Raw genomic sequence first — 72,089 nt, forward strand, 5'->3', positions numbered from 1 at the left:
GTGTCCTTATAGAAAGAGGAGAGGTCACACAAGACCCAGGGAAGAAGGCCATGTGAAGACGGAGAAGGAGATTGGTGTGATAGAGCTACATGGCAAGGAATGCCAAGGATTGCTGGGAGCCATCAGAAACTAGGAAGGATTCTTCCCTAGAGCCTTTGGAGGGAGTGTAGCCTTGCCAACACCTTGATTTTTGACTTCTAGCTTCCAAAATTGTGAGACAACAAATTTCTGTTGTCTTAAGCCATTTGTTTGTGGTGTTTTGTTATGGCAGCCTTGGGAAACTAATATTGCATACAAGCACTGTCTCTGGCTTCTATCCTCTAGAAGTCAAGAGTACCCTGCTCAGTTATAACAAACAAAAATGTCTCCAGACATTGCAGAATGTCGCCTGGTTGAGGGAACAAAATAGTCCCCTCTCTACCCCTTGTTGAGAACCACTGTTCTAATGGGGCAAAAATGATGAGAGGACTGAGCAAAGTGGGATGAACCTGGGTTTAAATTTCAGCCCCACCCAGAAGAGCTATGTGACCTTGGGAAAGTTGCTAAACATGTCTGAACCTCAGTCTCCGCATGAGTAAAATGGGAGTTAAAAAGGTACTTGGGGGACTTCCTTGGCGGTCCAGTGGCTAGTTTTCATTTTTTAAAGCATTCTCTTGTTGCTTTATAATCGTGATAGCTGCTTTATTTAATTTCCCTTCTCTCGGGAATTCCCTGGTGGTCCAGTGTTTAGGGCTCCTCGCTTCCACTGCAGGGGGCACGGGGTCACGCTGAGGCAATGAGGGAATATGTCGAATGTGCTTAGCACAGCGTCCAGCTCTTAGCGGACGCTCAATAAACAGTGACTGAAAGAGTAATTGTTGTGTTTTTATTAAGCAATACTAATATTACCTAATGGGTAAAAAATATATTAAGAAATAACAATGGCAATGATCATTAACATTATTATTTACCATTTGCAAGCTGAGTCAGTTTTTCTCATCAAAATCTACTATGGACTGATGAGAAACCCAGGCAGTGGCTCTTAAAGATGGAGGAGGTGCTGGGTTTCCCAACTTGGCATCCTAGTTTCCAAACTCCCTCTTTCTCTTACTCCACCTCACTTGAGCCCGAGAGGAAGCTTGCAAGATGCACAGGGCAGTCACCTAAAATGTGTCATCCTCATTTCGCAGAGGTAGAAATTGGGGGCAAAAGCATTGAGTGACTTATCCAAGTCAAGAGGCCAGTAGCCAAGTCAGGGCTGGAACTCTGGGCCACTAAAACACTCTGCTCCTTGCTCTCCCACCTCTAAGGCACCCTTTCCCCCACTTCTTTTAGATACCTGGCACTACCTCCCTGGGCCTATCCAACTTTATGACTTGGTAGTTCCAACAGAACCCAGCTCATGGTGGGCAGGACTGGATACATAGTCAAGTATTCTGTCTCCACCAGGGTATAGTAACAGGCCAGAAGCTGTTTCTTAGAAGGTGTGAAAATTCCTGCCATGGATTGCATGGTCGGTCTTGTTCCAAAATCTCAGGTCCTGCACAGTTATTCTCCCACTGGATCTTGCTTTAAGCTTCACGCTTTTCCCACCACTAATACCTCCAACACCGTAAGGCCTGCTATACCACATAGCCCAACTGACAGGGCTGTTGGCACCATAGCCAGACCCGCTGCAGAGCCCTTTCTTGCTTTGAGCCCTCTTGGGGCTGGCACCCATTTGTACCACGTGGTATATGAGCATATTAAGCATTGCTCCCTAAGCCCATCCCAAGAGGCCTACCAGCAGAGAGAAGGTGGTGGCAGGGCTCAGTCTCTCTGCTATCCTCCCTAGTAAGTCCACTCTGGCCCTAAAATTGTGCTTCCTAAGCAGCAAAATGAAAGTCCTTCTTTGGACTTCAGTGACTATGTGTTGATGCTTAACACATATCTCTTGTGGGGTGGTGGGGGTCAGGGAGTGGCTGACCCTCATTCTAAGCATTTTATCACAGCTTGCTTTCTAATCACATCCAGGCCCACCCTCCCTCAAAGAAGTCTGCCCATCCTGCCCTCTGTCCTCTTCCATCCTGTTGGGAGCAGACAGACTGCAACCCTGCTGCCTGGCAGATCCTTGTCTGGAGGCACATGGGTGTAGGAGTCAACAGCATGGACTTGAGTTTAGCTGGAGGGTGACTCCATTCCTGGGTGGCCACTCATCTAAGCTACTATATTCCTCAGTTTCCTGATCTGTAAGAGGAAGACAATGGTACCAATTTCGTAAGACTGTTTTGAGAATTAAATGAGTTAATGACTATAAAACGGTGTGAGGCACAACGCTTGCCACCATCATTACTCCAGGTTGCAACAGCTGGTTCAGGGGCTATCTCCTCATTTAACTAGAAGCCCCTTGAGGGTCAGAATGGTCTGCTCCATACATTACCCCAGGATACTCAGGACATAATACATTATCACTACTTAGAAATGTCTCTTGAATTTATACCCATTTAATAATCAGCCAAGTTTTTTCCTTCCAGGAATGCAGGTTATTAGTATCCGAGAGAAACTACAGTGAATATGTATGAAGTGCCAGGTGGCGAAAAGAGTAGAGGCCTCACAGTGAGGTGCAAGAAGCAGGACACTCCGACAAATCAAATGAACTTTCTGGGTCTTAGTTTCCCAGTTTGGAAAAAGAGAAGAATAGATACTATTACAAGGTTGCTGCAAGGATTTTCATAAACCATGCTTAACACGGTGCCAAGGGCATAGTAAGTGCTGAGCAAACAGTAGCTGTTATTATCATCATTTTAAGAATTATTGTTGAAAAAATGAACAGTGAATGCACTTACGTGTCTGGCCAAGGCCGGTAACCTCGCTCTGGTCAGCGCGGCGCTGGGCGGGAGCGCTGGGCGGGAGCGCTGGGCGGGAGCGCTGGGCGGGAGCGCTGGGCGGGAGCGCTGGGCGGGGCCTCCGAAGCCCCGCCCCTCCACGCACGCGTCGGGTCGCCGTGGCAACGCACTCCTAGGTCGTAGCCAGAGTGACGCGTAGCCGCTCGACCCACGGCGCTCTCGGCCACACTCGGCATTAACAAGGGGCTTTGACAAGGGTGGCTTCGGCGGTGATGACGGACGAGGACTCTCAGACTTCTGCCAGCGAAGCGCGAACCCAGGATGAGAGCGAGCTGCCTGTTATCCAGCTGTGTGGGCTGGTGGAAGAGCTCAGGTACCAGCCTGTCGGCTTCTGGGGGCGGTCCCTCCTCAGCGTGTGGGCCCGGAGCGTGGTCCAGCACCGAATGCTCCTAGCCTGCATTGAACATTGAGGAAACTGAGACCCCCAAAGTGGGGAAGGCGCTTACCTTTGCTCTTTATTCCCGTGTTTCCACTGCCATGGCGCTAACAAGCCACTGGTGGAGCCAAAAAAAGAAGGTGGTGCGAAGCCCAGAGGGTAATTGGTGAAGCCAGAGCTTCAGCCTGGTGGGTCTGTCTGGTGCCACACTGTGTGCTTAGCCGCTCCTCTACTGTGAGGCGGCAGCTTGGACCAGGTGACCTCTAAGCCCCTTTCCAATGCTAAGATTCTATGCTAAAATTAATGTGGCAGCAGATAGAAAGGAGGCTATTGAGATGTTTTTAGTATGAAGCAACTTATATCTGAACCTGAGTATAAGCATGGAGGTGGACAGCAAAGAAGGACTAGCGCAATATTCTGTATTTTTAGCAGTCTGTTTTAGTATCTACTATAGCAAGTAAATTGGATGTCAGGATTCCATGATGTAGTTGAGGTTAATTGCACAACTTACTGGTCTCACACAGAATATCCTGGCCTGGCAGCTGAATAGGTGTTACTTCAATATATTTATAAATAGTTTAGGTCAGAATTGAGGTAGTATTGCTAAAATAGCTACAATCTTTTGAATGCTTATTATGTGCCAAGTATTTTGCATATATTACCTTATAGAATGGCCCATAACCCTAGAAAGTTGGTGAGGAAACAGACACAAAAGTTAAGTCACTTTCCTACAGTCACACAACTAGTCAGTGGTAGTGCTAAGATTAAGACTCGGGTGTAACTCCCCAGCCTACATTGGGAACATGACATATGCTGAAAAAGAAAGATGCTTTGATATATTGGGCTTTTCTGTTGATCCTTTCCCACTAATCTCAAAATTCAGCCAAACAGAATTTTCAGCTCAATAAACAGATATTCAGCTCAATAATGTATGCAAATATCAGAGCTGTTCTCTCTCATATATACATTTACATACATATGTGTGTATTATACACACTCATATTAGAGCATACATGTATGTTACATAAAAGGGTCATAATCTTGGCATATACAGAATAAGCTAGGTTTATTATCTCTAGTTGTTTAAAAACCATCTATTCAAAGCTTTTCCACCATTTATAATAGACTTCTAGTGGATACTTCATCCATTGCGTGCTGGAAATGAAAGAGGTGAGAAATATAAACTAAAGGAAAAACCTCTGAAGATTGTGGATGTGTGTAATTTCAAGAATTCAGTAGTAATTCAGAAGGAAACTCACAAATGGGTTAGAAGATACTTGAAGAAGAAACTTGTAGCAATTTAAAATATATAAGCATGTCTCACTTTATTGCATTTTGCTTTACTGCACTTTGCAGATATTGTGTTTTTTACAAAATGAAGGTTTGTGGCATCCCTGCATTGAGCAAGTCTATTGATGCCGCTTTTTCCAACAGCATTTGCTCATTTCGTGTCTCTGTCACGTTTTGGTAATTCTTGCAATATTTCAAACTTTTTCATTATTATTATATTTGCTATGGTGATTTGTGATCAGTGATTTTTGATGTTACTATTGCAAAACGATCATGACTCACTGAAGGCTCAGATGATGGTTAGCATTTTTTTAGCAATAAAGTATTCTCAAAGTAAGGTATATATATATATTTAGACATAATGCTATTGCACACTTAGTAGACTACAGTATAATATAAACATAACTTTATATGCACTGGAAAACCGAAAAATTTATATGACTCACTTTATTGCAATATGTGCTTTGTTGAGGTGGTCTGGAACTGAACCTGGAATATCCCTAAAGTATGCCTGTAATACCAGTGCTCTGAATTTTGTGGCTCATTAGATGTATTTTAAAAATATACAGAATACTTAAATTGCATTTACTGTGTGCCAGACACTGACCCAAAGTCTTTGCATTTCTTATCACAACCCTCGATGATAGGTACTGTTATTATTCCCATTTTACAGATGAGGAAAGTGAGGCACCAAGAGGTTAAATATCTTGCAGAAGGTCATACAAAGCTAGTAAGTGTTAAATACTAGTTATTTGGGGTTTAAACTCCTATTGCTGGAACTTACTTAGGCACCTTCTGTCTTGCAGCTACAGAAACTCTGCTCTCAAAACTGAGACAGAGATGTTTGAAAAATATTACAATAAATTGGAGCCCAGGGACCAGCGACCTCCACAATTATCAGAAATTAGAATATCAGGAGCAGAGATTGCACAGGTACACAAGAGAGATCTAAGAATTCTTTTATTCTGTTTGTCCCTTTAGATGCAAGTGGTGTTTGTTATCCATTTTTGGTGTTCCCTCTTGGCCAAGTGGCATATGACTTTCTCACTGTCCTACTTTTGATTCTTCCTTCCCCTTCAAAGTTTCTCTTTCAAATGAGTATGAAGGGAATCAGGTTCAACTCACAGTGGATTGACTCTCACAGAATATCTTAGTTAATTTGAAATAACTCCCTTCATTCTGGGGACCCAAACGTGTACAAGGCCTGGCCAGCCACATACAGGAGTGAAGATGGGCCTGGTGTGGGCACTGCAGAGCTCCTCCCTCATCTAAAAGGGACAGCCAGACAACCTGGTATTGCCAGAGCAGCTGATTTTTCAAGAGAAGCTGGAAATCTGAATTATTTTGGTAGAAACCTCTGATTTTTAAATGTGGGTAATTAATTTCTTTTTAATTTAAAACTGTGTATAGGTCTATTTTTTTGAGGGCCAAACAATGTCATCTTCAGGTCCACACATTCCCTGAGCCACCTGCTTTTGACCTTTGGCTTCAATGCCTAGGAAATCCAAAATTCTTGTCTTTTTGGTTTCTGCTGAACCCCGTGGCCCCGGATGCAGTTTCTCTTCTGTGTTCAGTTTGGGCAGCACTGAGCTCCAGGTTTTCCCTGACACTGACTTGAGTGCTAGTCTATAGCAGGTTCACAGTTTTCCCACCCTCAAGACACTTTCCCTTATTTATTTTCAGTTCATTGTCAAGCATAGGCCTTTGAAGTATTTGGCACGGTGCCTTAGGTTGACTTGTGAAATGAACATCACCTCAGGCCTAATATCCGGAATCCTTTCACATTGAATTGGTTCTCTCTGGATGTCATTCAGAGCGATTTCTAGCAGGCCTGAGTGGTCGTTTCGATGCCCACCTTAGGCTGCTTTATTGCCAATTCCTATTTGACAATGGCTTTGTTTTTCTTGTGTTACAGTTACGAGGCAGGCGTAGATCCAAATCCCGCGTAAGTCTGGAACGTGTAACAGGCCTCAGCATGGACCAAAAATTCAAGCTTGTGCAAAAAGAGCTGGACGACACAAAGAGTGAAATAAGGCACATAAGGGCAAATGCCGAGAGGGACCTGCAGCATCACGAGGTATACCTTCCTATAGGCTGTCCTCCCTGGGCTCCCCATTTCTGCCTCAGCAAGAAGTACCTATAGTATGTTCATACAACTGTTGGTGCTTTGAGAGAAACACAAGTAGGATAAGATAAATTGAGGACCTACCTTTAAGGAACTTACCACCTGCTTGAGGAGATATCAAATTTTAAACTCTTTAAGATGAAAAATTTCAAAATACACAAATGTAGAGAAGCTAGCACAGCAAACCCTTATGTATTCAACCCCACACGTAACAGTCATAAATGCATGGCCACTCTTGTTCCCTCCATATCCCTACCAACTTCCCCCTCGTAATAGGCCACTGGGCTATTATGAAGTGAATCTTAAACATATATTTATCTGTAAATATTTCAATATATGTCTCTAAGATATGGATTCTTTTAAAAAAAACCCATAACCATAATTACCATAAATGCCCTTAAAATTTATAATAATTTCTTAATAATAAAATGGGCTGGAGGTTTAAGTCAGTGAGTTGGGTGAAAAATCCCTTGTCACCCTCCATATGCAGCATCCATGACCATGGTTCATGTCTTGTTGGAGACCACTGCAATCAGTTTTCCTCCAGAGAAGAAACATCACTGTTAACTTCATTGCCCATGGGATGAAGTTGTTGGCTTGCATTTGGTAGCCATGTTGTATGAAAAATAGGTATTTCTGTTCTATTTCTAACTTTTTCCATTTCTAAATGGAGGCACACACAGAATCACACTCATTTCCTTGAAAGAGATGGATCAGTGGACTCATGTCTCCATTGATAGAATCATCTGTACTGCATAAACCTATCCTTCTTTCCCTCTCTCCCTCTCTCCCTCCCTCCTGCCCTTTCCCCTCTCTTCTTTCTCTTCCCAAACATGCATCGTTGAATTCTAACATGTTAAAGGAGGTCAGGATGTGGTAGCTTTGTCCTGACATGCTAGACTGTGTGATTAAACATCACGATGTGGGCTAGAGTGGTCAAAGAAGACTGTGTTGAGGAGGTGGGGTTGGACATAGGACTTGGCATGACCTTGAAGAATGGTGGCATTTGTTTAAGGAATAGGAAGACAAGGGCACCCTAGGTAAGGTGAATGACATGAACAAGGAAGTGGAGGTAGGAATGAACATGGCAAGTTAGGACCTTGAGGAGGCTGGTGTGATTAGAGAAGAGGGTGCTTTGGGGGCTATGGTAGGAAATCAGGTCGAGTAGGGCTGTGAGACCTTGAAAGCCAAGCAGAGGGGCTTCTCTCTGATGTCTTAGAAATCAGGACCCCAGTGAGGATAACTGAGCAGAAGAGCGATGCATAGGAAGTAGCATTTAATGTGGATGGATGTTCTGGCCTGTGAAGATGATGGGAAGGGAGGAGGCTGGGGCCAGACGCCAGCCGGAGAAGGAAGATGCTTTTGCTTCTTGGTGCCCAGTGAAAAAGCCTGAACAAAGATAATTTGCTCTGCAGCTACTCATTTCATTCTTTAAAATAATGTATGTGTGTTTGTGTTTTCTTATTTAAAGACAATCTCTGTTGTAGCAAAATTTAAACATACAGGTAAGCTAAAAGAGGAACATTTGAAAACATCCACAGTCTTACCACCTAAGACTTGTATTTGGCTCTTGTATTTTTCTCCTAGAATTTATATTATTTTCTATGTGTGTATGAATTTTGTTATAAAAAGGTATCATATTATTTTATAAACCATACTTTTCACTTAATAATATCTTTCCATATCAATACATAGATTCATTTATAGCATCTTTTTTAAAATTACAGAGTGCTTCTTTGCCTCCCCACTAATCCATCTTTCCAGATATGATTGTGGTTAATGTTTTGGCGTATAGCCTTCCAGATATTTTTTATATATATGATATGATATTAATGTTATAATTTTTAATGGATAAATAATGTTTCAGATATGGAAATACATATTTCTGGAGATACCCAGGGCCCTGTTTTTTTTTTGGTTTTTGTTTTTTTTTAAATCCACCCTCATCACCTCTTTTCTTTTTTTTTAATTTATTTATGTTTGGCTGCGTTGGGTCTTTGTTGTTGCTCGCAGGCTTTCTCTAGTTGCGGCGAGAGGGAGCTACTCTTTGTTGCGGTGCGCGGGCTTCTCATTGCGGTGGCTTCTCCTGTTGCGGAGCATGGGCTCTAGGTGTGCGGGCTTCAGTAGTTGTGGCACGAGGGCTCAGTAGTTGTGGCACATGGGCTTAGTTGCTCCGCGGCATGTGGGATCTTCCCAAGCCAGGGCTTGAACCTGTGTCCCCTGCATTGGCAGGCAGATTCTTAACCACTGCACCAGCAGGGAAGTCCCAAAGCCCTGTTTTTGTTTGTTCTTCCCCTTTACATCGAGACTATAACTTTTTAGAGGCATGCTTTTAAATAATAATATTCGTATTGTCCAATTTGTATCTTAAGGATCTCTTTCTAAGACTAAGAAACGTTATGCATTGGGACACAAATAGGTCACCCAATACGTCTAGGTTTCTTTAGACGGCTATACCCTTGAGAAATTTTGTAAACTGTTCTCTCTTTGTGCTGGCTCCCCCAGGCTATCGTTGAGGAAGCTGAAATTCGGTGGACTGAAGTTCAGAGAGAAGTGCATGAGTTTGAAAAAGATATTCTAAAGACCATATCCAAGAAGAAAGGGAGTATTTTGGCCACTCAGAAAGTGATGAAGTACTTTGAGGACATGAACCGCCGGAGGGTGAGTGGGCAGGAGGTTAGAGCTTAGAAGGGGAAATAGATTCATAGAACGATGACACAGAAGTGGCCCACGTGAGGCAGCCCCACTCCATTTGGTCCACTGTAAATGCTGCCCACATATGCAGATTTTTTGTGTCCCTCACAGCATGTGTGTCTTAAAATGCAAATTTATCAAGTCTAAAATCAGTCAGGCAGGATGAATATTCATAGTATCTCAGACCGTATGTAAGCCCCCTACATAGGAACCTTCAAGTTGCCAACTTTCAAAGGTGTGAACGTGCGTTATAAACCTACAGTACAGTACTATACAGCTGATTGTGTTGGTTGGGTACCTAGGCTAACTTTGTTGGACGTACAAACAGATTGGACTTATGACCACGCTCTCGGAATGGAACTCGTTCCTATGTAGGGGACTTACTGTATTTTGCTGTTTGTTTCAAGATCTGATGGTATCTTGAGAAAGGTGTGAGTCTATCTAGTCAGGTGACTACGTGGCATGCGACAAGTAAATCTTAATTTCTTTGAGTTCCATTATTGTAAGAATGAGACATAAAATGCTCCTTCTTTTCCAAAGGTTTTGTAGCATATCAAACTTTGGATCCTGGAGATAGGTAGAGTCACTAACTGTAACATGTTATATGTAATAAAAATTATGTAAATTACAAAGAGAATAATGGACCAAAGAATCATAAATCATTTTGTCAGTAAAGGCCCCTATACCTAAAGATATACCCAAGTCATCTTGAATTTAAAATCAATAGAAAATTTGTATGGAGCAGACACAGTTTCCTCTGCTTCTTGGTCATGAGTAAAATAGCATAGCAACACCAGCTTGAGTAGCCATAAAAGACTTAAAAATAGGTGACTGAATGTTAGGGCTCAAGGTTTAGTTTTGCAGCCCCAGACCTGCCAACTTTTCAAACCAACAGGGAAGAAGAAGAGCAATGGATTAAAATTTGCTTTTATTTTTCAGGATAATATGAAGGATGAATTATGTTTGAAAAATGTCTCTCTCAAAGTCCAGAGGAAAAAGATGCTTTTACAATTGAGGCAGGTATGTGGCTTTGTCTTTCTTTTTTTTTAAGGTTACTGTGGTGGGTAGAACAACGTCTTCCCAAAGATGTCCACGTCCTAATTCCTGGAGTCTGTGAGTATGTTACCTTACGTGGCATAAAGATGGTGCAGGTGTGATTAAGTCAAGGATCTTGAGATGGGGAGTTTATTGTAGATTATCTGAGTGGGTCCAATGTAATCACAAGGGTCCTGATGAGAGGGAGGCAGGAGAATGAGAGTCAGAGAAGATTTGGTAATGGAAGCAGAGATCAGAGTGATGCACTTTTAAGATAGAGGAAGGGATTATGAACAAAGGTTGCAGGCTACCTGCAGAAGCTGGAAAGGGCAAGGAAACAGATTCTCCTCTTGAGCCTCCAGAAGAAATGCAGCCCTGCCAACACCTGATTTTAGTCCAAAGAACCATTTCAGACTTCTGACCTCATGAGCTATAAGATAATACATTTATGTTGTTTTAAACCCCTGAATTTGTGGTCATTTGTTACAGCAGCAACAGGAAACTAATACAGTTTCTGTGCTGGCAAATCTGTAGATGGAGTTGGCTTGAATTTAAAAGACCCTCATGACATACTTATTGACCCTTTTGGGGAATGTGGCCTGGGTGGCACAGTTAGTAGTATGCCTTGGTAAGTCTTTGAACAGCTGACCTTAAAGGCTCCTGATTAAGGGTGGTAAGGCAGACATGGCACAGGGCCTCTAGAAAGTGGTTACATAGCTACATCCTCTTTTAGCTCAATATTTTTGTTATTAATTCATTATATGGGTGCTGATGGCATGTGCATCAGAGGTGGCCACTGTCAGTGACACAGAGTTGGGCAGGAGAATTAAGATGTCTGGGAGTTACTGCTTGATTGACCTGGGATCCCAAAGGCTCAACAGGCTGGGACAACTTTAACACACGAGGTGACTAAGGACAAACATAAGGTCCTCCACTTTGATCCCCCCAAATATCTGCACAGGTGCTGGGTGGCTTAGTCATGGAGAAGCTGATAAAGTCCGCTCAGCTGGGGGCGGTGCTGCAGCCTAGACTGCACTCCACAGTGCCCTCCAAAAAAGAGTGGTCTCACGGCACTCTGTTCTGAGTAGCCCACCTGGAGCACTGTGTCTCAGGGCGAGTGCCACACGTGAAAGAATCTGTAAACTAGAGTCCACGTAGGAGAGGGAATGGAGAGCAAGGGGAGAGAAAGCACATCAGAGGACCTGCAACTGATGGGGCCAAGGAGGAGGAGCCCACAAGGGCCATGGCTGCTGTCTCCGAGTGCTCTGGCCACTGCGGGGAAGAGAACATACTGCTTGGGAGGGCCCCCAGGGTGGAACTGGGTTGGGGTGAAAGTGTCAGCCAAGGAGAGTTGAGTTCAGCGTAAGAAAGAACGTGGCCCCAGCTGAGCTGCCTTCTGATGCTGAGTTCCTAGTTCTCTGGGCTTCATGCAAGCTCAGGCATCCTGAAGCGTGAGAGGGGAAGCAGATGGATGACCTTTAACCTAAAAGCCATTGCTACACAGAGATGACACTGATGTGGTCCTGCCCTCGCAGGCTCGCAGGCTAGCAGGGAGTGGTGATGGTGAGAAAAGGCATGGATGCATAACTGCCATACAGAGGAAACAGTGGCAGGGACCAGGAGCCACAGTCTCAGGAGGCTGCGTGGAGGGAGGGGTTGCCCTCTGGTGTGGAAGATGGGCTGGGAGCATTTGAGCTAGAGGGTGGGTCAGTTGGGGCTTAAGGAAATTGTTCTGTTGTTTTGGGGGGAAAGGGAAGAAGATGCCTTCTAGGAGGTAGTACAGCATGAGTAGCACATGGCGATGGGGAACAGACCTGAGTTTGGCTCTTGTGTACCACAAATGTAAGATGGCACAGACCTGGTGGGGCAGGTAAGGTGGGACCAGGGCTGGGGAGTGAACCCAGTGCACTGATACACCCCCCATGCAGAAATGTCATGGGATCAAAGGAAGGACGTTTATGGGCTGCTTGTCCTGGGTTTTCCAGGTTAAAAACAACCTTTAAATGGCCTTTCTTCCTACACAGCCCTGTTGAGGCACCACTTCCTGGAGAAAGCCTCCCCTGACCCAGCCTTCCATTCTATTCTGGGCTGGCTGAGGGGCTTCTGTTTGCCCTCTGCCCCTGTGTGTCCCACTACACCACGCTATGACCTGTCTGTGAACTGTCATTGAGTATGGGAGTATCATATTTACTCAGATCTCTATCCCTGGGCCTAACACCATGCCTGGCACCAAGCAGATCCCCATTCCAAGTCTGTTGAATGACTGAATGATGACTGACTTCCAAAAGCTCACTAGGAATTGCAAGGTGCGAGCCATACATTCAGAAGTCACAACCTCACATTGTTTCCTCTCTCTGAGCTGTAGAAGGAAGAGGTGGGAGAGTCCCTCCACGATGTTGACTTTCAGCAGCTGAAGATCGAGAATGCTCAGTTTTTAGAGACAATTAAAGCAAGGAATCAAGAACTGATCCAGCTGAAGCTGGTATCCAGAAACACCCTGCAGATCCTTAACGCGTACAAAGTAAGGTCCGCGCTGGTCCTCGGGGCTTCCTGTGCCTACCTTTCCAGCCACAGAGAGGTACTAGGGCACCACTGTGGTTTCACTGAGAGCCTAGGCGTCCTTCACTTCCCTGTTGCTCTCTGATTTCTCCCGACGAAGCCATGTCTCCTAAAATACTCCGGATGTCCCCACAATCCTGGCTGTGCATTAGAACCATCCAAGGAGCCTTTTGTTTTTTTTAAAGATTAGACAGACTCTCTAGTCCAACCCTGACCAATTGAATTAGGGGGTGAGGGCCATGCATCTTTTTTTTTTTTTTCCTTAACTCCCAGATGATTTTTATGCACAGTGAGTTTTGATAACCAGCCACATTTAGGGCCCTGTTTAATTTAGTGTGTAAAAGCACTTCCTTGCTTAAAACCCTGCAAAGGAAATCATCTTAGCTATAAATCAGAAAACTACTAAATAATTCCTCATCCACACAGAACCCTTTTTGTAGAGAAAGAGGCACTATTGATAATTAAGCAGAAACTGTGGGTATGAGCATGGCCTGTCCTCAGCAGACCAGGCTGCCTGGTGACCCTGCTGGCAGCTGTCTGATGCAATAGTCAGCTAACTGTGGGCCCGTGTATCCTGCTCACTGGTCTGGGAGCTAAGGATGGTTTTTACAGAAGAACATTTGCAACTGATTTGATAGAGGACACTCCCTTTGAAACCCAATTAAGCAAAATTGATTTCTCCCCGAGAAATTTCATTCTCCTCAATAGTAAACCTGCATTCCAAAATATTATACTTGATTATTATATTTTGAATTTTATCAATAAAACATTTGTGGAAATTTGTTTTCTCTCTTGTTAGTGTAGGTAATTACACAACATGCTCAATTTTGCCCCTTGGCCTGCAAAGCCTAAAATATTTACTATCTGGCCTTTTACAGAGCAAGGTTGCTGACCCCTGGCCTAGTGTCTAGGTGGCAAAAGCGGCCACGGGCTTAGGTAGCTCACAGGTAAGCTTCATTTGGCCCACACAGTGTCATTTAAAAATGTGAATTCGAATGTGTTTAGACTAGGTTTATGTTTGTCCAGCATTTTCCTTTTACAAATGAAAAACTGAAGGCCAAAAGAGGCAGAGTAATTGCCGGATTCAAGCAACATGTTTGTGACAGAGCTTGGACTCCTAGTCCAGTGCGTGTCCCACCTCACCCAACTGCCTTCCCCTGGCATAACGTGTGTACACAAGGCCGTGCTCACATTCTGAAATTCATGTGTCCAACTGGAGAGCCTCGAGGTACGTGGTTACATCACATTGGACCTTGATCTTATCCTGAGAAATCAACTGAGTGGCACAGGGCCAGTCTGGTTTTGTGGGGGAAAGCCAGGGCTTTGGAGTGGAGCTACTGGTTTATAAAATGCAACAGCTAGGTCCAGGGCTTGCGCTGCTTAGGACATCTAAATGCACAGTGCCTATTGATTGTGACACCCAAGCAGCGGCAACACAGGCTACGGTGGGCAGAATGGGAGCCATTCCAGTCAGAATCCCAGGGGCCAGCATGCCTGTAGGCCTGTTTAGAATAATAGCAAGCAGATGGTGGAGCTGGGAGGAGATGCCTGCTGGAGTCCTAAGGTGACACAGCGAGGGGCTGAAAGAGAAGCAGGCTCACTTTTCCGTGTCTCAGTTCTCAGGCCTCCTGGGGGAAACAGGGCCCAACAACTGTGGGTTGTAGAGTCCGGCCTCACCTGGGTTTGAATGGGGACTCTACTGGGGACTATGGGCCGATGTGTCGCCTCTCAGAAGCAGGTTTTTGTGACTTACCACCAGGACAGACCTCTGGCTGGTCTGTGATGTGTCCCCAGCGCTGAGGACAGGGCCTGGCCAAAGCAGGTGCTCAGCGTGTATTGTCAAAAACTGCTAAAAATTCAGGTGTATGTTTAGGGGATGGAAGGGATCACTTTCATACAAATGTCAAACACCCAAGTATGAGACCTCATTAAAAATATATAGAATAGGGCTTCCCTGGTGGCGCAGTGGTTGAGAGTCCGCTTGCCGATGCAGGGGACATTTTCCTCTATTAACAAATGTACTGAGTACCTACGGCATGCCAGGCGCAGGGCTAAGTGCTGAGGGTACAGCTGTGAAGGAGACAGACATGGTCTCTTCTCTTCTATGAGTTTTATGAGTGGGTCTCAGTCAACCCTTTTTCTCTGCTATGCCTTCAAAGCCCTGCCTGATGCAGGCTGATAGAATATAAGCACGTGACTACAGCCTTGAGGTGTCGCTCTTAACTGACTGTAAACTAGTGATCCGTGTATAAACTAGTGGTGCCTTGTGTTAGATAGAATTCCAAGATGTCCCCCAAGACTCCCCGCCCCCTGGTGTATTCACCCTGCACAATGCCCAGGGCTCTGGATACGACGGATTCTGTTATTAGGTTCCATTCTGCTTTATGATTAGGTTAGATTAGAGGGCACCCTTGACCTTGAGATGAGGATATTATCCCAGTGGGTCTGACCTAATCACATGAGCCCTTTGAAAGTAGAGAGTTTTCTCTGGATGAGGAAGGCAGAGATTTGAAGCATGAAGGGAATTCTCTGGATGAGAACTTCTCCATTGCCGGCTCAAAGATAGAGGGACCACATGGAAAGGGTCTGAGGGCGGCCTCCAGGAGCCGAGGGCCACCTCCTGCTGACAGCCAGAAAGAAAATGGAGAGCTCGGTCTTACAACTTCAAGGAAATGCTTCCCACTAACAACCTGTGAGCTTGGCAAGGACCCCAGGTCCAGATAAGACCCAGCCCTGGCCCACACGGTGGGTCGCTCCCTGGGCAGAGAATCCGGCCACACTGTGCTTGGACTTCTGATCTATAGAAACTGTGAGATAATAAACGTGTGTTACTTTAAGCCACAAAATTTGTGATAATTCGTTACACAGCAACAGAAAGCTAACATGCCTTTTCAGAAGTAGCTGCCTCAATGACCATCATCCGGCTCAGGATCCCAAATTACTCTCATTACACCTCCTTGAAGGCCCCGCCCCAGCAGAGCCAGGGGCTGCCTCGAGCTTCCGTTCTTTCCTGCCCTGTGTCTCTAACTGTCTCTCTAAGTTGTTGGGTGAATGACTGTTTTCCCTCTGCTCTCCTTTTCTCCCACCTGACTGGCTGGTGTGCAGTGAAGACCTGTCCTGCCTTCCCTTCCCCACAGCTGACTCCCTCAGCCTGACCTCTTACCCACTTTTGCTTTCCTCAGAAGAGCAACTTCATGCAAGATGTGGAACAGGAAATGAGCCTTAAAGAAGGGATTGGAGAGGAGAGGAATGGGGAGGGAGGTGGCTCCAGGTGCTCTAAGTTCCCCCAGGCAGGTGGCTCCAGGCTTTTCTGCCAGGTCTGAGATTTGATACCTTCAGGCATTGCCCCAGTACCCTCCTTTCCCCGGCTCCTTTTGGACCCTCCTCTCCCAAGGCTCTTTCCTTAGCTTGAAACGTTCTTCCCACCCCTCTTACCTAGACATACTTGACTTGACCTCTCTTTTTCCAGCATCCCTTCCCCCAGGGAAACCTTCGGGACCAGTGCCCATGCACTCTTGGTGCTTGGCACAGTTGCAGTTTGGCATTTCTTCTTGTACCTCCGTCAGGGCTGTGAGCCGGCCTCTTGGTGGCTGGGCCTAGGTTGTTTTGCCGACCAGTGCCTGCGTGGGTTCTCAGGGTTTGTTGGCCAGCCCCCTGGAGTAACTGGCTTCTCTCCCTCAGCCCCCTCCTCCTCAGCCAAGCAGAGCACATCCCAACTCCTCCAGGTTGACTCTTCACCATTAGTAGATGGAGGTCCAAAGGGGGCAAACCTAAGAAGCAGGGGCCAGGGAGGAGCTGATGAGGGGCGGCAGCAAAAGATGCAACAGGAAGCTGTGGAGCAGCTCCTGCAGAAACTCTCCAGCACCAGCATGCCCAGTCCTCATAGGCTTTGGAGACAGTGGTGGAGTCCATGGGCTGTGAAGTCACGCTGCCTGGGATCAAACCTGGCTCCCCCTTGTCTCTGTGACCCTGGGGAAGTTGTTTCACCTCCCTAAAAGTCAGCTCCCTCACCTGTACAGTGGCCTCACAGTAGCATCCACCTCTTCATCCAAGTGAGGTAGTGATGGCGGCCGTCTGCCATGGGTTCTCCGTGTGTCAGGCACTGTGCTCAACACTTTACCAGGTTTGTCTCCCTTAAGCCTTTCTACAACCCTGCAAGGCAACTAGCCCTAGTTAAGAGAGGTTCTTTTAGTAAGTGGTGGGGTGGGATTTGGGCCCAGGTGTATCTGGCTACTTTGCAGGTGAGGACAAGCCTCCCGAGGTCCTCTCCTCCCCTGCCACTTAGACACCAGGATTCTGAAAATCTGGGCAGCCATGAGAAGGGCAGGCCCAAGTTCCTGGTTGGTGCTTCTAGTCTCCTGCTTAATAAAGAGCTGTTTGTCTGTCTATCCTTCCTATAGTTTTAAGCAATCATCTTTGCTCAAGACTTGCTGTGTTGTTATATTTCAGAGCAAGCTACACCGAGCCATGGAAATGTCCGTCAATCTGGACAAAGAGTTCTTGTTGAGAAAAGAGTTACTCGAAAAAGTTGAAAAAGAAACCCTGCAAGTAGAGGAGGTAGGAGAGGGTAAAACATACTGTTTCTGGTGTTTTTCTCCTTCTGTCTGCAAGGGCTCGGGTCAGCGTTCACCACGATCTAGGCCACCTTGGTTTTTGTGTAGAAAAGCCTAGATCATAAAAACCAAAATAGCTCTGGGCCATCAAATGAGAAAGTGGCCCCTGGAGGCTCCAGTCCATGGTGTTGCATTTTACTGCCGGGTTAGAATCTAGTGTCAGAAATCATGAAATCATCTAGGAACTACAGAGTCCAGATGACTCTCAAGAATTCCATAAGTGACCCATAAGGTACCACATTCAAAGTGTAGTGTATTCAATCTGGCAAAAAAAATGTATGATGCATGTAATAATGTAACTGATATGAGAAAAAGAACACATAGCAAAATATAACTTTCTGTGTAAAGGAGAGAAAGCTCTTTAAACATGGAGCTCTCACTTGGTACGGCAGATGCTCAGATGGCAGACCTGTGACCTCTGTCCCAGGCCCACTCCAGGGCCTGTGGTCACCATGTGAAAATGTGTGGTGTCATCTGAGCTCCCGATATCTGCATTGGGATTGAGTGCTCTCATTATTTTGTTGAACACATAGAGTTGAATTTCCACCAGTTACACGCACCTAGGATATGACTCAAAGGAGACTTTGGGGGCAAGGTGACGGAAAATGAGCCCTGGACTTGTATTCAGAAGGCCTGGCATCAGGTTTGTGTTGCCAGTCTCTAGCCTTGAGCAAGCCTTTGAATTAGAACTGTTTCCACGTCTGTGAAAAAGACGTCACAGCCCTTGTTGCGGTAATCAGATAGGACGATGCTTTGTCAACCTCTTAAAGCCATTATTTCAGTTATTACTATCATTGCCTTGAATGAGTCTGAAGTGTCCCCAGCAGCATGTGTAGCCCCAAACCTGCCTACAATGGCCAAAAAGCCACAGGATTACTACATCCGACTCAGTTTTGCCATGGCATCCACATCGTATCCTTGAAGGAGAACCAGTATCCTTTGCAAAAAAGTCGGTCTCACTGCAGTGGCTGGTAACAAAGGTGAAGCAAAAGTCTGTGTGCTCTTTCCATGCAGAATTCCTGTGGTACTTCTTTGTTTGGGATGATATTTTTTAGATTACAAGTAAAACATGAAATCAATTTTTTAAAGCCCAGCATTCACTACTTAGTATATTTTCATTTTCTTAACTTTTTAAAAAACAGCTCTGTTGGGATATAATTCATATATCAAATAACTTACCAATTTAAAGTGTACATTTGAGTGGTTTATAGTATATTTACAGAGTTGTGTAACAATCAGCATAATTATTTTAGAACATTTTCGTCACCTCAGAAAGAAACCCCGGACCAATTAGAAATCCTCCATTTCACCTCACCTCATTCCCACCCTGCAGCCATGGGTGACTACTAATCAGCTTTCTGTCTCTGTGAATTTGCCTTTTGTCAACCTTTCATATAAAAGGAATCATACAGTGTGACCCTTTAACTTTAATAATATTTTCAAGATTCATGTTATAGCATGTATCAGTACTTGTTTCTTTTCATGGCTGAATAATGTTTCCTTGCATGTACCACATTTTGTTTAAACCATTCATCAGTTTGATCGATAGTTGTGTTGTTTTCGTTTTTTGGCTATTTTGAATAATGCTGCTGTGAACATTCATGTACAAGTTTTTGTGTGAATATATGTTTTCTTTTCTCTTGGACATATAGCTAACAGTGGAATTGTGGGGTGTATATATGGTACCTCTAGGTTTAACATTTACAGAACTGCCAAATTCTTTTGCAAAGTGGCTGCACCATTTTACATTCCCATCAAAAATGTACATGTGTCACAAAGTTATTTATTTTATTTAATCCTTATAATAAACTTGATGCAAGTAACATTTTTATCCCCATTTCATTGTATATATAACTTCAGACACAGAAATATTAAGTTTACTTTTTCCAAGTCTCACCTCTATTACGTGCAGATCAGCAATTCAAGCCCAGGCTCAGACTCTTAGATCTTAATCACTTGATTTATTCACAGCCATGAATCTGCTATCCTGTAGTCATACATGCAACCCTTCAACAATACTTATGTGCCAGGAATTGCTCTGAATAAAATGATTAAGATTTTAAAAAATGCACACATGTGACATTCACAGAAAGATAGACAAGATGAAAAGGCAGAGGGTTATGTACCAGATGAAGGAACAAGATAAAACCCCAGAAAAACAACTAAATGAAATGGAGATAGGCAACCTTCCAGAAAAAGAATTCAGAATAATGATAGTGAAGATGATCCAGGACCTCGGAAAAAAAACAGAGGCAAAGATCGAGAAGATGCAAGAAATGTTTAACAAAGATCTAGAAGAATGAAAGAACAAACAAACAGAGATGAACAATACAATAACTGAAATGAAAAATACACTAGAAGGAATCAATAGCAGAATAACTGAGGCAGAAGAACAGATAAGTGACCTGGAAGACAGAGTGGTGGAATTCACTGCTGTGGAACAGAATAAAGAAAAAAGAATGGAAAGAAATGAAGACAGCCTAAGAGACCTCTGGGACAACATTAAATGTAACAACATTCGCATTATAGGGGTCCCAGAAGGAGAAGAGAGAGAGAAAGGACCGTAGAAAATATTTGAAGAGATTATAGTCGAAAACTTCCCCAGCTTGGAAAAGGAAATAGCCACCCAAGTCCAGGAAGCACAGAGAGTCCCATACAGGATAAACCCAAGGAGAAACACGCCGAGACAAATAGTAATCAAATTGGCAAAAATTAAAGACAAAGAAAAATTATTGAAAGCAGTAACAGAAAAATGACAAATAACATACGAGGGAACTCCCATAAGGTTAACAGCTGATTTGTCAGCAGAAACTCTACAAGCCAGAAGGGAGTGGCATGATATACTTAAAGAGAGGAAAGGGAATAATGTACAAACCAGATTACTCTACCTGGCAAGGATCTCATTCAGATTCGATGGAGAAATCAAAAGCTTTACAGACAAGCAAAAGAAATCAAAGAGGAGATCAAAAAATACCTACACACAAATGACAATGAAAACACGACGATCCAAAACCTATGGGAGATTGAAAAAGAAAAAACATATGGTCATCTCAATGGATGCAGAAAAAGCATTGGACAAAATGCAACACCCATTTATGATAAAAACTCTCCAGAAAGTGGGCATAGAGGGAACCTACAGCATACAGTGGAGTAAAGACAGTCTCTTCAATAAGTGGTTCTGGGAAAACTGGACAGCTCCATGTAAAAGATCGAAATTAGAACACTCCCTAACACCATACACAAAATTAACTCAAAATGGATTAGAGATGTAAGTGTAACCGGGCACTATAAAACTCTTAGCGGAAAACATAGGAAGAACAGTCTTTGACATAAATCACAGCAAGATATTTTTGATCCACCTCCCAGAGTAATGGAAATAAAACCAAAAATAAACAAATGGGACCTAATGAAACTTAAAAGCTTTTGTACAGCAAAGGAAACCATAAACTAGATGAAAAGACAACCCTCAGAATGGGAGAAAATATTTGTAAATGAAGCAACTGACAAAGGATTAATCTCCAAAATATACAAGCAACTCATGCAGCTCAATATCAAAAAATCAAACAACCCAATCCAAAAATGGGCAGAAGACCTAAATAGACATGTCTCCAAAGAAGATATACAGATTGCCAGCAAACACATGAAAGGATGCTCGACATCACTAATCATTAGAGAAATGCAAATCAAAACTACAGTGAGGTATCACCTCACACCAGTCAGAATGGGCATTCTTAGAAAATCTACAAACAACAAATGCAGGAGAGAGTGTGGAGAAAAGAGAAGTGTCTTGCACTGTTGGTGGGAGTGTAAATTGATACAGCCACTATGGAGAACAGTATGGGGGTTCCTTAAAGAACTAAAGATAGAATTATCATATGACCCAGCAATCCCACTACTGGGCATATACCCAGAGAAAAACATAATTTAAAAAGACACATGCACCCCAGTGTTCATTGCAGCACTATTTACAATAGCCAGGTCATGGAAGCAACCTAAATGCCCATTGACAGACGAATGGATAAAGAAGTTGTGGTACATATATACAATGGAATATTACTCAGCCAGAAAAGGAATGAAATTGGGTCATTTGTAGAGAGGTGGATGGATCTAGAGACTGTCATACAGAGTGAAGTAAGTCAGAAGGAGAAAAACAAATATCGTATATTAACGCATATATGTGGAGCCTAGAAAATGGTACAGATGAATTGGTTTGCAGAGCATAAATTGAGACACAGAAGTAGAGAAAAAATGCATGGACACCAAGGGGGGAAAGTGGCAGGGGGTGGGGATTGTGGTGTGATGAATTGGGCAATTGAGATTGACATGTATATACTGATGTGTAGAAAATGGATGACTAATAAGAAAAAGAAATACATGAAAGTTGAGTGGAAATATAAAGAAAATTCCTATAACTTAAAAAAAGAAAGTGGGGCTTCCCGGGTGGTGCAGTGGTTGAGAGTCCGCCTGCCGATGCAGGGGACACAGGTTCGTGCCCCGGTCTGGGAGGATCCCACATGCCGCGGAGCAGCTGGGCCCATGAGCCATGGCCGCTGAGCCTGCGCGTCTGGAGCCTGTGCTCTGCAACGGGAGAGGCCAGAACAGTGAGAGGCCTGCATACCGCAAAAAGAAAAAAAAAAGAAAGAAAATGTACGTGTGAGTGTTCCAATTTCTGTTCGTGTTCACCAACACTTGTTATTTTCAGGTGTTTTTTTTAATGCTGTCCTAGTGGGTGTGAAGTGGTATTTCATTGTGGTTTTGATTTGAATTTCCTTGATTACTGATGACATGAAGCATCTTTTCATATGCTTTTTGGCCACATGTCTGTCATTTTTGCCGAAATGTCTATTCAAGGCCTTTGCCCAGTATTTTTTTAAAATAAATTTATTTATTTTATTTATTTATTTTTGGCTGAGTTGGGTTTTTGTTGCTGCATGAGGACTTTCTCTAGTTGTGGCGAGCGGGGTATACTGTTCGTTGTGGTGTGCGGGCTTCTTGTTGCAGTGGCTTCCTTTGTTGAGGAGCACAGGCTCTAGGTACACAGGCTTCAGTAGTTGTGGTGCACAGGCTCAGTAGTTGTGGCTCACAGGCTGTAGAGCACAGGCTCAGTAGCTGTGGCGCACGGGCTTAGTTGCTGCACATCCTGTGGGATCTTCCCAGCCCAGGGCTCAAACCCGTGTCCCCTCCATTGGCAGGTGGATTCTTAACCACTGTGCCACCAGGGAAGTCCCTCCTATGTCTCTTCTTAAGACTTTTATAGGTCTTAAATTTAGGTTACAATGCATTGTGAGTTACTTTATAAATGGTGTGAGGAAGGGATCCAAAAGCTGAAAGAAGAAAGGAGATGCAGTATGTTCATAGAATTTGTTACATTAACCTTCCTTTACCACTTGTGTGGTTCTCTTCACTTCTTACTGTAGATTTGAGTTACCATCTGGTGTTATCTTCCTACTCAAATACAGATTCATTTCAGCCTGGTTTTGTGCTATTATTGTCAAATATATTACATTTTATATGTTATAGGTCCAATATAAAATTCTATACATATTGTTTTATGAAAATGCTTTTAAAGTCAGTTAAAAGAAGGAAAATATGCAATTATGCTGTTTTTTTAATAATTACCTCCATAATTACCTGTGTTTGTGCTATTTGTTTTCTTGGATGTAGCCTTGTTCTACAGAAGTAAAGTGCTATTTTCATCACATCATATCAAGGGAGCATCCTGTCAACAAGACTTTTCATTGCTGATGTTAACCTTGATCATCTGGCTGAGATGGTGTTCCACAGGTTTCTCGACTGCAAAGTTACTCTTTCCCACTTTTCAGACTTTACTCTTTGGAAGGAAGGTCCTGTGTGCAGGCCACGCTTAAGAAGTAGGGGTTATAAATTTTTTGGAATTCTTCTCTGTGAGAGATTTATCAATTCTACCCCATTTGTTTATTTTAAAAATTATTTATTTATATCAGCATCAATTCATGAATATTAATTATATATATTGGTTTATAATCTAACATTATTTATTTTGTTGCTCCCATTGTTCCAGTTGGCTATTGAGAGCTCTTTCAGTCAGGTTCTGTGTTCCTCTGGTTTATCCCCATTTTTGTGGGTCGTTATTGTTGTTGTTGTATGTGTGTGTGTTTTGTTTTGAGCACCTCTTTCCCTTCTGGAACTGGAAGATGCTCCAGGCTCTTCTTGTATATTTCCTGCCCCAGTCCTAGAATTAGCCATTTCTCCAAGAAGTTTTGGGTCTTTTTATTTGATTAATATTGGAAACCAAGATCTGGGTCTGCTTGCTCATTGCTTTCTTGCATTTTTGAAAGATAGTTTTGCTGGATGTAAGATTCTTTGTCGACAGTTTTTTTTTTTTCCTTTCAGCACTTAGAATATGTCATCCCACTGCCTTTGGGCCTCCATTTTGTTTCTGATGAGAAGTCAGCTATTAATCTTATTGGGCTTCCCTTGTATGTGATGAATTGTTTTCTCTTGCTGCTTTCAATATATTCTCTTTGCCTTGTCAGTCAACATTTTGGGTACAAAGTATCTGGGCATGGATTTCTTTGCACTAATCCTACTTGGAGTTTGTTGAAGTTTGTGGATGTGAGAAGTTTTCATGTGTGTTGGTGCGCTTAGGGGTGTTCCACATTTCTCCAAGACTTCTTTCTTCTTTTTTCTCTGTGCTCTTCATATTGCATAATCTCTATCAACTTACCTTAAGTTAACTGATTATTTCTTCTCTTGGCTTAAATGTACTGTTGATCCTCTCTAGTGAATTTTTCATTCTGTTTGGAAAGACTCCAGATTTTCTATTTGGTTCTTCTTTTTATTTTTTAAATAATTTCTACCTCTTTATTGATATTCTCTGATAAGACACTATCATCATATATTCTTTTAATTCTTTAAACATGGTTTCCTTTCGTTTTTTGAACATCTTTATAATAGTTGCTTCAAAGACTTTGCTAAGTCCACCATCTGGATTCTCCGAAAGGCAGTTTATGTTGCCTGCTTTTTTCCGGGTGTGGGTCACACTTCCTTGTTTCTTTCCTATTTCATAATTTTTGTTGAATACTGGACTTTTTAGATAATATACTTTAGCATCACCAGATACTGATCTTGGTCTTGTCATTGTTTTTGTTTGTTGTGTACTAATTTGGCTGGACTAATTCAGTAAGGTCTATTTCTCCTGCTGTTAGTAGCCTCTGATGTGGCTCCCCAGAGGGTACAGCCTTGATCATGGATACAATCTCCCTGACAACCAGGGTGATTTCAGCTTAGTTCTCTTTAACTCCTCCATCTTCTAGCTAAACTTCTTGCCAGTCTACCTCTATTGGTGTCACACCTAGCTGTTAGCCTCTATTAATTACTAGCTAATTGCTCTATTGCTTTAACACCCTGAGACGTGAATTGTTCCACATTCTGATCTAATTACAGTCAGGCCCTGTCACAGGGGCAAAGTGTTGCCAGTCATTGAGGCTTGCTCTAACCCCATAAGGCTCTTAATTGTCTCTTTCTCTGGTTAAGTTAAACATCTAGCTAATCTACTTTTTGCTTGTTGCTACTAATATGGAACTATCAGATTGATCTTAATTGCTCACCCCAAAGATCTCCATTGTTTTCCACAAAGTCTTTAACATGAACTCCCCACACTCTGATCCAAATAAAGTTCACCTTCTTAGGCAGCGTTCCAGAGCTTTATATTTTACAGCCTCTCCCCTTGGGCAAAATTTCTGTACCATTGCACTGGAGCTGGGTGTGGAAACAGTGGCCTGTCTTTCCTGTAGTTTCACCCCTGCTCTACAAGTGGGGTGCTGCATAGGGACTGCAGTCCCGGGTCTTCTCAGTGTATCCCTCATAGCTAGTACCTATTTTTTAATGCTTTAATTCTTGCTACTTCATTATATTTTATCTTAGGTATTCTGTAATCATCATTCTCACAGGAGTGTCCACTGATGGTTCTGGGTACATTTTTAGGTCTCCCCACTGTTGTATGTCATGCTAGACCGATAATAGATATGCACTGAACACTTCCTGACAAATTTTTGTTGCATTCTGAAAAAAAGTTGATAAAAAAATAATTTTATTGGGTTAAAACAGCATTTCTCAAACGAGAAGGTGACAAACAGTCACCTGGGGATCTTGTTAAAAGCAGATTCTGATTGGATAGGTATGGGTGGCCTGAGACTTTGCATGTTCACCCAATTCCCAGGTGATGCCAGTGTCACAGCAAGGAATCAAAATACAATACTAGGTTAGGAAGATTCAACATCATAAAAAATGTTAGTTCTGTTTAAGTTGATCTGTGAAATAATAGTATTCCAATTAAAATAACAAGGAGATTTTTTTAAATTTTTATTTATTTATTTTGGCTGCACTGGGTCTTAATTGCAGCATTTGAGATCCTCAGTCATGGCATGCAGGATCTTTTTAAGTCATGGCACACGGGCTTCTTAGCTGCGGCATGCAGACTTCTTGGTTGCGGCACGTGGACTCTCAGTTGCGGCACGCAAACACCTAGTTGCAGAATGCACGCAGGATCTAGTTCCCTGACCAGGGATTGAACCCAGGCCTCCTGCATTGGGAGCGTGGAGTCCTACCCACTGGACCAACAGGGAAGTCCCACAAGGAGATTTTTTTAAAGGCTTAAGTAAACTGACTCAAAAATTCTTTTGGAAGAATAAATAAGAATATCCCCAAAATTCTTAATAAGGAGGAGACTAGCCTTACTAGATACTGAAACGTGTTATGAAGTTACAGTATTTAAAACAAGTCCATGAATAGATGGGAAGATAAAAGAAAAAAACGTAAGCCATATGATGAACTCTAATACAGACCATATATGATATGTATATGATCAAGTTTCTGATAGTTTTGATATTGATACATTTAGTTTGTGATAAAGGTAGCATTGCAATGAGAGACAACAGATTATTCAATAAATGATTTGCAATGACTGGGTAGCCATTTAGGAAAAAATTAATTTGGAACTATATGTAATAGCAAAATTAATCCAGGCGTATCAGAGATTTAAATGTTAACAATAGAACCATTCAAGTCCTGAACTTATATAATGGGAACATTTTTATCGTAATCTTGGAATATGGAAGACTTTTAAAATGTGAAAGCTATAAACCATGAAATCAATAAAGTCAGCTATATAAAAATAAAAAATTTTCTGCATGGCAAAAACCATCATAAGCGAAGCCCAAAGATAAGTAACTGGAAAAATATTGTATTAATATCAGAAGGAGCTAATTTTCTTAAAAGATAAATGTCTTATAAATTAACAAGAAAAATCTAACAAAAAATAGGAAAAAACTGGGCCAAAGATTTAAACAGAAAAGCTAAAAAATCTTAAACATATGAAAAATGTTCCTCTTTGCTCATAAGGAACAGAAAATAAAAGCTATAATGAGGTACCATTTTCCCTCTGTTAGATTGACAAAGATGAAAAAGTAAGATTGTGTTGCGAGAATGGAGAAAACAGGCAGTCTCAAACATTGCTGCAGAAGTATAATTGGCTTCATCATTATAATAGAAGGCACGTTAGCACCATTTACCGTACATACACATATGCTTAGGGCAGGGTGTCTCAACCTAGACCCTACTGACATTTCGGGTCAGATAATTCTTCGTTGTGGGGGCCATCCTGTGCATTGCAGGGTGTTTAGCAGCATCCCTGGCCTCGACCTACCCTATGCCAGTAGCACTCCCCTAATTGTGACACACAAAAATGTCTCCAGACATTGCCAAATGTCTCCTGGGGGCAAAATAGCTTCTGGTTGAGAACCACTGCCTTAGAATAAGCAATTTCACTTTCAGTAGCTTATCCTACTGATATATTGTACTTGCATTTTTACAAAATGATGTATACCCAGAAAATTTGTAAGCACAGCACTGCTCGTTGTAATAGCAAGAGATGGAGAAGCTAAGTGACTGTTGGTGGGGACCTGTTAAAGTATGGTACATCCATACAATGGAAAATTAGGAAGCTGTTAAAAAGAATGAGTAAATTCTTTATGTGTTGATACAGAAGAATCTTCAATATGTATTGAGTGGAAGGAAAAATTTGGATGAATGAAAGTGAATAGAATTGGCTACTCTTTGGGTCAGAAAGGTAAACATATATGTTTGTATGGATATAGATTTCTAGAAGGATGCATGAAACCTAAAAACAGTGTATGCTTCTTGGAAGGGGACTTGTGTGGCTGGGGACAAGGGTGGGTTGGGAGCTTGTCACTATGTACTTTTATACCATTTGAATTGAACGTATTGCCTATTCAAAACAATTGTTAAAAGGACAATGCTAATTCAAAAAGCCACTCGGAAGAAAAAGACTAGTTAATTTTACTGTATAATAATTTTTGAAAACGAAATGTAAAAAGACAGAGTCCTCAAAAAATTGAATAATCATATGATCCAGCAAGTTGTCTTCCAGGTATATACCCAAAATAATTGAAAGCATGAACTTGAACAACAGGTATTTGTACACCCATGTTTGTAGCAGCATTACTTACAATAGCCAAAATGTAGAAGCAACTCAAGTGTCCATCGACAGATGAGTGAATAACCAAAGTGAGTTGTATATGCATATAATAGAATATATTGTTTTATTTATATTCTTTTAAGGATGAATATTATTCATCCTTAAAAAGGAAAGAAATTTTGACATGCTACAACATGGATGAACCCTGAAGACATTTATGCTAAGTGAAATTAGCCAGTCACAAAAGGGCAAATATTGTATGATTCCACTTATATGAGGTACCTAGAGTAGTCACATTCATGGAGACAGAAAATAGAATGGTAGTTGCCGGGGCCTATGGGGAGGGGTTTGAGGAGTTAGTGTTTAATGGGTACAGAGGTTCAGTTGGGGCAGGTGAAAAAATTCTGGAGATGGCTGGTGATAAAGGTTGCAAAACAATGTGAATTGTTCTGTGAATGCCACAGAACTGTACACTTAAAAACGGTTAAAATGGGAAAATTTATGTTAGGTGTATTCTGCCAAAAAAAAAAGACAGGAAAATGAATTGAAATTGATCTAATCAAAGTATACTTAAAAAGCAAAAAAAGCCCCTAAGCAATCAAAACTAAAGCATATTCCTTAATAGAGGAAGGAAGGGAGGAAGGAAGAAAGGAAGGAAGGGAGGGAAAAAGACTGTTTTAGACTTTACTTAATGTTTCTAAACTGGACGAAAATGTCACGATCTGTAAAGAAAAAGAATCTTGTGATTTCACCCACTCCTTTGAAAATGTAAACATTATTTTTAGAACTACATTGAAACTGGGGAGAGATGCCAGGGCCAGTAAGTCCCAGGAGGCTAGAACTGCGAGGGAGCCCCACATTTAATTGGTCCTTCCCAACCCAGGACCGGGCCAAGGCCATGGCTCTGAACAAGCAGCTCCGGAAGCAGCTGTCTGAGTTCCGAGTGCCACAGGTGATGATGTACGTCCGGGAGAAGATCCGAAACAGGGACCTGGAGAAGGCCATCGGGATGTGGGAGAGGAAAGTGGAGATTGCAGAGGTGAGTTACAGGAAGTCCCAAGACCCGCGATATCTTATGGCCCTCACATTTTTGTTTAGGATTTTGTTTGCTGAGGTAAGAATACAGGATTTTAGACACGTAATACCTGTGAGAAATCTCAGCCGTTGCTTCGACTCTTACACCAAAATAAAGATGGCTTTTTTTTTTTTTTTCCTTAAAGTTTCTTTTTCTTGTTAGGGACAGTCTTTTCAGGTTATCAGGAAGAGACTCTAGTAATGGTGTGTTTTTAGTTGCTTGTTTTCTTATTGATCTCTGGAAGCTTCTGAATCCCTCTCCCAACCATTGATAATTCAGTGATTGCTATTTTATACATGGAGAAGCCAGTTTTTAAAAATTGAGATAATAATGGATTTTTTTTTAAGATGTTGGGGGTAGGAGTTTATTCATTAATTAATTTATTTTTGCTGTGTTGGGTCTTGGTTTCTCTGCGAGGGCTTTCTCTAGCTGTGGCAAGCAGGAGCCACTCTTCATCGCGGTGCGCGGGCCTCTCACTATCGCGGCCTCTCTTGTTGCGGAGCACAGGCTCCGGACGCGCAGGCTCAGTAGTTGTGGCTCATGGGCCTAGTTGCTCCGTGGCATGTGGGATCCTCCCAGACCAGGGCTCGAACCCGTGTCCCCTGCATTAGCAGGCAGATTCTCAACCACTGTGCCACCAGGGAAGCCCAATAATGGATTTTAATATCACTCAGAACCCGATTCCATGCATTTACATATTTGCCATGGGTTTTTGATGTTGACTAACCCCATAGCGTTTTCATATGGTACAGTGTGCACAGAAGCACCCTTGCCCCTTGTAAGCCATGGAAGAGAAAAAGGAAAAGTGCAAATGATATGCTGGCATCAAAAAAAAGGAAAGCACCAAGACTGCCACAGACCAGGTTGCACACTGAGGGCACTTAAGACATCCTTAGGGTAGCTTAAAAACCCAGTCAGGTCACTTGGGAAGCTTGGCATTCTCACATCTAGACCCCAGCTCCATTTTCCACAGAGCGTTTACCTGCCCTTATAGTGGTCACTTGGCAGCAGGAAAGTAAATTAGGATCCATGCTTGGGCCCATCACATCTGGGGCTAAGAAGTAGCAAAGAAGTACAGAAGGAACCTGCAACTTCTCACTTCATGGAACAGAGACAAGCTCTAGAAAAGTCCTCCAGATGCCCCAAGGTGGCCTGCGTCCGCCGCACGCAAGCAGACACTGCCCCATATACGAGGTCATCCATACCATCACAGGGCTGGATGCAGGTAGAATAGGCACAATCTGTTTGTCCCAAATGACCTTCTCCCTCCTCCCTCTTTCTCCCTTTTGCAGATGTCCTTAAAAGGCTACCGCAAGGCTTGGAATAAAATGAAAATCACCAATGAGCAGTTGCGGGCAATTTGCCCCCTGGGAAATAGCCAGAGGGAGGCGACGGCTGCCGACCAAAAAGTGATCCATTAAAGTAATCAGCTCCTCTCTAGTCATGGGGTCCTCTCACTGTTCCCTGTGCTGGCTGGTGTCCCCAATTCTCCAGCCAGGTTGCTGGTCACCTCCCAGGCCACATCGGCCCCCGGGGAGTGTTTTCACAGCCTGACTCCGGGAACCATAAACACTGAAAGAACCACAGGGCACTCTAATGGTTTGACACTTGTTAGCCCACGTTTAGTTCACAAGCACACATGAAAATGACCTTCCTGCATGTGGGAGTGGGACAGAGGGGGGAGACCCCCCCCCCGCAGTCTATACTGTGGGCCTGTCCGTGGCAGCCCAGCTGTGCAACTCTCAAAAAGAGACACCAAAGCAGCGTGGTGATGCCTGGCACTCAGCATTCTGAGCTTACTCTTCCATTTGGAAGGTTAGCTCCTAGACTAAGATACCATTACCAAAGAAAACAAGCACAAAGAAAAATAAGATAATTTCTTGGGGCTGATGTAACCTGTTCTGGCCCGATAGAGACCTGCCCTCCCCGACCTCCCCACCGTAGTCATCATAGTACGTGGGTTGGATGGCCACCTCAGACTTGTCTGACTCCCTCAGATCCTTTTCCCTAAAGTCTAGACTCACTGGAGTGCCATTTGCCATTTGTGACCATGAATGCATGGTGGCCCTTTTATGTCCGTGGAAGTGTGGTTGGGACCGTCCAACCTGGCTCAGCCCAGCATGTTTTTTCTGTGTCATAGCATCACATGATGAATGGCTGGGGAAAGGAATCAGGTTTTTCCAGTGGTGGAAGGAAGACAGGGGAGGGCTGGTCTTCTTGGTCTTGGATGTGATCCAGTTGCTGTAGTCTTCCACCTTGATGTACAGGAACAGGCCAGGGCATTTCTCACCACCTTGAGACAGGATTCCTCTCAGCACCCACAGATTCAATTCCTTCAGCTCACACATCATTGGGTTTCCTGGGTCCCCCTGTGACAAAGGACAGAAAGCTTCAGGTCTTAGAAAAGCTTGTTTTCTTTTTTAATATGTCCCTGTGCAATTTACTATCTGTTCTAGGAAAGTTTTACACTGGTTCTCACTGGTTCTCACTGGTTCTCACTGGAAACGGGGCAAGTTATAGGATAATATCTCCAATCTAGGCCACCTCCACCACAAATTCCAAGATGACTTCTCCTTTCGTTATACAAATTATCTGTAGGCTCCCGCAGTTTGCCTGTAAGCTTCCTGGATCCCATTTCATTTTCTTGCCCCTTTCCAGTACTTTGAATAAATCCTCCCTCTCTTTTGGTTTCTCACTCCTCAAATGTTATTTTGTTCCTTTCTGGCCTGGAATGCTCCCGTTTTTCCTTCTCTTCCCTATTTTGTTTCCATCCTTCGTTTAAGCTGCTTGCACCTACCCACAGTCCTGCTAGGGTCAGTCAGACTTGCAGGAAGCACACGTTGCCGGGCTGGGTTCACAGCTTTTCCAACCTGGCAGCTGCCTGCCAGTGCACCTCTCAGGAGCAGTCCTCTGGGCCCCGGGAGTTCTGCCACACAGACCTTATCTCCCTTCAGGTGAGTGGGTAGAAGCCCAGCACACTTGGCTGGACATGTGACCCTAACAGGTTAGCTAATTCTCTGAGCTAAAGTGCGGACACGGTTAGTGCCTGTAACACCGGCAGAGCAGCTGGCACAGTGCCTGACATACGGGATGCACTCAGTTAACAATTAGCTGCTATTACCCTGCTGTGCAGAAAAGGCCATCATTTTTAATGTGAAAAACTGAGAAATGTGGGAAAAGCAACAGGACAGCTACTAGGTATAATTTACCTTACCTGTCCTCCACCCTACCCCCTGCCCCCAGGCCTCCTCTTAAAGGAATACCTGTCCCCCAGCACCAGCCTGTGGTCCATCTTGATCCAAGAGGGAGTTTATCATCAAAGGCTGGCCAGCCACCTTTGACCTATGTGACCTGCCAGGCAAGACAGGTTGGGTGATCACAGTTTGCTCTCACTGTGTGGACTGAGGCATGGAGGGAGGGGGCTTGCAGCTGACAATGGGAAACAATCTGAACAGACTCAACAGTGAGAATTCAAGAGGCAAAACAGTGGTCACCTCAGCCCCTGCCCATTCCCAGCCCTGGGTGTTTGAGCTTTCTTGGGTTCCTACACACATGCAGCCTCTTTCACTAAACCCTCCTTTTTCTGAGGAGGCCACACCAGAACAGAAATGCAGGCAAATGGGAGAAGCAAAAAACACTTCTGCAAGCAGGGCCATGGGAGGCATGCTCTGCAAGGCTGCCATAATGCCCTGGTTGTCCCACAGCTGCACACACACGAGGATGACATTCCAGACTTTGCTCTGTGCTTCTCATTAGATGGAAGGGGGTGCTTGATTGTGGAACTCTTTGATTTTTTTCAGTTTTTCACATTCTACTGTTTGCATCCCATGCTGCCAAACAGCAGAGGGTGGAGATTTCATCCCTAAGCTCTGGCTGGTCCTCCTAGGACTGGTGAACTGGCTCTCATCTGCACCTCATTGTGTCTTCCTGGGGCCCAGAGGCTCTCTGGCCAAGGATGGAGTGGTCTCCCCACCGTTCACCAGTCCCACTCCCAATTTGCTTTAACTGTGCTTTTACAGCTTGAGGAAGAAAAAGAATGCCATTCAGGACAAATAGTTTTGACAAATGACTGTGCGGTCAACATCCCTGGCTATTGTGTGGTTTTGCAAGTTGCTGTTCCACTCGGGTGTAGAATAAGCTGCTGTTTCTATTCCCCGTGACGTGTAAGGCCGAGACTTCTGAAGCTCAAGCAATGGAGACAAAAAGCACCAGGCGCTCCAGCCCCACCTCATCTCCCAGGGGAGCAACCCCCTTTCATTGCGTGATCCTCAACCTTGACATCCAGCAAGAGCCCTAACAGTTGTGGGAACAAAGGAGGGGTGAGTTCAGAGCTATTCTACTTTTGCTGGGTTTCTGAGGACCCGTTAGGGCAGACACTGAACCTGGGTAACTTATTCTACATGTGAGAAGTGTGGCTTTGAGGACCTCTGGACACTAGAACACATTTCCTAGGAAGGATCCTAGGTAGACAAGGCAACTTTTTTTTTTTTTGCAAGCACAATTCTCTTAAAAAACAAAGGACTGTCTACAGGTGTGCTACAGTTAAAAACCAATCTGACCTTTGTGGATGGTTTAAAGAGGTGATCATTTAGAGGGTAAGCAGCTTACCATATTCCAGTGAATTTAAGATGCTCTTAAAAGTTAGCATCTTTGAAATGGGATGTGTCTTTTAATCAGTAGATTCCAGAGTTTCAGTGGCAGCGTTTTTACTTTCTCAGTGTTACATAAAATAATGGTGCATTCTGTACCTGACAGCATCCTGGATTTGATGAAGTGTGGTACTAGGTTGATGGAGTGGCTGATGGCAGGATTTTGTTAAGTAGCTACGTCTTCTACTGTATTTTAACACATTCTCTAATTTAAGAAGCTTCTACAGTCCTCCGCCTGGAAGAGGGCCCAGGACAATGTAGGCACTTGATAAATGTTGAGCCAACTTTAGAAGGGCAAACTTATTTCCTGATGAAAGGCAGTCCCTCATGCTTTTGCAATAAAATGACTTTGAGAAAGAACTGTCCACACATATGTATTTTTTCCTTTTTCTCTAAAAAAACTTTCCCTAGATCCTCTGGAAAAAAAAATTTCCCCATCAGGGAATCCTGAAGGTTACTTCAAGAAAAGTGGTTGATCAGTGTCTTCAACAATTTTAGAGTAGAGGAGGGAAACTCTGCCTGGAAATCTGGCAGACCTGAGTTCTCGCCTTTAAGATCTATTAACTGTGTGGCCCTGGTAAGCCACACTTTTTCCAGATACAGATATGAGGGGGCCTGGACAGGTGTTTGTGAATTCTGCACAATTTCCTGAGGCAGTAGGACAGCCACACCTGGACAGCCCACATTCAGCTAGAGGGCAGGGCTTCTTACAGGGAAAAAGAAACCCAGTAATTGATGAACAATAGCATCAGGCTGGGTTCCAAAGAAGCCGAATACAGCGAGCCCGCGTTGTAGGCGTGCTCAGCGTATATCTGCACGTGTGGTTTGGACTCACTCTTTCAAACTTTTAGCTAATGAAAAAACATGTGGCTTAGCCATGCTTTGTCATGTCACACTGAAAACGGTGACTGGTTAGTCCATTCGGCAGATTGTTATTGAGCACTTGCTACCTGCCAAGTGCTGTTCACCCTGGAGACGCCCATGAATCCCAGGTGACGGTCCCTGCCCTCACGGAACTCACAGTCCAGCGAGGGGGAGTCCTGAGGCTCCCCATGAAGTGACCACTGCTTACTCTCAGCCTGTAGCTTCTGTTCCACCACGTTCTTACCAAGCAGACGGCATCAGTTTCCATCTCTATGTGATTGCCACATCCTGTTTTCTCGGTTTTGTTTAAGGGACACAAGTCGATGTCCTTCACGGAGATTTTCCTCAGGATACTCATCGTCATGTGATTTCCTGTCTGGACAACAGAGGGCCCGAGAATTATTCACAAGAAGACATCCCCCGAGTCAACGCAACTACAACTCACATATCCAGATGGGAGTGAGTAGGAAATGTTCTGATAAACCCCCTTTTCCTCACAGAAATCCGAACCTGTGTCTCAGTTTTTACTGAAAACTACCTTTGCTTTGAACTTGAATTTGAAAATAGGCAGAGAAAATGTTCACCCTTCCTCCACATCTACAGAGAATGAATGCATTTCCTTGTTTGTTTCCCAAAAATAAAAGAAAACAAGGATGGCTCATACAAGAGGACTGTCAGCTCTGGTTCAGGGAATAATGTCCCCTGGCCCTTTGGTAACCTTGCACTTATTTCAGGCTGCTTGCTGCCCAAGTACTTCCAATTTTGGTGTAGGAATAGAAGAAAAAGGACCAGACATAAGAATGGCCTCAAGAGGGCAAGCGCTGGGAATCTTGACGGATTAAGTGAGGGTTCCAGCCCAACTCTAGAACCTCAGGCCACCTGAGTTATTGAGCTAAGCCCCAGAATGGTTCATCCCAGTCACCCCCACTGCTAGCACACACACAGCCTTCTCTAGGAGAAGAAAGGCATTAACTGCAGATGTGGGATTCCATCCTGCCACCCAGCAGTTCTGCAAGGCTGGTAGCATATGCAACTTTCTGCCGAGGAAGCAGATGGGCCGGACCAGGTTGTTGAACTGCATCGCCGTGTCTGTCTTTAGGAGGGCTATGTTATTTTTCATTGTTTTATTATCAAAGTCCTCATGGATGATGATGGTGTTCACTGGATATTCTTTGTGAGCGATCAGTTTTGCATCCATCTTAGCTATACCAACTATAGCAACAGCGTCCTTCCTGGAGAGAGAGCAAGGTAATCTTGAGAAGCCAAGAAAGTTTTCCAGAAATAAGACTTGTGTCTACAGTGTGGAAGCGTACTGCATATCCTAGGGAAAACTCAATACAGAATGCTCAACACTGAGACATACCCTTGTCAGCTCCCGGCCGGAAACAGATGACACACTCAAATAAGGTAAACTGAGGAAAGTTTAATAAAGGGACTCTTTACAAAGGTCTCGCAGGACGTAGGGAAATCACAGAGACTAGTGCAGTATGCTGGGTTCCGGGTGGCATATGCAGCTTTCTGCTGAGGTAACAACAGGGTGTTGGTGGGAGGGAGTGGTCAGACAGAGCTATGGGGAGTGGGTCCCTTGGCTGGAGGAGGCATCCAGTCTGCAGTACCTATCAGGGGAATACCTGACGTCACTTCCTTCCTCCCTCTGACCTCTTCCCAGTGCTCCCTTTGGCCAAACCCAACTGGAGCCCAGAAGGCAAGAGCACCCATTGGTGTAACCCACACAGGTCAGCCTCCTGGCACCCAGCAGAATGGAAAAGAGTAGAGAATGGGTCTGGAGGGGCAAATGGGAGAGATCCAGCATGGCTAGTAAAGTTGCTGGACTTCAGTGACAAAGAAGGAATCCTTGGGCATCCACACAAAACAGATTAAGTCATCTTAAGTTTGTCCTCTGATTTATTGTCTAAGCTGGGGGACTTGTGGGAGTGAAAGGGGATGCTAACAATAGGATAACAGGTGTAAACCAGGCCTCTCCCGGGGAATACTGGGATGTGTGATCTCCCACCTACAGAGGAAGAAATCAGAATGGCTTCAGACTCCTCCACAGCAAGATTAATACGAGAAGCTGAGGTGCGGTGGGGGTGAGAAGCCTGTTAAGTCTTCAAACGGAAGCAGGGCAGCACATTTCTGAATATGTAAAACTCGAGGAAATATGGTTCTTGGGAGCCCTTTAAGAAACTACTTGGAGGGACTTCCCTGGCAGTCCAGTAGTTAGGACTCTGCACTTCCACTGCAGGGGGCACACGTTCAATTCCTGGTCAGGGAACTAAGATCCCACATGCTGTGCAACGTGGCCAAGAAAAAAAAAAAAAACTACTTGAAGACAAATTTTAACCAATTCTAGTGTTGAATGGAAAAAATCCAGCAAAGTGATGGTCAGTAAGTGTGGAATTCGTTATAATATGGGTCTAAAATTAAAAGAGAAACTTTTAAAGTGATAGATAGGAGTAGTGATGTAAACCGGCAGAGGTAGGTATATACACCAATTTTCCCATCTTTTATGGAAGTCTAAACTATTATTTATTTATAGCTAATATATGAAATAATGGGTGTACAAATATATATATGTATGAATCAAGGTAAACATTAAAGTACATAAATAAGCTATTAAAATTGTGTGGTCATGAAGAATGAGGGAAGAAGTGAAAAGACAGGAATTCTGGCATCAGCCACAGTAGAATCTAGAGAGGACTATCCAGAGAGAAACAGAAGATTTGTGTGTCTTCCATGAAATTATAATTCTAAGATGACCACGAGAACACAACTTCAAACTTTCCAAATTTGTCAGAAGAGACGTACAAAACAAAGCCATATAATGAAGAGAAAAACAGCAAGCAATAAAAACAGAAGAGTCCAAAATAAAAACAAAAAGCAGGAGCTTCATTCTGAACACCAGAGCAGAAGAGCATGCAACAAGACAAAGAAAGGCCTTTCATGATGATAAGGAATTCAGTCTACAGTGAAGAGTTCATTTATAAATACCTGCAGCAAGTGATACAATGTTCATGAATTAAATTCCAGGAAATGGGAGGAGGAAAAGCCAGAAATTTGTAATTCACCTCAGTCAGCCTAGGATAGGTCAAGTAGACTCCCTGCCCTAATTTTATATATTAAATTGTACTCCAAGGACAGAAAATGAGCTCTTTAATTTACCTGTGGAAAATGTTCGTACGGACCACATAGTAGACCCCAAAGATAACATCAACAAATTCCTTAATAGATCACCATGCAGTCTAACTCAAACTTAAATCATGTTAAAATACAAAACAAAACACCCTATTACCTGGATATTTTTAAATGGTCTTTAATAAAACCCAGAGTCAGAGAGGAAATCAAAAACAAAACAGCAGACCAAAGAGAAAATAGCAGTAATGAAAACACTACATAGAAAACAGAACCTCTCTGGAAGGCTGGTTGGCAACAGCTATCAAGATTTAGTCCAGTTTTTCCACTCTTAGGTTATTCGTGCAACAGTATACTTCCATGTATGTGAAATAATGTGTGTGCAAGTATATCTACTGCAGCATTTTTTGCTACTAGTGAAAGATTGGAAACAACCCAAATTTCCATTATTAGAGGACTGTGTAGTTATGGTACATCCATATGGGATACTGGGCAGCTAACTGGTGCATATAATGAGGTAACTTTCTATGTATTGATAAGAAAGGATCACCCAACATTCATGACAGAGTGAAAAAAGCTAAGAGTGGAATAATGTATATGGTGTGTTACTAATTGTGTTGGTGGGTGTTATGGACTGAATTGTGTCCCCCCATATTCATAGGTGAAGCCCTAACCCCCAGTGTGAATGTGTTGGGAGATAGGGCCTTTAAGGATGTAATTAAGGTTAAATGAGCCCATAGGGTGGGGCCCTAATCCAACAGGACTGGTGTCCTTATAAGAAGAAGAGACAGCAAGAATGTGTGCACACAGAGGAAAGGCCACAGGAGAACACAAGGAGAAGGTGGCCGTCCACACGCCAAGGAGTGTCCTTGGGAGAAACCAACCCTGCTGACACCTTGATCTTGGACTTCCAGGCCTCTGGAACGGTAAGAAATAAATTTCTATTGTCTAAGCCACCCTGTCTGTAGTATTTCATTGTGGCAGCCCCAGCAGATTAATACAGGGGAGAAAGAAAATTTTCTCTCTGTCAATAGATATGAGTCAATATAGATAGACCTATAGGTATGTAGATATCCATGAGTGCATGGAGTGTTTCAGGAAGAACACCCAAGAAACTGGTGACAGAAGTGGCTCAAGGGAGGGAAATGATGACTGAAGGGCAGGGAAGGGGAGGAGCTGATTTTCATTATACACCCTTTGATTCCTCATGAACATCACAGTATTACATGTATTTTCATTTAAATACATGTATTTTTAATTTAATAATACAAATCATATGTTAAAAAATTCAGCAATTGTATAATATCTCATCAAGGGTTTACACTATAATGTATTTGGCCAGTTATAGTAATTATATTCTCTCTCCCCACACTCTATATGTGTATATATAATATATAATGTATAAATAGTATATAATATATAGTATATATACTATAAATTATATAATATACTATATATTATAAATTATAATATAATATAGTATGTATACTATATATATTATATACTGTATAATATATACTATATATAGTATATATCACATATATATCTATATAATATATTGAATAGATGGATCTATATGTAATTATATATAGAAGTTATATACTATGTATCATAGATAATGTATTATAAACTATAAAATAGTAACTATATCATAATTTACTTATCCATGATAATCAGACATCACACTTCCAGTGTTTTGTATGTAATTAATCATCCTATGAACAACTTGTGCATAGAACTTTTCCGGTGGCTGAAATGACTTCCTTAGTGTTGGCACCCAGAAGTGAAATCATTGGGTCAGAAAGTGAGACGTTTTATCAAAAAAAGTTATTCCTTTAATAGCATGTATAGGCTTTTTTTCTTTTTCTGGTTTAAGAGAATGCCCATTTACTGTAAAAAAATTTGGAGACTACAGAGAAGTTCAAAGAAGAAAACAAATTACATGCATTCTGAGCATCCAGAGATGGGCACTCGTCCAGTGTTTGCGTATTTCCTTCAAGTCTTTTCTCTACGTGCCTGTGTTTGTGGCAGTCACATTGTTAAGGCCTGAGGTAAGTGTGTTAAGGTAAGGGCTCCTATCAATTCAGTTAACAAGATAAGCAATAGGAACCTCTAGTATCAAGAGTCAGTGCCTCTCCAATAGAGCTGTTTAAAAAAAATTTTTTTTTAAGTGTCTAAAAATAAAAGAGTCAGTGCCTTTGTGATTGTAATAAAATGGGAACAAATATCCTTCCTGTAGAAGATGGAGACACAATCGTTTCACTTTGCAGTTGTGCAGCTGGCAGTCCTCACAGCAGAGGAGACACAGACTGCGCCAACCTTGGCAACTGGTGACTTCAGGAGCCCCAAACTCACAGTGAGCACTGCGCTGGTAAAAAGCCCTGTTGCCCTGTCACTGGGCATCCACCTTCCAGGCCTCCCCAAGCTGAGCAGGAAACAGAGCCCCCCCACTCCACCTCGGTGGGCTGTGTAGACTCCAAAGGAGGGGTACTGGCCTGTTTTGAAAGGCGGATGCGATGCTGAGGATCCAGAACTCACTGAGGATGCTGCCGAAAGCCAGGTGGGTGTACTGGACATCCTGCAGCGACACCACCCATGGGAACTCCTCGTCTTCGACCAAACCCTCCTCGGAAGTTTCCACAGTGTTGCTTTTCTGGATGCCGCAAGCTGCAGGGGGTTGTGCGGGGGCCTCACTGCTGGGGCAAAGAGCTGGAGGCCTGGGGCTGCCGCCCCCGCACCAGACCCCAGGACCCGCTCGCACTTCCGCTGGTTCCCCACTTTTTCTGGCTCTCTGTCCTGGTCACCACTAACTCTACCACCCATTTTTATTTTCCTAGTGGGTCTTCTTCCCCATAAAAGGCCCTTGGTGGGTCTCCCTCCCTAGTCCATGTGCCCTGTCCCGATGAGTCCCCATGCCTGGCCTCCTTAGTGGACCAGGGGTGCCCATCTCATCCTCGCCTATGCAGAGTGGAGTATAGGGATTCTCAAGCTGACTGAACATTTCATCCGCCTGCTGCCCGGCCCCTCCCGGACCCCTGGAGATGAGGCCCGGGCATTAATGTTTTCCAAAAGCTCCCCAGGGTATATTCGAATGTGTACTTGGGGTTGAGAACCACTAGTGTTTCAGGAAGTCCCTGGACACAGTGTCCCAAGTGCAGTTGGCCCCTATGTGTTGAGACTTGGGGAGAGCCACTCCTCTGTCTGGGCCTCAGTTTCCTTTTATGAGAGGTGGGGTAACACACGCCTCTCGCAAGAGGAGTGTTGTGTCCCCATGACTGATAATGCTAAGCCCAGGGGACAATTCCATCTTTTCCCCATGTAAACCACTGCTCTGGTAGCCACTGCATGAGTACCCAGTGCTTTTCCTCTAAATCGGTGGCCCTGGGTTCTGTGTGTCACATGGTGGGTAGCACCAGCTGAAAAAGTCAGGTCATTGGTGGCTTCTTTTTCAGCCATTCATCCAACCGCACATGCAGCCCTGCTGAGTTAGGGGCTGGGCCGGCAGGGAAGGATTTCGGGATCCTGTCCCCGCCCCAGGGAAGGTCACAGTGCACAAGGGAGACAGACACATTGGAGAGTGGCAGCATTCAGAGAGACTTGTGACACAAGGGACAGTGCCCGGAGTATACAGAGGAAGGGGCATGAATTCTGCCCAGAACATGAAGTCTGGGAGGGCTTCCCCCAGGAGGTGACCTCTGAGGTGCACATCAATGACAGAGAGTTTCCAAACCATGACGCTGAAGTTGACTGAACATTCAGTATAGTCTTTAAAAGACCACAGCAGACCTCTCCATTCTAGGGCATCATGTGATCAAACATCTCTATGAGTTGACACTTGGAGTCTTTGCAGAAACAGTGACAAGAGCTGGTTGTTAGCAACATGATGTCTGTAAGGCCACCAAGTGCTTCAGGATCACCAGAGACAAGAATTCCGTTTTTTTTTCCACAGGACATTGGCAATCTGTAGTGAACGAGGCACTAACCAACTTTTCCTAATGCACGAAGAACCTACAGGTTTGTGATAACTTTTGCTTTTTCAAAGCTCTAGCTGGCTGATTCACTTGTCCTTATAAAACTCTTGAACAGCCAGGATATAATGAGGAAATCTGCCTCAGAGATGAAATGTTTGCCCCGGGTCCCTTGCCTAAGGCTTTTTAAGAGAGGAGAGAGGCCCTGTCTGTGTTTTGTCTCCTTGGGCTGCAAGGAGACGGAGGAGGCCTGGAAGGTGGGACGGTCCTCCTGGCGTGTGTATGCGTGCGTGTGCGTGCACGGGAAGCCTCTCCTCTCCCCCATCTAACTCCAGGAAGACAGGAGAGAGCCAGCTGGGGTGGCAGAAGGTGGGGCAGAGCCTGCTTTAGTCAGGTGCCCCACTCCATCTCCCCTTTCCTGGCCGGAATTTTAGTCCTGGACAACCTGGGGGTCGGGGAGGGGACTGTAGCTGCCACTTCTGCCAACCGAGGCCAGGCAGCCTCTCAGCCACCTCCCTATTCCCGGGCGGGGCCCTGCAATCGGGGGTCAGTTTAGAGGTAACAATAAGGTTTGAGGATAAAGGGCTTCATCGGAACAATACTGAAGTAGAAACACAGGGAAGGACCGGTTGCCAAGTGCATAAGATGCACCTTGGGCCCCCACCCCGGCCCAGAACGGATGTCTGCCACCTGACGGAGCGCAGGGAATATGCCTCCGGAAGAGCAGGGCAGGGCTGTGAGTGGGGAGGCAGGCCTCACGCCAATCCCCTCTGCACAGGGGGCCTCTCCATAGCCTAAGGCTTGTCTCCCTAACTGTACTCTCACCAAGGACTAGGCCCGACATCAGGCTGCTGAAGCCACAGTTTCCTATATCCACGCCACACATCCCACTCTGTCCCTGGTTCCCACCACCAACGCAAGCTGCCCAGAGCAAAATGCCATGAATCACCTACCCCCTGAGTCCCTCTCTGGACATTAAGGACCGTTTTCTCTTCCGGGATGATTCCCCCTGCCATGTCACACGATCAGCTAAAGTGGGGAAGGAACAGAGAAGCACACTTACTGGCCGAAGCATGGGAAACGTAGAGCAGCACCAAGAGCGTCCCTCTCGTCACTTCCATCCCCAGAGAGAGCCGCAGCAGACACCACGGGCAGCTGTGAACACAGAACAGCCAAACGCATGGGCTTTTCCTCTCCTCCCCAAGGTGGTGATTTTCCCCCAGCGTCAGAGTCCCTGCCTCTATTCCTTTCCACTGACAAAACTTACAAGACATGGGAAACATCCCTATTTTTTGGGTCCGTGCCGTAAAGAGGCAGGAACCAGCTGCCCAGCCCCGCTCTTCAGCCGGCGACGCGTAAGACGGCTCAGCAAGAGAAGGTGGCCATGCCGGTCAGTTTTCTCCACAATCCGCAATCCAGGGCCTCCGGCTTTCCCACAGAGCTGGGTCTCAGAAAAGGGTCATATTTCTTTTTTTTTTTTTTTTTTTGCGGTACGCGGGCCTCTCACTGCCGTGGCCTCTCCCGTTGCAGAGCACAGGCTCCGGACGCACAGGCTCAGCGGCCATGGCTCACGGGCCCAGCCACTCCGCAGCAGGTGGGATCCTCCCAGACCGGAGCATGAACCCGTGTCCCCTGCATCGGCAAGTGGACTCTCAACCGCTGCGCCACCAGGGAAGCCCAGGGTCATCTTTTGACGCGTGGAATTCAACCCTAGCCTTAACTCTGTAGCTGTAAAATGCTGCTGAAAGCAAAAAGCAGGTGTTCCGTGAAAGCCTACCCTGATTTTGCCCCTCCTACTAAACTCTACTGGAATTTCTTCTAATTGGTGACAGCTTATCCTTTTACATAGTAACTGCCCCAGCATGTCACTCAGTTCATTCACACAATCACCCTGTGAGGTGGACACTATCATCATTCCTATTTTACAGATTCAGAAACTGATACTCAGAGACATTGAGAATCCCACCCAAGGTCACACAGCTGCCAAGTGGTGGAGCTGGAATTCAAAGCCCAGGCGTGCTCCTCCATCAGCCCCACCACCAGGCCTACCCTCACCTCAGACAATGCACAAGAGCCCAAGGAACCCGTGCATGCCGTCCTCAGTCACCATGTTCTGCTCGTGACACCAAGTGTTTCTTGTCGTCAGAGTGGTTCTCAGAGTTCTTCCGTGAACTGCTCCTGCTAAAGGAGAAATGAACTCACCCTGACCTTACACCAGAGCTCAACAGAGGGATTCCTGCTACCACGTTGGGAAGAATGTTCCATTGTGGCATCATAGTTACCATGGTGTCACCAAGCAAACGTCTGGACATGGGGATGCAGGAGGAGCCAGGATGAAAAGTCTGCCTGTTTCCTAAACTTGGCAGGGCTATTCTGGAAACCTGCCTCTCCCTAAGTCTGACTGAGATGGCATCCCTTTTGCTAGATCACAGAGTCCGGTCCAGTCGTGGCCGTGGTCTGTCTGCCTCCTCAGCACCTGCCCTGTGTCTACATGAGTCTGTCTGACTGGATGGAGGAAGCCCACGACTTGGGTGGGTTTGGTTTTTCCAATCCCTGACAACATTTCTTACACTCCCTCTGTGGTTTCCTGGAGGCTCAGCCCAGTTTTCTTTAGCTCCCACGGCTTGTGGGTCCACGTGGAGCTACCAGAAGGGCCCTGCCAGACCACCGGGCCAGATGGATCTGCACTCTGGCCGCTACAAACAGCTCTGGCTTCAGCACAAATGCCAGGACTTTAGGAAAGTGTCGAGAACGTTGTGATGAGATGTAACTCCACGGAACCAGAGGGCTTGCAGGCTGCTGGCGCAGGTGCGTAAATGGCACTCGTTGGACAGACAGATGAATGGCTGATGGGGAAAGGATGGCTGGTTAGAGAGCGAAGCCTGACTAGAGAGGAGCCACTATCTCCTTCCCCTCACGGTTTCCCTGACGCCCATCCCGTGTGTGCCTCGCCAGCCTCTATCACCTCCAGCACCAAGCAGGGCTTGGCTTCTGCTGGGAGAATGCAATCGGTAAGATTTTTGGCAGTGGGAGAGATGGGAGCTGTTGATACTTCAGTATGCTCCACATTGCAGGTCTCAGAGAGCTTTCACATTTTCTCATTCAGGATTCACAATCACCATGCCAGGATGAGGGAATTACCCAAGTTTCCAGATGGAAACACAGTGCCTCAGGGTGGGAAAGTCACTTCCCTAAAGCCGAACACCTGGAAAACGTGGGCAGGATTCCAACCCAGATCCTTCCAACTCCAGGGTCAACGATCTCCAAGTCTGCATTTCTCAGCCTGGACCACGTGCTACCTTTATAGGGGACGGAAGTAGCAACAGTGATTGGGGCAAAGTCGAAGTCTGCTGTTTAAGAATGGAGATGCTGAGGTTAGTGCCCAAGACCCTGACTCTCTCCAGATTCCTCTTTAAATTTCTTCATGAAAAGAGGTCATGCGCAAACCACCAGAAACACTCTGTCTCCTCAAAGGAAGGATCTAGCATAACCCACGATAAGAAAGGCTCAGAATCCTGCAGGGGCCCAGCAGACCTTATAGACAGTGGGCCTCAAATTTTCATTCTCTCTGGGCCACTTATTACAGATTGCCAACTTTAGGTAAATTAAAAAAAAATTCATCACAACGTTTTAAATAATTATTTAATTCTTTAAGGTTAATAATAATAAAATTTTTATTTTATATCTTTGAGAGGAAATTCATTTTCAATCTTACACCAAGGGCTTCATATCCAGGACAGTGACAGCATGAAACATATGTAGTTTTTCAACCTGTCACTTTCTATTTTTACTCTTTTATTTACATTAAGTTAGAAAATCCTAACTCTCAAAGGACGTCTGAAATTGCAGCATGTTCTGGGAGCTCCATCAGATATTCAGTTCAGTGTATTCAGATTGAACGTGGAGTCTAAAATCACGGAGAGAGTTTTTTCACTGATGACTGTTCTCTGATGCTCAGGGGCCTGCCCACCATGCTCAAAACCTGGGGAGTTGAAATTTTCTTCTGGAAAGTTGAAAGTTTGATTCTGAGAGATAGTGATGGCTGGATTTCTAGTCCGCTTGGTTTCTTTTCCCTCTGGAAAATATTTCTTCATGTCCCATTGCAGCTTTGGAAAATGTTTTTTCAACATGGCAATAAGAGCTTTACCACACTTCAGAAATCTCTTGTGAAATTAACAGGACAAAAAATATCAAGCATTTCTTCATTTATGTACCACCTGTTTTCCAAGTATTGCTTCCTACTCATCCCTGGTTTGTTGAATTGTTAAGCAAAATATCTGCTCACCCAAATATGTCATAGTCATTGCTCACCTGCTCGGGGTGACTTTTCTACTATACTGAGACGACATCCTACAAAGTCTCTTGAACAGAAATTGTGTCTCTAGCTCATGCTGCCTTCTTTTTGAGTTATTTTTCATTAATGTCGCTCACTGAATGCTTCCCAATCATGGTATGATGTCTGCTATGAAGAGCACAACTTTGAATCAGGCTTTTGCCATTTAGATATCTTTTCTGCTTAGGGGAAAAAAAAAAAAGCAAGAATTTTAAATTCAAGAAAGCATTATAATGCCCTCATTCCAGAAAAAAAAAAATCTATAACTTACATACCAAAGAGATCATTGTGCTTCTTTGAAAATGACAAAAATATTTTAATGGTGTCATGCCATGATTTGGAAATTTTATTTTCAGATATCTGTATTGGATTTGCAAGTTTTTCATGAAAGAGATCATCCATAGAATGTTTTAAATCTTCCTAGAAAGGTTTAAAATAGAATATCAGGTTTACCATGTCCTTAACCCCTAAATAAAGAACTTGTATGCAAGACTTTTTCAGTTCTTATCAAAATGAAACGCATTTCATTAGCCACTGGCCCCCAAAAATCAAATTACCCAATCAACAATCTTTGAAACAGGCTGATAATGAACATTTGTACCACATGTAGCTGTGTCAGTGTAAATTTCCCTAATGAAAACCTTCAATTTTAAGTCATTTAATTTAAAAGGAACATTTAACAGATATATTTCTTTAAGTCGAACTTACCACACAACACAAGAGCTAGGACATTACCATTATCTTGTATTTGCCCTCTCTCTCATTCTCTTGTTCTTTGTTTTATAATAAGTTTATCCATGTGTATATATGCTTAAACTATATATTGAGTACATGGGCAAGAGTTTCTCTAGGCTGTGTATACTGGATGTAGGGTTGCTAGGTCAAAGGATATACCTGATTTTAGAAGACAATGCTAGACTGTTTTCCAGGGTGGTTGTACCAATTTATACTCATACAAGCAGCGTATATGGGTCCTTGCTGGTCCATGTCCTTTCCAACACTTGCCACTGTCAGCCTTAATTTTTGGCCAATCCAATAGGTATAAATGATATCTCATTGCTAATTTGCACTTCCCTAATTATAATGTTGAGGCTACTTTCCCACATGTTTATTGCCTCTACAAGTTAATGCTTGTGTCTTCTGCCCTTTTTTTTCTGCTGGGTTGCCTTCTGTTGGGTTCTTATTGCTATGTAAGAATTCTTAATACATTCTGAATATTGTTCACTGTATGTATGGTGAATATCTTCTACCAGTTGTGGCCTTTGTTTTCACTTTTGATTTCTTTATGGTGTTTTGAAAAAACAGAGGTCTCAATTTTAGTTTTAATAAAGTCAAATGTATGAACATTTACAGCTAGGGCTCTTTTGTCTTGTTTAAGAAACCCTTCCGTAGGTCAACATCAGAGATCTATTCTACTATATCATCTTCTCAAATCTTTCGAGTTTTGTTCTTCACACGTAAGTCTTCAGTCTGTCTGGAATTTTTTTGTGCATGGTATAGATTCACTTTTTCTCACGTGGATACTCAGTTGTGCCAGCATTATTTCTCCACAGGTCTCCAATGTGACCTCAGACATATATCACCGTTTCATTTGTGCCTGGGTCTGTTTCTGAGCTCTCTCTGTTGTTACACTGGTCGTTTTGTCTATATCCCTGTGTCAATTCCACACAATTTTATTATAGTATTATAGTATTGAAATATTATAGGGAATTCCCTGGCGGTTCAGTGGTTGGGACTCTGAGCTCTCACTGCCGAGGACCTGGGTTCGATCACTGATCAGGGAACTAAGGTCCTGCAAGCCTCGCGGCGTGACCAAAAAATATATATTATATATTTTTGTACAAAGCTATACATATAGCTTTCTACAAGCCCTATATCTAGTAAGGCAAGTGCTCTCACCTAATTCTTTTCCTTTAGGAATGCCCTGACTATTCTTGGCTTTTTTTTTTTTTTTCTTGACTCTAATGCTGGCACAACTGAGTATCCATGTGAGAAAAAGTGAATCTATACCATGAACAAAAAAATTCCAGACAGACTGAGGACTTAAGTGTGAAGGACAAAACTTGTAAGATTTGAGAAGATGATATAGTAGAACAGATCTCTGATGTTGACCTACGGAAGGGTTTCTTAAACAAGACAAAAGAGCCCTAGCTGTAAATGTTCAATGTACTTTTTAGAATCAATTTGGCAACTTCCACACACACAAAAAAGCAAAAACGAAAACAAAAAACACCTTCTAAGATTTGGATTAGAATTGCATTCCATCAATAGATCAATCTGTGGCTAATATAACATCTTTACAACATTGAGTCTTCTTATCCATGAGCACAATGTATCACTCAATCTAATTAGATCTCCTTTAAGATTTTTAGGTACAATTTTATGATTTTCTGCAAAAAGGTCTTGCACATCTTTTGACGGAATTTATTCCTAGGTATCTTACACTTTTTGGTTGCAATTAAATGATGTCTTCTTTTATTATTCTTTTTAACCATTTCCCTCTAAACCATGATTATTTCTAATAATTTACCTTTAGATTCTTTCGGATTTTCCATGTAAAGAATTATATCACCTGCAAATAGTGACAGTTTTGTTTCTCCCTTTACAGTTGTTATGCCTTTCATTTCTTGTCTTACAGCCTCAGACCTCCAGTACAAAATTGAATAGAATCAGTAATAGCGGGCATCCTTGTCTTGGTCAAACGGAAGGTCATTTAGAATAATATATGATAATAGATCGCTAAATAGATTTACTTAATTAGGTTAAGGAACTCCCCTTTTATTTCTAGGTTTTGTTTTGTTTTAATCAAAATCTGGGATTGAATTTTGTCAAATAATTTTTTGGTGTCAGTTGAGATAATCATATGGTTTTTCTTCTTGAATTGGTTAGTGTGATTAATAAAGCGTATAGAATTTCTCAAATTAAACCACCCTTGAATTTCAAGGATTAATGTTATCTTTTTTTTTTTTTTTTTTTTGCGGTATGTGGGCCTCTCACTGTTGTGGCCTCTCCCGTTGCGGAGCACAGGCTCCGGACGCGCAGGCTCAGCAGCCATGGCTCATGGGCCCAGCCGCTCAGCGGCATGTGGGATCTTCCCGGACCGGGGCATGAACCCGCGTCCCCTGCATCGGCAGGCGGACTCTCAACCACTGCGCCACCAGGGAAGCCCAATGTTATCTTTTTATACACTACTATTTGCCAATGTTTTATATAGGACTTTTGGCATCTGTGTTTGAGAGTTAGATTGGCTTATAATTTTCCTTTCTTGTTGTTGTATCAGTTTTAAGGCCCTGTGGAATTAGTTGGGAGATAGAAATGGTCTGTTCTCTGAAATTTTGCAGGACTTGTTTGAAAACTACCTTGGTCTGGTGTTTGCAGGGAAATTTTTTAAGCTGATTAATTTTTTTAGTGCTCCTAGGACTATACCTCTTGACGTGCTTTGGTAAGTTATGTTTTTCTAGGAACTTTTCCACTTTGTTAGTTTTCAAATTATTGGAATAAGGACTATAGTACTCACTATCTTTTAAACTCTCTATTGTAAAAGTTAACATTCTTTTTTCATTCCTTATATTGTTTATTCATGCCTCTGTCTATTCTTTATCAGTTTCTCCAGAGTTCCAGTTTACCTGTGTTTTCAGACTAAATTTTTGTCTTTGTTGATCTCTTTGTCTTTTGTTTTTGGAGTTTTTTTAGGTTTTTTTTTTTTTTTTGGTATCTTTGTATCTTGGTTTTTTAGCTTATTGCTAACATCTTTTTTTAGTACTAGCACTGGTTTATTACTTTGTATCTTTGTTTTCTAGCTTATTATTCTCTACCCTTAGACTTATTATTTGTTTTCTTCTACCTTCTTTAGGTTTATTTTGTTTTCTTTTTCTAAAATTTCAGGCTGGACATTCAGCTCATGAATTTTTTGCCCTCTTCTCTAAAATAAGCACTTAAGACTTCGTGTTTCCCTTTAAGTTCTACTTTCTTAGCATCTCTTAAGTTTAAGTTTTGATACCTTGTGCTTTCCTTATCATTCATCTCTAAGTATTTTTACATTTCCATTATGATTCTTTTTTGACTCTTGAACTACTTAGAAATGTGGGGGTTTTTTGGGGTTTTTTTAATGTATTTTATTTATATATTTTTGGCTGTATTGGGTCTTCGTTGCTGCTTGTGGGCTTTCTCTAGTTGCAGTGAGTGGGGGCTACTCCTTGTTGGGGTGCATGGACTTCTCATTAATGACAAAAATTTATCAGGTTTTGCTGGTCTGTAAATGTCTCTTAATGTGCATTTCAGGAAAACATCTGTTTTCTTGAAAAACAGTTTTGGTGGCACACAATTCTAGGTTGAGAGTTATTTCCCTTGATCCTCAGAAGGTGTTTTTTCCCTGTTTTCTAGATTTCATTGCTTTGAGAAGGGTCCCCTCAACCTAATTGTTGTTTCTTTGTAAATTATCTGTCCTTTCTCTCTGGCCCTTTTTAAGACCTTCTTGTTTTGAGTGTACTATGCTTTCACTAAGGTGAGTTGAAGCATGAATTTCTTTTTATTTATGCTTTTTGACGTATGTTGTACTTCCTGGCTTTGTGTTTTTATGTTTTCTTACAGATTCTGGAATGAGCTCAGCTATTATCTTTTCAAATATTACCTCTTCTTCAGGCTCTCTGTTCTTTACTGCTGGGACTCCAAACAGACATATGTTAGACTTTCTTATTCTGTGCTTCACATCTCTTATTATCACTTTGTTTGTATTTGTATCTTTTGGTCACTGTGCTGCATTCTGGGTGACTACTGTGGATACACATCCTAGTTACTAATTCCCTCTTCACCTGTGTCTAATTTACTATTCAACCATCCTCTTGAGGTTTTTGCAGTTCAACAAAGAAACATTTTTATTTTTTGAATACCCATTTTTTTAAACATCTTTATTGGAGTGTAATTGCTTTACAATGGTGTGTTAGTTTGTGCTTTATAACAAAGTGAATCAGTTATACATATACATATGTTCCCATATCTCTTCCCTCTTACGTCTCCCTCCCTCCCACCCTCCCTATCCCACCCCTCTAGGTGGTCACAAACCACCGAGCTGATCTCCCTGTGCTATGCGGCTGCTTCCCACTAGCTATCTATTTTACGTTTGGTAGTGTATATATGTCCATGCCACTCTCTCACTTTGTCACAGCTTACCCTTCCCCCTCCCCTTATCCTCAAGTCCATTCTCTAGTAGGTCTGTGTCTTTATTCCCATCTTACCCCTAAGTTCTTCATAACCTTTTTTTTTCTTAGATTCCATATATGTGTTAGAATACGGTATTTGTTTTTCTCTTTCTGACTTACTTCACTCTGTATGACAGACTCTAGGTCCATCCACCTCACTACAAATAACTTTGTCAGTTGCTTCATTTGCAAATATTTTCTCCCATTCTGAGGGTTGTCTTTTCGTCTTGTTTATGGTTTCGTTTGCTGTGCAAAAGCTTTTAAGTTTCATTAGGTCCCATTTGTTTATTTTTATTTCTATTTCTCTAGGAGGTGGGTTAAAAAGGATCTTGCTGTGATTTATGTCATAGAGTGTTCTGCCTATGTTTTCCTCTAAGAGTTTGATAGTGTGTGGCCTTACATTTAGGTCTTTAATCCATTTTGACTTTATTTTTATGTATGGTGTTAGGGAGTGTTCTAATTTCATACTTTTACATGTAGCTGTCCAGTTTTCCCAGCACCACTTATTGAAGAGGCTGTCTTTTCTCCATTGTATATTCTTGCCTCCTTTATCAAAGGTAAGGTGACCATATGTGCGTGGGTTTATCTCTGGGCTTTCCTGTTCAATTGATCTATATTTCTGTTTTTGTGCCAGTACCATATTGTCTTGATCACTGTAGCTTTGTAGTATAGTCTGAAGTCAGGGAGCCTGATTCCTCCAGCTCCGTTTTTCTTTCTCAACATTGCTTTGGCTATTCGGGGTCTTTTGTGTTTCCATACAAATTGTGAAATTTTTTGTTCTAGTTCTGTGCATACCCATTTTTAAGGTCTCTTTTTCTCATTGTACCTTGTTGGTCCTCATGTTTGTCATTTGCATCCTTTATTTCTTTAATCATTTCTTATATATCTGTTCTATATTTGGTATCTGACAATTCCAGGATCTGCTATTTGAGAGGTGGAGAAACTCTAAATGTGTTTTCTGTGTTATCTGCTAACTCTTGGACAAAGTGGCTTGCCTTCCCAGTGCCTTCCTAATGATGGGAGTTAGTTTCTTCATCATCTATGGGTGTCCTCTGTATCTAAACTGGAGACACTTTCTTCCAGAGAGTTTGTTTCTGCCTCTGGCCACCAGAGGGCGCCACTACCAGGGACTGTGGCTTGGCTTCCCACCCTCTCTGCCAGTTAAGTATTTTAACAGCTGTGCTGCTGAGAACACCTGCCTCTAAAGCAACCGCGTTAACAGCTCAGGCCTCAGCTCACTTCTCTTGAAATCTTCTCCTAAAGCTTGTAGGAGCAAAGATCAGTCACAGGGTGAGTCCTCTGTGCTGTTTTGCAATGAGAGGCTCCTCAGACCACCCAATCTGCAGTGATGCTCAAAACCGAAAAGGCCTGAGCTTTACCGCAGACCACACGTTAGAAACTGGACCCATGGACTCCTAGTAGAGCAAAATGTAACTTCCAGGTAGTCATCGTGGTACTTCCTATTTCACGTTTGGATTTCTTCGTTGCTGTTGTTTGGTTTTCTTCACTTCGATTTTTGGCTGCTTTCTCAAACTCATCATGTTCTCAGATTCATTTATCCCAGCAGAAGTGAATCACACTTGGGTCCCAGCCACTCCTTTTCTGAATTACAGTATTTACACTTCTATTTTTCATCACTGTTTTTATACTTCACAGAACCTCTTTTAGCCATCCCCTCATTTTTGTGAATTAGGGCTATAACACCGCACAGGCCTGGTATCCTCACAGGCCCGAGGTGGATCTGTGACCCTACGCAGGCCCATCAGATCCTCCCCTCCCTGGAACTCAAGTCTTGAGCCAAAGGGCAGGAAGACCAAAACAGCTGGAGCCACTGGGCCAGGCCAAGGGCAGGCCCTGCTGGCTCGGCTGCCACACTGAGGGTTCATCCTGGACGTCCGGATCTTCTGTAAACGAACTCAGATCCCACCAGCAATCTTCTTTACTGAGTAAGAATCAGAGGCAGTTTCTGTTGCTTCTGACCAAAGAAAACTTGACTGATGCACTGGTCTTGTGCTTGGAGTATCTTTTATGCCTAAGAATTTTTATTACATGTCTGGTAAATGACTATTACCTAATAAGGTCTCTCTCTTTTTTTAAAATTAATTAATTAATTGGCTGCCTTGGGTCTTTGTTGCTGCACACGGGCTTTCTCTAGTTGTGGCGAGCGGGGGCTACTCTTCGTTGTGGTGTGCGGGCTTCTCACTGTGGTGGCTTCTCTTGTTGCGGAGCACGGGCTCTAGGCATGTGGGATTCAGTAGTTGTGGCTCATGGGCTCTCTTAGAGCACAGGCTCAGTAGTTGTGGCGCACGGGCTTAGTTGCTCCGCAGCATGTGGGATCTTCCCAGACCAGGGCTCGAACCCGTGTCCCCTGCATTGGCAGGTGGATTCTTAACCACTGCGCCACCAGGGAAGTCCATTTTTTTAAAAAATAAATTTATTTATTTGGCTTTGTTGGGTCTTTGTTGCTGTGTGTGGGCTTTCTCTAGTTGCGGCGAGCGAGGGCTACTCTTCGTTGCGGTGCATGGGCTTCTTGCGGTGGCTTCTCTTGTTGCAGAGCACGGGCTCCAGGCACGCAGGCTCAGTAGTTGCTCCGCGGCATGTGGGATCTTCCCAGACCAGGGCTCAAACCCGTGTCCCCTGCAATGACAGGCGGATTCTTAACCACTGCTCCACCAGGGACGCCCAAGGTCTCTTTAACAATAGAACAACAGAGGAGTTCCCTGGTGGTCCAGTGGTTAAGACTCTGCTTCCAATGCAGGGCGCAGGTTTGATCCCTGGTTGGGGAACTAGATCCCATGTGCTGCATAGCGCAGCCAAAACAACAAACAAAAAACCCCAATAAGAACAACAGCAGTCACTGACAAGCAGTGATATTCTCCCACTGCAGTCCATAACTGGGTGACACACATTATAAACAGTTGCACCGCAGCATCACTTCCCTTCCATTCAGTATCACATTCCATTCAACATCAAACCTGTTTGAAATTTAGTCCCTTTTATGTTCATCAATTCTTCATCACTGATCTTCTATAGATGCCAATCGTAGTTCTTACTATGGCCTACTTCGCAATGCAATCATAAGTTGCATTTTTCTGATACAAACACATTTTATTTGCATATTAAACAGAAAGGAATATTCACCACTTCCACAAAGAAATACACCCTCACACTTTTCATGAAACATGCAACCTTGTCCATTGATCTTGCATTTCCTAATTTTTGATAGAGACTTAGGTACAAAAACTATTTCATGTTCCTCCTTATACGACTGTGAGAAAACAACAAGACAGGTGTGATGCTAAAACACCACTGATATTTGTCAGCATTGTAGTTGTAGTGGAGTTGAATCGGGAGCAGTGGGAACTGTGGGACTGGAGAACAGGGACCCTATTTTAAGGGGGTAGCCATGGCCAGATTCCATCAGCAACCACCAGTTTGCAGTCTGTGTGAGAAAGAAAATCTTGCCTACTATTCAGAAGGATAGAAAAGTCCCAGGGAGGCATGAGTTTGTGTGCACACAGGCATTAAAGATTTGTAGGGCAGAGGGAACTAGGAGGTTTGGACTTCATCTTGGAATTTTGGGCCTAGAGACCTCCCAGACCAGGGTCTCCGATGCAGCTCTGAGCATCCAAAAGCAGAGGCAGTGACCCCATGTGACAGATCTTTAGTGGCCCAGATCCCGTACAACCAGTGCCTCAGCAGCCACTGAGGAGGGGAAGGATGAAAACCAAATGTTCCAGGGAAACCCACTCTTCTCTCATTGCTTAGGACTGGAGACAACCGTAAAAAGCACATGCACACACATACATGCAGGCCTGCACATCTGTACACACGTGAAGGGCTCCCATTCCTACCACCTCCCACCATGCACACGGCCCTTTTGTCACTCAGAGGTGACTGGCTGCCACTCTGCAGATTGGAACTGGCCCATCTGAGAATTCAGTTTGGACCCCGTAGTAGTGCATAAAACTGGAATTATTTCCAACAATTAAAAAAATCCAAAGATTTCCCTTAAAATATTGGATTTCTGACTTCCCTCAAAAGAAAAAAAACCAACCAAAATATCTGGTAACATTGCGCCCACATTCCAGCATGGCAACTTAGAGCTCAGAGGTGGCTGACCCCTCCATACCAGCTGTGCTCTCAGACTGCCACAGGCCCCACCACTCCCTATTACCTTACACCAGCCTGCCATGTTATGGTAGGCCCGTGGGAAGACCTTGGAGCAAAGGGGAACAGGAAGAGAAGATGGGGGCAGAGGCTGGAAGCAGAAGAGGAAGAGGAGAAGAGAGGAAAAGAAGAGTAAGGTAGGATGGATGCTTCAGTCTTACAGGAGGGTAGCAAGTGACTTAAGAAGACTCCCTCTGTCTGCCAACCATCATCATGACTGATGAAATCATGATCACCATTTATTGGACAGCAGGGCTATATGTATTTTCTGGGGGTTACCTATATTATTTTAATTCTTGAAACACTCCTGCCAGGTGAGTTTTATTATCTCCATTTTATAAATGAGGAAACAGACTCAGGAGATGAGTACTTTGAGCCCAGACTTTAGCCCAGACCTGTCTGACTTTCAAGCCTCCCACCACCTTTTTTTTTTTAAACAGTAAGCTTTATTTTTTTTTAAGTATTTTTTAAAATTTATTTATTTATTTTTGGTTGCATTGGGTCTTCGTTGCTGCACACGGGCTTTCTTTAGTTGCGGCAAGCAGGGGCTACTCTTCGTTGCAGCGCGCGGGCTTCTCATTGCGGTGGCTTCTGTTGTTGCAGAGCACGGGCTGTAGGGGTGCGGGCTTCAGTAGTTGTGGCACACAGGGTCAGTAGTTGTGGCGCACGGGCTTAGTTGCTCTGCGGCATGTGGGATGTTCCCGGACCAGGGCTTGAACCCGTGTCCCCTGCATTGGCAGGTGGATTCTTAACCACTGCACCACCAGGGAAGCCCCACACAATGGAATATTATTCAACCTTAAAAAGAAATCCTGTCCCATGGTACAACATGGATGAAACTTGAGTACATTATGTTAAGTGAAATAAGCCAGTCACAAAAAAATAATAATTACTGTGTGATTCCACTTGTATGAGGTGTCTAGAGTAGTCACATTCATCTAAGCAGAAAGTGGGTGGCTGCCAGGAGCTGGGGAGAGGGGATGGTGAGTTCCAGTTTTGCACAAGGAAAAAGTTCTGGAGGTCTATTTCACAACATTGTGAATATGTTAACACAACACTACTGAGCTGTACACTTAGAAGTGGTTAAGATGGTAAACTTTGTTATGTTTTTTACAATAAAAAAGAAAGAAGTTAACATTACAGGGGCCAGGGAAGTCCCTGATGTGGCCCAACTGGGCAGTCTCTTCCCCTCCCTCCCAAGGTCATCACTACCATGTTACTACAAATCACACACATATCCATAAACAAAACACAGCATTTTGTGTGTTTTTAAAACAGTCTCACATATAATATTCTGCTGCTTGCTTTTTCACTCAACTTTAAGATCTACTCCATTCAGTTTAATTGCTGTCAAGTATTTCATCTATGAATGTCTCTATTTATTCATTCTCATGCTGATGGGCGTTTGAATTGTTTCCAAGTTTTAAAATTATTAATAATCCTGCAGAAAGTGTTTTTGTACAGGCCTCCATATGGAAGCATAAAAGACTTTTTTGTAACCCATTGCACTAAAGAAACATCATTGCTTGGCTGTGCTGAGTCAATGTAACAATTGGAACTTTTCCTGGACATAGAACAGACCAACTGCTCATTGTACTTCTCAATGTCAGTGACCAAAGTCTTGAAGGAAATGGAAAATGTGACCTAAACATGTTTTGTTGGGGCTCTGGGATCCCTTAAAGCAAGAATCTGCTCTAGCAGCAAACCTCATGTGCTGCCTCTGCCTTCTGCTCTCTGTAGGTCTGGCCGTTGCCCGGTTCCATCCAAGACCCTCTTGCTGTCTGGGAGGTTTGGAGTTTCTGAGGCCATGGCATCCAGCACAGGCTGGCACCATTCAAGGACAAAAGCTGCCCTTTTTCCAAGGATCCCCTTGCAGATTGCATCGGAGGCTTCGAAGTCTGCTTTTTCTAGTAAAGAAGGCCGTGCTCAAGGCTACCGATGCCTTTAAGAACAAATCCTGCATGGACAGGACTCTTCAGCCCGTGCATAGAAGGGGGTGCCACTCAATGCCGGGACCTCCAAAAGGCCTTGGTCGTCTATTATTGAAGGAGAAAAGCAAGCTATAAAACGGACTGTGAGTTCATTTCTGGCTTTGTTTTTTGTTTTTGTTTGAAGTACATTATGAAAAGATAGACATAGAAAGCATGTGACAGACCATATCCACACCCCGGAGGAATAGATTAAGAGTGTGAGGAGGGTGGGGAGTGGTGGGCATCTTTTGCTTTGGGCTTCTGTATGCCTCCTCTTGAATAAGCACCTGTCACTGTTACGTAGGAAGGAACATCTACCAGATGCAGGCTGCAGTCCTGGCGCTCCTGTGGAGCTCAAAGGTGCAGAGTTAATCTTTAAAACATTGTGTTATAAATAATTATTAACAAAGATTATTGTACTTCAAAAATACATCGTATCTTTAACATTTATCGGCCAACAAGCACTTGCTGAGCAAGAGTTAAAATGAGAAGTTCTTTTTTTAGAATAAAATGTGAATAAATAAGATCAGCCAGCTAATCATAGGGAAGGATTCCAGGTGTCCCTCACTATAAAATAACAATTGAAGAGACTGGTGATCCGTCTGTCAGACTGGCAGTTAAGATATTCAGCCTCATTGCAGAAATAGACAGCCTAGATTCATCCACATGAGCTTACTGAGACAGAGAGGAGGGACAGGAAATTTGGAGCAAAAAATACCTCCACTGACAGTTGCGTGAGATGGGAAAAAAAGCGAGAAGAGTGTCATGTCTGTAGCCCACGTCCTCAGCATGGCCCTTGATGTCCTCCCCAGGGCAGGCTTTTCCCCAGGCTCCTTCTCTGCTCCTCACCGCTGCTCCCCCTGGCCCCTGCCTCCTATGAGTCCTGCCCCCTCCCTGCCTCCTCTAGTCCACCACCTCATCCTGTTGCCAATCACCTTACTCCAGGCAGCTTTGCCTGTATCTCTTCTCCCACAGACAAGAAGCCCCAGCATGGCCACAAGCCCCTTGCCATCTGGCTACTGCCAACCCCTGAGCCTCACCCCTTCACCCCCTCTTGTCGAGCACCCAGCTCACCAGACCTCACCACGTCAGCAGTGCCCCAGGCATGGTCCCATCTACCCTCCTCCTGGAAGGTCTCCCTCCCCCCTGCCCCCACCCCCTGTCCCTGACTCTGATAGATTCTGCATTTTATATACATATAGTCCTTAAGACTCAAGTCCACCTTCCCCACTTAAAACAGCTACTATTAATATGTGAGACATATTATTGTATTATTAGCTCATTTAATTCTCACAACAAACTTGACGGTAGATAATATTATTGCCATTTTACAGGTGAGGAAACTGAGGCTCAGAAAGCTTAAGACTGAGGCTCTGAACCCAGGTCTCTGTCACTCCAAGTCCTGGGCTCTTATCCACTGAGCCACATGAGAATTGTTTGTGGACATGTGTGTCATCTGCATGGAAACGTGGGATTTCCAAAGGGAGAGAGTATGTGTCATTTGCCTTTACAGTCCTAGAAATGAACTTGACTTGGTTCCTCACTATCACACACTCATAGGGGGAAAAAAAACATTTTCACTTAATAACATCTTTGATGAAGCCATTAAAATCAGTAATTATATTAAACCATGACCTTTGAGTACATACTTTTAAAATATTCTGCACAATGAAATAGGAAGTAAGCATGAAACATTTCTTCTGCAAACTGAAGGACAATGGTTATCTCAAGGAAAAGCACTTTGTGATTGAGTTGCCAGCCAAACTAGCCCCATTTATTGTGGAACATCATTTTTACTTGAAAGTATGACTTACAAACTATGGTCATTCAGACTTGAGTATTTGGCAGGCATTTTCTCGAAAATAAATGAAGTGAAACTGTCATTTCAATGAAAACAACTGAAATATTTGTTGGCAATGATGAAATCTGAGCATTCAAGTGAAAATTAGCATTTGGAAAAATTGTATTAACCACTGTGAACTTGAGAGGTTTCCAACACTTACATATTTTTCTGATGGGATTGGTGGTGATATTAACAAACATGGTTTTAAATTTTTACATAATGAAAACATGTGGAAAATCTACACAACTCAATGAACCAATATTTTCCAAATGGCCAAAACATGATGTTAAAAAATCTATGCATGGGTAAGAGATCCATTCAAAGGCAGACCAATGAATTTCAATATAACAGAATACAAAAAATGTATTGCTATGGTTTCAGATTCCACACTGCAACTAACCTTTAAGGAAAAACTATCAATTGTCAAGTTTTGGCATGGTATCAAAGAAGGATACCTACAACTATCTAAAAAGGCCATTAAAATAGCCTAACTTTTTCAACTACCTATCTGTAGGAGGCCAAATTTTCTTCATATACTTCAACCAGAATAATATTGCAACAGATTGAATGCAGAAGCAGACATGAGAATTCAGCTGCCTTCTGTTAAGACAGAGAGGAAAGATATTTACAAATATGTACAATAATGCAACTCTTCTTCTAATTGTCTTTTGTCCTGAAAAATAGTTATTTTTCACAAAAAATGTATTGTGTCAACATGTAATTGGTTTATTATTTTTTTAAGAATTAAAAATTGAATAATAGTTTTAAATGTTTTAATTTCTAATAATTTATTTTGGTAGCTGTACTCTGCATAAACAAAAGCTCTTTGGACTCTCCAATAATTTTTATAGAGTAAAGAGTTTCTGAGACCAAAAAGTTTGAGAACCACTTGTTTACAATGATAATTTGTATTTAGATCTTTTACCTGATTATCCCATGAGGAGACTGACCTCAGGGCCTTTGCACTTTCTCCCTCTGACTCCCTCATTCATCATGTCCAGTATTGGTGATAAAGGGGTGTTTAGAGGAGACTTATCCATTACCTCCCCTTCTCTGACATGAGCAGTTGTCATTTTCACTAAGCTGAATACTGTCCTGAATCATCCCCTATACAGAAAATCTGGAGTGCCGTTGTTTAGGTCTTAGTTTAAATGTCACTTCCTCAGGGACACTCTGCCTGAACCTCCCCTCTCCCACCCCACCTCATAGATCAGAAATAGGCACTCATAGCACCCTCCCAGCACCTGATACCAGGGGATTTTAGAGTGCCTTCTGAGAGTATTTGTTTCATTTCAGTCTTCCCCACCTAAAGTAGCTCCATGAGGCTGTTTCCTTGTCTCTTTTGTTCACTGCTGGTTCCTCAATTTCTAGGACATTTGTTCAAAGAACGAATGAATGAAGATGTCTGTGTGTTCATCTGCATGGGACCAGCTGAAGCCGTGGGCTGTGGGCTTTGCAGCCATGCACATGGGCGTGCAGCGTGGGAGCACAGCTGATGCTTCACACGATTTGTGAGGATACTTCTCTTTAAATCGCATCACAGTGAGTTTCAACATAGAATTGATTTTCCAGAGCATTTATAAAACAAGATATCACTGTGTTGAGTGAGGGAGACGGGAAGAAGGGGGGTGTGCCTTGGATCATCACACTCTCCACCCCACCCCATTCTTTTGCTCCTGAAGGGTGATCCCACCGAAGGAGAGGATGGAGGGACCAAGAGAAGGAATTAGGTCACCTTCCTTCCTGGGATCTCCTTTCAGTCCTTCCTCTCCAGGGAGAAGGCAGGTACACAGAAGCATTTTTACCTTAATGTGGATTTGGAAAATGTGCAAGTCAGAGAGGCCCCATGTGGATTCAGAGGCAGACCCAGAAAATCAGTCTCAATGATGAGGAAAGAAGGAAATGATTGTCAAAATATGAATTCATTAAGGCATATTCCCTACGGGCCTGTTCTGACAGTGAAGATAATTAAGCTTAAGTTTTAAAGGTCAGTTTTAACCTGCTCATGAGGCACATGGCAACAATGACATCATCCTGGCCCTCTGTATCTGTGGCAACGGAATTTCTGAGCTGTGATTAAACATCAAACTAGAACTACTGCATTAGTCCCAGCAACAGCCCCAAATAAATATTCGCGAAAGTAGGTGACTTTTACACATCCTCTTGGGATATTTCAGCCATTTACTGAGAAAACAAGCAATAGAACTGGCTGTTAAAACTGCCTGTTAATGAAGCCAGGTCACCTGCCCCAGCCTCCTCTGGGGCCTTGTGCAAGAAGAGGATCACCCCCAAATCAATTGCTTTTCATTCATATATGGGTCTAAAGTTGGAGATCTAAGGTAGCATAAGAAGGCGATTACTTGGGCATTTGAATTATCTTTAAAAAAAACACAATTGTTTTCTTCCTAATCATGAAAATAATGATTAAATAAGAAAACAATACAGTTGCGCCCCTTTATCTGCAGTTTTACTTTCCACGGTTTCAGTTACCCTTGGTCAGCCGTGGTTGGAAAATGGAAAATTCCGGAAATAAACAATTCCTAAGTTTTTAATTGGACGCCATTCTGAGCAGTGTGATGAAATCTCGTCCCACCCGGGGCGTGAATCATCCCTTTGTCCAGTGTATCTACGCTGTATCCACTCCCCACCGTTAGCGTAAGAATAAACTTAGTACAGGTGACCCTTGAACAACACGAGTTTGAACTGCGCAGGTCCACTTATATGCGGATTTTTTTCAATAAATACTTACCACATGATCCGAGGTTGGTTGAATCCAAGGACAGAATCATGGATACAAAGGGCCGACTATAAAGTTATACTTGGATTTGTGGATTTTCAATTGCAAGTGGGGAGTGGTGGGGCCGGGATCGGAGCCACTGACCCCCGAGTTGTTCAAGGGTCAAACCAACATGTTGAACACTTCAAACTTACACAACGTTATGTATCAATTGCATATCGCTAAAAAAATTTTTTTAATTAAAAAAATTCTAAACAGTAACTATCACAACTCTGAGGCTTATTCTGAGCTCAGATATTAAGTGTTTTGTTGTTTATTTAAAAACATATATTGAGATATAATTCACATACCATACAACTCACCCACCTGAAGTTTAAAATTCAGCGGCTTTTAGTATAGTCACAAATTCATGCACTCACCACTGTAATCAATTTTAGAACATTTTCATGACCGCTAAAAAAAAAAAAATCCGTACCCATTGACAATCACTCCCTATTTCTCCCCAACAACTCCTCTCTAGCCCCAGGCAACCAATACATCTGCTTTCTGTCTCTGTGGATATTACAGTAAAATGGAATCATACAATAAATATATGGGGACAGAGGGAACAGAGAATGACTGCTTAATGGATTTGGCAGTGATGAAGAAATTCTGGAACTAGATGGTTGACAGCCTTGTAAATCTACTGAATGCCAGTGTACACTTTAAAATGGTTAAAATGGTCATTTTTGTATTAGGTGTACTTTACCATAATAATTTTTAAAAATCCAAACTAAGGGAAGCCAGTACTTGTGAAGTCATTGGACAGGATCATATCTAACTTAAGAATTAGTCATGAACATTTAAGTGAATATTTTTGTCATGTTGTATTAAGAAAAACAACAAACATTGCGAGATATCACCCAACACAACCAATATTTAAGCTTATTTAATTAAAACAAGGGGTGTAGGCATTTTGCTTCTTCAACAGCAAGGTATAATAATTTTAACAAAACAAATATATGGACTTTCATTTTAACTGAAAATATGAAATGCTCTGTTGCTACATTTTAATAATAATATGATGCATGTAAATGTGAAAGCCTTGGAGTGTCAGGGTGAGGCTGGCTTCACCTTGCTCTTTCTCTTTATTTCCAGGAAAGAAAGATGTAACCCACCAGCTTTTTCAAGTCCCTAAAGATTTCTCTCTTGAACAGCATTAGGCTACATCCACAGAACTGTTTTTTCTTTTTTGGGGGCTGCGCCACACAGCATACAGGATCTCAGTTCCCCAACCAGGGATCGAACCCGTGCCCCTTGCAGTGGAAGCGTGGAGTCTTAACCACTGGACCGCCAGGGAAGGCCCCAGACCATTTCCTCATTGACTGCTGCGCAAGCCCTTCCCTCTCCCCTCGGGACTGCCTGGTTCGGCCTGTGGACAGGGGAGCAGATCATCTCCCCCAGAGGCCATCTGATCCTCAAGCTGGTGATCACACTCAAAGAAGTGGCATCAAATTCTAGAGCACATTCAAAGCATCTACCATGTTTGTGCTAAACGTCCTTTTGCTTCCATGTGAGGGAAACTCAGGTCAGTTTCTGAATGGTTAGGGACTTTTAGAAACCAAGTGAGTCAAGAATACTGCACCCAGTAGTTTGTGATACTGGCACATTAGAATCACCTGGGGCCTTTTAAAAACCTCTATACCCTGCTCCCACCCCCACACCAATTGAATCAGATGCTGGGTGTGGGACTCCAGCCCGAGCAGTGCTTTAATGCTGTCCAGGTGATTACAACCTGCAGAGGAGGCTGGATGTAATGGCGTCAGAAGCTTGACAGTTAAGAAGTTTGAAAGGCCTTCCAGCTGCCAGCGCTGAAGCTACTCAACTTTGCTGGAATAAGCCTGTAGGAGGAATGAAAGTCCCGCTCTCAAAGGAGCCTTCAGAGGTTCTCTGCTGAAAGCTCGGGGCAAACTGAGCGGACGGAAGACACACAAGGGACAGGTGAACCATGGTTCATTCATTCACTCACCCACCCACCTCCCTTTTCTCACTCCCTCACTCATTCACTCAACATTTCTGAGGCTCCCCTCCATGCCAGACCCTGGGCTGGGCCCTGGGGAAACTGAACAGGAAGGAAGGCCTGGTGCCCGCCCCCAGGAAGCTCGCGGTCTGGCAGCTGAGAGCAGGAAGTGCTTGGGAAGAAGCGCATCCTGTGTGTCCCGGAGCATTCAGGGGAAGGGACAGGAGGAGGAAGCACCTTTGAAGACATCTTCCTAAGGAGAGGACACCTGCTTGAGATCTGGAGCAGGACCAGGTGTGAGGTAAGTGCTGCACTCTTGAAAAATCAGCAGTGAGTACCCTGTGGATGTGGTTCTCAGCCTGGGCAGCACCCTGGAATGGCCTGGGAGCGTCTAAACATGTCCGTGTCTGGTCACACGCCAAAGGCTCAGGTTTAATTAGTCTTCGATGGGACCTGGGCATTCATATAATATATATTTTTAAATATCATTATTTTTTATTGTGGTGAAATGCACATCACATAAAATTAACCATGTTAGGGTGAACAATTAAGTGGCACTTAGTACCTTCACAGTGTCTTGCAGCCACCACCTCTTGTTCCAAAACATCTTCATCGCCCTAGAGTAAAAGCCGGTGTGCATTAAGCAGTCACTCCCATTCTCCCCTTACCCCAGCCCCTGGCAACCACAAATCTACTTTCTATCGCTATAGATTTAACTAGATATTTCATTTAAAAGGATATTTCATATAAAAAGGAATCACACAAGATGAGACCTTTTGTGTCTGCCTTCTTTCACTTAGCATAATGTTTTCAAGGTCCATCCATGTTGGAGCCTGTATCAGTACTTCACTCCTTTTTAAGGCTGAATGATACTCCATGACATGGATATACCTCAATTTGTTTATTCATCACCCATCAATAGACGTGTGGGTTGTTTCCACCTTTTGCTTACTATGACTAGTACAATAGTCACAATAGTACTAGTAGTCTGTTTAACATCTGCTTTCAATTATTTTGGGTATGTACTAGACATCTATATATTTTTTTGAAAGCTCCCCCAGTGATTCTAACGTGAAGCCAAGGTTGCCAACAACTGAACTGGAACAGTGGTCCCCAAACTGTGGTTCAGGCTTAATAGATTTTCGGGCCTTGGTTCTGGACAATCTAATTTAGTGGCTCGAGGAATCTCTCTCTCCATGGCCCTCTCTCTGTCTCGGTGCCTGCTTCCTTTGTGTTGGCAGGTCAGCCTACCTGTCAGCCTCAGGAGCCTCTGACAGTGTACCCCTCATCAAGCCCAGGAACAGCCCCTTCCCCTCGAGAGAGGTCCCTTAGTCCCCCAGCTCAGGGTCCCCCAGTGCCCTCATAACCTGACGTTATAAGTGCCTCCTAGGGGAGGCCAACATGTTCCTGATATCTTCCTGCCTGGGCTGGCTTTTGCTCCCCATCTCCTGTGGGTGATTCTCGGGCTCTCATATCCCTCAAGAACAAATCACGTTGAGATGGTGCAGTGTGAATCGATCTTTAAGGCCCAGCGCTCTCTGACTCTGTAAGCGCATAGTCGAGCTGTAGCTGCCTTCACCATTCACATGGCTCCACAGCACGTCCTGGTCTAAAGCATTGGTATTTCAGTTACAAACGACCACATGGTTGCCACCACGAACTTTTTATATTTGTGTGACTAAAAGGCCCATCCTGGTGATTTTCCCCCAGCGAAGGAAACTGTTCCAAAAGTGATCACTCAACCCCAGAGACAGAAAACCACGAACAATTTTCAAATGGCACTTCTCCAGTTTCAAAACAATTAGAGTTCATGAACACTAGTTATTTAGATAAACCAAAATTGTATAGATTCTGGCACCAGTGTCAAAGTCAAGGACACCGTGGTGTGACCTCTTTCAGGGGTGCAGCAGCCTCTTTCCTCACCTGAGAACTGGAAAACCAGGGAAGCATAAGGCTTGTTGGCCTCAGTACAAGGGGTCGAAGTAGCTCTAAAAAGTTGAATCAGTAAAAGGCAAAACTTTTGGAAATACTCTTGCCTCCAGAAGTCAGGAGCAAAGCCAGTTTAATACATTTAATCTACATACAGAAATACCGATAACATTTATTTTTGCTACAGGCCAAACTCTCTCCTCAAGGTGTTAGCACATATTATCTCATTTTATCTTTACAACAACTATATGAGGTATGATTTCTTAGCCACATTTTAAAGGTGAGGTGACTGAGGCCCAGAGAGGCTACACAACTTGCCCAAGGTCACACAGCCAGTATAAGTAGTGGAGCTGGGATGCAAACCCAGATCTGTTTGACTTCAACGTGTGTGCTCTAAATTACAAATATTTGCTTGAAAAACGCATTTCAGAAAAGGAATGACCTACTGATCTGCACAGATGCTGCCTGCACTCAGAGTTATAAGAGGGACCTAAAAAGGATATTCACTGGGCATGTTCAAAAAACAGAACATGATGTGAGCTGCGAGGCTGTGCAGTCTGAGGCAAGGGACCTGGTGAACATTCTTTTTCGGTACTGGGTGTCAGCAGTGCTGGGTAAAAACTGGTCACTGCTTACCCCCCACTTATAATGAGGGTTCTAGTTACTCCTATGGACCTCAAAGCAAACGTATTTTGTGAAGAACTTATGGGTTAGATCGATCTTGAAAATGTAATAATTCATAAATCAATAAAATTCCATATTTTTAGCTTCTCTTTGACAAAATTGTAAAACATTCATTTTGGAAAACACAAATTGTACCAGAGGCTTAGTGGATTCCAGGAGAGTTGCAACAAAAATGGGAACATTTTTTTTCCTCAACTGGGTAAGTTTTGAGCTCACATTTATTTTCACATAAACATTATATCCATCCGTTGTCCAAGAAAGGCCCACCAGCGGACTCGCGTTCATTCCCCAAGTGGCACCGCCAGCCAATTGCCACACCCGCGCTTACGGGCGATGATCATTCCGGCCCACAGGGGGCGATCTTGCTCACAACATTATACATTCACGTTTCTCAAAAGGGCAACCAGAAGTGGCACGGAAGAAAATTAACGAGTAAAATTAACGAGTAAAAAGGTTTCTATGCTGAGGATTCTTTGGCAGCGAAGCTGCTCTTTGCAAGCGTCAAGAGAAAAGTGCTCAAAAGCAAACCGGGAAACCTGGTGTCTAATCGATCGTCTTAGAAAGAACTGCTTTAAAAAGAAAAATAAAAGGGAGGGAGGGAGGAAGGAAGGAAGGAAGGAAGCTGCCTACTTTTCAGAACTTATTGAAAGTGTTAAAACTGTAATTAAATTTTGGTGTTTTCTTTTTCTTCATTGGTGTCAGGTGGCTTTTTCATTTGCCTCATTTTTCAAGGCTGCTTAGGACCTGGACTTTGTTTTAAACGAACTCGAAGTAGAGGCTGACCAGGCTGACTGGCGCTGCAGGAAAGTGTCTGCAGCCCTGGGTGGCAGCGGTTAGAGTGCTATTTCTGCAGCAGAAGAAACTTAGGGGGCTCCCCTGCTGGCGCAGTGGTTAAGAATCCGCCTGCCAATGCAGGAGACACGGGTTCGAGCCCTGGTCCTGGAAGATCCCACGTGCAGCAGAACAGCTAAGTCCGTGCGCCACAACTACTGAGCCTGCGCTCTAGAGCTCACGAACCATAGCTACTGAGCCCGTGTGCCACAACTACTGAAGCCTGCGTGCCTAGAGCCCGTGCTCCACAACAAGAGAAGCCACCGCAGTGAGAAGCCTGCACACCACAACGAAGAGTAGCTCCCGCTCACCGCAACCAGAGAAAAGCCCGTGTGCATCAACAAAGACCCAACGCAGCCAAAATTAAATAAATCTTAAAAAAAGAAACTTGGGGTTCCAGTTGTTCCTCAATTTCCCTTGCAGCATCTTAGGGACACGCCATGAACCAGGAAGCTGAGAAGGGACCTCTTCATGGGAGCGCCTCTTTTGAGTTGGAGATAAAAGGTAAGACTCTGTTTGATGAAATTCCCTGTTGCTGTCAAAACAAACCAACCAACAAAACACCCTCAAAACACACCATTTCCCAAAGGCCCAGGGGTGTCAAGTGGCATGGGGAGACAGCTGGGGATTACATTCTGACTCTCTTGACTCAATAAATAAATGAGGTTGGCAAAGACAAAACTCCCTACAGAAATGATGTTTAAACTCTGTTATGGTCAGTTTGAACAGATTCTCAAAAATCAGTGCTCATATGCTTGAATTGTAAATGAAAGTTCAAGAAACTCAAGCTTCAGAAAGCTATAATCAAAATTATTTTTTAAAAGATAACTAATACATAATCCCTTTGGATTTGCACAAGTTAGAAGTATTCTAAACTCTTTTGTTTGGGAAGATGGAAATGGGCATCCCTGCATAGAGCACAGAGGAGATTTTCCAGGAGCACACCTGAAAATGGGATTGTATAACATCGATGAGGTTAGGGGCAAGAGGAAACTTGTGGATGGAGGGTCTGCTTGTCTCATTCAGACCTCTCTCCTGGGAGAGAGTCTGTTCTCACCTGGCTGGCAGGGTGGGGCAACTCCCCACTGCTGGGGGCCTCCTCCTCTCCTGCCCTGTCTTCCTCAGTCATTGATTGAGCTCCATGTTGTTGCCTCAAGGAAATCCACAGTCAAACTCTTCATTCTATCCCTGATGACAAATGGTAAAGGACCATGATGGGTAATGCTGGAGTTGGAAAGGACAGAACTCAGATTGCCAGCTCCCTCAATTTACAGAAGCGGGAGTTAGCTACTTGCCTGAGTCACCTTGGGTAGCACAGCTGGTCTAGAGGCAGCAGATCTGATGTTCGGTTAGGAGTTTTTTCCATTGCATCCCAAATGACTCAGACCAACTCCGTGGGACTGTGCACATCGGAAATTGCCTTGGAATGTCTCATGACCAAGTCCCTAGAGAGTTCTCTTTTGGCCACTGATAGAACTTAGTTCTTATGATGTGAAAACCAAAGGAATGGTGAGTTTTCAGAAGATTCTGGTTTGTTTGTTTTTTTTATTAAAAGAGCTTTTAAAAAAATAAAGTCTGGACTTCCCTGGTGGCGCAGTGGTTAACAATCTGCCTGCCAATGCAGGGGACATGGGTTTGATCCCTGGTCTGGAAAGATCCCACATGCTGCGGAGCAACTAAGCCTGTGCGCTACAGCTACTGAGCCCACATGCCGCAACTACGGAAGCCCACGCACCTAGAGCCTGTACTCCACAAGGAAAAGTAGCAGCCCCCACTCACCACAACTAGAGAAAGCCCACACGCAGCAACGAAGACCCAACACAGCCATAAATAAATAAATAAATGAAAATAAAATAAAAATAAATTCTGCAATCCCCTCTTTTACTCAAAGTTGGTGTTTAATAAGTATTTTTTGCTTGATTGAATAGAGATTGTTCCAAAGTGAAGATGTCAATTCATAAATTCACAGCAATGTCAAGATTTTCAAACTTCTCATTTTTAGGCCTTTTTTCCCCCTTAGACCAGGCCTCCTGAAATATTTTTCTTCTCTCCTAAATTTAATTTTATAAGCAATTGCCAAGCGTCTTTTAAAATTACCATTTTACATTCCTACCAGCAATCCAGTTTCTTTGCATTTTCTCCAGCATCAGGTGTTGTCATTATTTTTTTTGTGCAAATAGAAAGAATTTTATTCCTTCCTTTCCATGCTGTATGTCTTGTATTTCCTTTTATTTATTTATTTGCCTATTGCAGTGGGGGTTTTTTTTCCACTTAAGAATGTAACTTTCTGAATTTGTATGGAAACACAAAAAACCTCGAATAGCCAAAGGAATACTGAGAAAGAAAAATGGAGCTGGAGGAATCAGGCTCCTTGACTTCAGACTATATTACCAAGCTACAGTAATCAAGACAGTATGGTACTGGCACAAAAACAGAAATATAAATCAGAAAAAAAAAAGATGTAAAAAAAAAAAGAATGTAAGTTTCTGATCATAAGATTTTCAAATGAAGATCTTTTCCTCTTTTTCATGTTTCTTTTTAAGGGTGAAAAAATTGGTGTCAAAATCACGAGATTCTGCAATTTGTTTAGCATCAGTGACAGATGTTTGATAAACATAATCACTGGTTTTCCTCAAACAATTTAATTCCTTTGATGCTGTCAAGAGCATTATGCACATTGAATTTGATGCAGGCATCATTTGGCTCGTATCATTAATTTTACTTAATCTATCACCTAAAATTAGTACTGAGTAAATCAGATTTAAAGTTGATATTTTCAGATGTGTACCTTTGACTTGCATTCTTTATCAATTATCTTTATCAATAAAATCAACAGTTTTTTTTAAAAAAGAATATAACTCAGATATCAGATCTGATCAGTAATATGAATCAGCCTCTTTTCTTTTTTAAAAGAAATTTATTTATCTATTTATTTTTGGCTGTGTTGGGTCTCTGTTGCTGTGCGCAGGCTTTCTCTAGTTGCAGCAAGCGGGGGCTAGTCTTCGTTGCTGTGCGCGGGCTTCTCATTGAGGTGGCTTCTCTTGTTGCAGAGCACGGGCTCTGTGTGTACAGGCTTCAGTAGTTGCAGCATGCGGGCTCAGTAGTTGTGGCTCATGGGCTCTAGAGCACAGGCTCAGTAGTTGTGGTGCACTGGCTTAGTTGCTTTGCAGCATGTGAGATCTTCCCGGATTAGGGCTGGAACTGGTGTCCCCTGCATTGGCAGGCAGATTCTCAACCACTGCGCCTCCAGGCAAGTCCAGCCTCCTTCTTTTTAATGGGTTTGTAGTGTTCCATAGTAAAATGGACTTGTTTTACCGGCATCCTATTGATAGGCCTTTAGTTGATTCTAATCTTTTGCTATGAGGAACAATGCTTCAGCGAATGTCCTTGTATGTATCTTTTCACACATGTGTAGGATATCATAGAAGAATTCTAGAAATAGAATTACTACATAAAAAATATGTTCATTTTATATTTTGATAGTAGCTGTCAGCCCTCCAAAGAGGTCAAACCAATATATAGTCCTGTCTAACACAGTGTCTTCTCAATTTTTTAAAATCTTTGCCAATCTGATAGGTGAAAAAAAGGGTATATTTTTGTTACAGTTGCTGGTTTTAAGATGAGTTTAAACTTTACTTAAAATGAAATCAAATTTATAAAACTAAAAAGTGACTCTGTAAAAATTAGAAAAGTATTGCATTATCTTTTCATATATCAAAGTTAGATAATATCACTATTTTTTATTCAATCTGGGTCTCCAGGCTGTAATTTGAAAACAATACAGGGGGACTTCCCTGGTGGCGCAGTGGTTAAGAATCCGCCTACCAGTGCAGGGGATACGGGTTCAAGCCCTGGTCCGGGAAGATCCCACATGACGCGGAGCAACTAAGCCCATGCACCACAACTACTGAGCCTGCACTCCAGAGCCCGTGAGCCACAACTACGGAGCCCACGTGCCACAACTACTGAAGCCCGCGCACCTAGAGCCTGTGCTCCGCAACAAGAGAAGCCACCACAGTGAGAAACCCACGCACCACAACGAAGACTAGCCCCTGCTCGCAGGAAATAGAGAAAGCCCGCGTGCAGTGACGAAGACGCAACGCGGCCAAAAATAAATAAATTTATTATAAATAAATAAATAAGAACAATATAGGGCTCATGACACATTTCGTTCACGTATATTGAGGGAGATTTAGTTGAGGCACTTTAGCAAACAGTCACCAAATACTGGTTTATGTCAGTGAATGAAACTACTGCCTTCAAAGAGCTTGTGGTCAAGCAGAGGAGTCCAAAGAATTTCAGTGTAATACAGTATTACTATACACTGTCTAGAGTGGATGCTACTGTATAGGACAGATGGAAAAAAGGAATTTAGCTGAATCTGGAGGTTAGAGAAGGCTTTGTGGAGGAGAGAACTTCTGAGCTGAGAAGTAAAGGAGGAGTAGAGACTAGCCAGGCGAAGACAGGTGGAAAAGGCAGTGCAAAGCAGAGGGAACAGCATGGCAAAGACATTGAGGCATGAGTGAACTTGAAGGATGAGGAGCATACCAGAAACCCAGCATTTCTAGAGAGACAGGCAGAGGACACAGGAAATTGCTCAAAGTTAGCACACCCTTGTAATCAGCACCCAGATCAAGAAAGAGAATGTTACCAACATCCTGGACCCTTGTGTCC

The 72,089-nt window shown here is 43.3% G+C and overlaps 2 protein-coding genes across 3 annotated transcripts; one reads left to right on the forward strand and one right to left on the reverse strand.

The window, feature by feature from the left end:
• The first annotated feature begins 2,972 nt into the window (after nucleotides 1–2,972).
• On the forward strand, nucleotides 2,973–30,565 carry CFAP263 (cilia and flagella associated protein 263). Of its 2 annotated transcripts, none has more exons than XM_024747452.1 (9): nucleotides 2,973–3,177; nucleotides 5,337–5,463; nucleotides 6,446–6,607; nucleotides 9,161–9,316; nucleotides 10,289–10,369; nucleotides 12,750–12,905; nucleotides 17,393–17,500; nucleotides 28,917–29,072; nucleotides 30,401–30,565. In XM_024747452.1, exons 1-9 carry the CDS (start codon nucleotides 3,077–3,079, stop codon nucleotides 30,527–30,529), a joined length of 1,176 nt encoding a protein of 391 aa, XP_024603220.1. In that variant the 5' UTR covers nucleotides 2,973–3,076; the 3' UTR covers nucleotides 30,530–30,565. The 2 variants fall into 2 exon arrangements, with proteins under 2 accessions (XP_024603220.1, XP_024603219.1); XM_024747451.1 differs by having other exon boundaries at nucleotides 2,986–3,177; nucleotides 17,351–17,500; nucleotides 30,401–30,548.
• A 366-nt stretch (nucleotides 30,566–30,931) lies between these two features.
• Nucleotides 30,932–42,903, reverse strand: PRSS54 (serine protease 54). The gene is given in 6 exon segments (XM_024747407.1): nucleotides 30,932–31,477; nucleotides 34,866–34,997; nucleotides 35,595–35,853; nucleotides 40,249–40,420; nucleotides 42,785–42,833; nucleotides 42,835–42,903. Coding segments are annotated over 6 exon segments (1,227 nt in total).
• Between the last annotated feature and the right edge of the window lie 29,186 nt (nucleotides 42,904–72,089).

This window comes from Neophocaena asiaeorientalis, unplaced genomic scaffold (assembly GCF_003031525.2).
Source record: "Neophocaena asiaeorientalis asiaeorientalis breed wild unplaced genomic scaffold, Neophocaena_asiaeorientalis_V1.1 scaffold438, whole genome shotgun sequence".
In the NCBI taxonomy this organism is placed as follows: domain Eukaryota; kingdom Metazoa; phylum Chordata; class Mammalia; order Artiodactyla; family Phocoenidae; genus Neophocaena; species Neophocaena asiaeorientalis.

Bases quoted from the DNA above. Each gene is read 5' to 3' on its own strand.
- CFAP263 (XM_024747451.1), top strand. From the start codon at position 3,077: ATGACGGACGAGGACTCTCAGACTTCTGCCAGCGAAGCGCGAACCCAG. The intron at 3,178-5,336 runs GTACCAGCCTGT...TCTGTCTTGCAG, and splicing joins GGGCTGGTGGAAGAGCTCAG to CTACAGAAACTCTGCTCTCA. The intron at 29,073-30,400 runs GTGAGTTACAGG...TCCCTTTTGCAG, and splicing joins GGAAAGTGGAGATTGCAGAG to ATGTCCTTAAAAGGCTACCG.